This window comes from Phaseolus vulgaris, chromosome 3 (genome assembly GCF_051622355.1).
Source record: "Phaseolus vulgaris cultivar YP4 chromosome 3, ASM5162235v1, whole genome shotgun sequence".
NCBI classification, from domain to species: Eukaryota; Viridiplantae; Streptophyta; class Magnoliopsida; order Fabales; family Fabaceae; genus Phaseolus; species Phaseolus vulgaris.
This window is the reverse complement of record NC_143500.1, coordinates 50,415,877-50,487,965: the sequence shown is the minus strand read 5'-3', so window position 1 is coordinate 50,487,965 and position 72,089 is coordinate 50,415,877. Positions and strand designations below refer to the sequence as shown.

General features: G+C 28.4%; 6 protein-coding genes across 13 annotated transcripts; 2 read left to right on the top strand and 4 right to left on the bottom strand.

Moving 5' to 3' along the window:
• The first annotated feature begins 4,279 nt into the window (after positions 1-4,279).
• Positions 4,280-5,507, top strand: LOC137808369 (putative galacturonosyltransferase-like 1). The gene has a single exon (XM_068609444.2). It carries the CDS (start codon positions 4,311-4,313, stop codon positions 5,370-5,372), a length of 1,062 nt encoding a protein of 353 aa, XP_068465545.1. The 5' UTR covers positions 4,280-4,310; the 3' UTR covers positions 5,373-5,507.
• Positions 5,508-7,871: 2,364 nt separating this feature from the next.
• On the bottom strand, positions 7,872-12,171 carry LOC137808368 (uncharacterized). Its single transcript, XM_068609443.2, has 12 exons — positions 11,862-12,171; positions 11,613-11,655; positions 11,399-11,425; positions 10,203-10,301; positions 9,955-10,067; positions 9,628-9,808; positions 9,134-9,235; positions 8,922-9,014; positions 8,773-8,793; positions 8,602-8,660; positions 8,408-8,498; positions 7,872-8,290 (listed from the first exon to the last, which is right to left on the bottom strand). The coding sequence occupies exons 1-12, from the start codon at positions 12,083-12,085 to the stop codon at positions 8,201-8,203; spliced, it is 1,143 nt and encodes a 380-aa protein (XP_068465544.1). The 5' UTR covers positions 12,086-12,171; the 3' UTR covers positions 7,872-8,200.
• Positions 12,172-35,855: 23,684 nt separating this feature from the next.
• On the top strand, positions 35,856-36,867 carry CML41 (calmodulin-like 41). Its single transcript, XM_068609442.2, has one exon. It carries the CDS (start codon positions 36,071-36,073, stop codon positions 36,653-36,655), a length of 585 nt encoding a protein of 194 aa, XP_068465543.1. The 5' UTR covers positions 35,856-36,070; the 3' UTR covers positions 36,656-36,867.
• Positions 36,868-43,091: 6,224 nt separating this feature from the next.
• Positions 43,092-51,067, bottom strand: LOC137808366 (vacuolar ATP synthase subunit H family protein). Its single transcript, XM_068609441.2, has 12 exons — positions 50,756-51,067; positions 50,575-50,643; positions 50,278-50,403; positions 49,993-50,095; positions 49,842-49,912; positions 48,934-49,001; positions 48,695-48,812; positions 48,019-48,180; positions 47,519-47,644; positions 47,150-47,275; positions 45,955-46,134; positions 43,092-43,635 (listed from the first exon to the last, which is right to left on the bottom strand). Exons 2-12 carry the CDS (start codon positions 50,602-50,604, stop codon positions 43,387-43,389), a joined length of 1,359 nt encoding a protein of 452 aa, XP_068465542.2. The 5' UTR covers positions 50,605-50,643; positions 50,756-51,067; the 3' UTR covers positions 43,092-43,386.
• Positions 51,068-52,452: 1,385 nt separating this feature from the next.
• LOC137808365 (protein DA1-related 1) lies at positions 52,453-58,638 on the bottom strand. 8 transcript variants are annotated; one of them, XR_016519275.1, is made up of 13 exons: positions 58,170-58,600; positions 57,854-57,939; positions 57,073-57,220; positions 56,829-56,919; positions 56,156-56,420; positions 55,495-55,615; positions 55,263-55,346; positions 54,312-54,431; positions 53,980-54,197; positions 53,809-53,871; positions 53,585-53,703; positions 53,438-53,496; positions 52,453-53,349 (listed from the first exon to the last, which is right to left on the bottom strand). XR_016519275.1 is itself a non-coding variant. In XM_068609439.2 (13 exons), exons 3-13 carry the CDS (start codon positions 57,181-57,183, stop codon positions 53,003-53,005), a joined length of 1,593 nt encoding a protein of 530 aa, XP_068465540.2. In that variant the 5' UTR covers positions 57,184-57,220; positions 57,854-57,939; positions 58,170-58,424; the 3' UTR covers positions 52,453-53,002. The 8 variants fall into 8 exon arrangements, 4 of the variants coding, with proteins under 4 accessions (XP_068465540.2, XP_068465539.2, XP_068465541.2 ...); XR_016519276.1 differs by having other exon boundaries at positions 57,854-57,931; positions 58,170-58,414; XR_016519274.1 differs by having other exon boundaries at positions 57,854-58,032; positions 58,170-58,386.
• Positions 58,639-64,330: 5,692 nt separating this feature from the next.
• LOC137805690 (LOB domain-containing protein 25) lies at positions 64,331-64,945 on the bottom strand. Its single transcript, XM_068605629.2, has one exon. The coding sequence runs from the start codon at positions 64,928-64,930 to the stop codon at positions 64,331-64,333; it is 600 nt and encodes a 199-aa protein (XP_068461730.2). The 5' UTR covers positions 64,931-64,945.
• Between the last annotated feature and the right edge of the window lie 7,144 nt (positions 64,946-72,089).

Below are 72,089 nucleotides of genomic sequence, written 5' to 3'. Positions count from 1 at the left end.
AATATAGGCACTTATGAGGATTTATTGCTAATTTACATATAAAATAATCCCTAATTTATGAATTTATACCTTTTTACATTTTTTATGATCTTTATTTGAATAAGAGTATTTTATTCCCAAATTTGATGTTAATTGCAGATTTCTAAGGAACATTGGAGATCTGGATTAAAGATGAATGATTTGAGCTAAAAAGATAAAGATAGAAGGTCCCAGAATGGAAAAAGATGCAAAAAAACACCATAGAGTGAATTGTAACCAATTGGGAGAATGGAAGATGCTAGAAGTATGCGTGGCTAATTATATCCTTTGGAATTGGGAGTAATAAGCTCAAACTCTTATGTATTGAGGTGATATCTTATATATTAATATTCAGTTCTTGATTGATTATTGGTATTGTTGTTTTACTTTTAATTTTCCGTGACAAATTGAGAATCTTAAATCTGACCGGGAGGTATTTTTAGGGTTCGGACCTAAACAACAATATACTTAACATATTTAAGTGCTAGGAATAGAGTTGAAATGTTAATTGCACCTCAATTATGCGAGGGATCGATAGTTAGGGGACATTCTTAAGGATTTTATATGCGAGGAATCGATATAAACGATTTTTATACGGGCATCAATTTCAATTAAAGAACTTAATATTGACATGCTAATCAAAATACATGAGAGTGAGAGAGATGAAACCTAATCCTATTTATCCAATTGAAACAATTAATTCTTTGTCTGTTTTTTTATTGATCATCGCCAATACAACCACTTTCAATACACTTACAATTGGTTTGTTTTATATTTAGCGATTATTATACTTGATAATTCTCACGGTTCCTTGTGGGATCGATATCCGTCTTTAGGGACAATTATTACTTCTGACAAACGCGGTGCACTTGCCGTAAAAAGTCATCAAGTTTTTAGCGTTGTTACCGGAGAACATATTTGATTTGTTGAGTATAATTTTATAAATATTGTAAATATTTTTTTTTATTTGTTTTGATTTTGTTTATTTTATTAAAATTAGATTTGATTTGATTTTAGTATAGATTTGCTCTTTTAAAAAAAGAAAGTTGTTGATTTTATATTATTTTCTTTTCTTTTTTTACGTTATTTAATTTAGTTTATTTTTATTTTATTTTCTTTTGATTTTGATTTTGTTTTATTATATTTTATTTTAGTTTTTTTAGGATTAGTTTACTTAGTTTTATTTAGATTTACGTAACTGTTATTTATTTGTTTTAATTATATTTTATTACTAATCTTAATTTTTATTTCTACGTAAGCAAGTTAGTTAGAATATTAGTTAGTTAGTTTACAATTATAGTTTTCAGTTTTTTTTTTAGCTTTATTTTTTTCTAGTATTTACTTTTTATTTTTAAGTATGTTATTTCTTTGTTTTTTATTGTTTTCTTTTATTCTGTTTCTAATTTTTATTTTATCTATATATTTTTTCTTTTTTTTTTAATATTTTTGTTATTTTTCTCTTAACGTCATGTGTTTTTTTTTGTTTTTTTATTTATTTTATTTTACATATTTTGTTTTTATTTTTATCTTCAAATTTATTTTATTTTATTTTATTCTTTTTAAAGAACAAAAAAGTTCTCTGTTTTTTTCTCCCCACCCACTGACATGTTTCAGGAAGAAAGCAACATGACAGAACAACAAGCACCACCTATTAAGAAGACACTTGAAGATTATGTCATGTACCAAGGACCAAGACATTTTTCTAGTATTGCAATACCTACTACTACCAAGGCCTTGAAAATAAATCCCGATTTTCTCACTGTCATCAGTGCCTATCAATTTACAGCAATAGAACATGAGGATCAATATTCACATTTGGATACATTTTATGAATTAGTAGGAACAATGGGTTTTCAATCAGGTGATCTTGAAAATGTTTATATGCACTTGTTTTCTTTTTCATTGGCAGGAAAGACTAAGGAATGGATATAAATAATTTTTATACGGACATCAATTTCAATTAAAGAACTTAATATTGACATGCTAATCAAAATACATGAGAGTGAGAGATGAAACCTAATCCCTATTTTTCCAATTGAAACAATTAATTTTTTGTCTGTTTTCTTATTAATCATAGTCAACACAACCACTTTCAATACACTTTCAATTGGTTTGTTTTATATTTAACGATTATTATACTTGATAATTCACTGTTCCTTGTGTGATCGATATCCGTCCTTAGGGACAATTATTATTTCTAACAAACGCAGTGCACTTGCCGTAAAAAGTCATCATCGTGCTCCTTTATCGTGCTTGAAATCGATTTAATTGGCATGACCTAGTTTAGAGTGAAAGGTATCTCTATTTCGATGGTTGTTGATTTTTGTGGGCTGTAGGGTTGATGTCTGGGTTGGTAGATAAGGGTTGTTGTTCTTTTTGCCCCTTGTTTTGGTTGCATTGAGTTTGTATTGAGTTTGTACGGGTTTGTTTTGAGTTTGTACGAGTTTGTTTTGAGTATTGTACAGGATTGTACGGGTTTGTACGAGTTTATGGTTTAGGTACATTTTATTCTTTTTAAAGAAAAAAAAAAGTTCTCTGTTTTTTCTCTCCACTAATATGTTTTAGGAAGAAAGCAACATGATAGAACAACAAGCACCACTTATTAAGAAGACACTTGGAGATTATGTCATGTACCAAGGACCAATAAATTTTTCTAGTATTGCAATACCTACTACTACCAAGTCCTTGGAAATAAATCCCGATTTTCTCACTGTCATAGGATCCATATTCACATTTGGATACATTTTATGAATTGGTAGGAACAATGGGTTTTCAATCAGGTGGTCTTGAAAATGTTTATATGCGCTTGTTTTCTTTTTCATTGGCAGAAAAGACTAAGGAATGGCTCAAATCACTTCAAAATCAGAGCCTCACTCGCTGAAAGGATGTAAAGGAAAGAAAATTTTGTGATAAATTGCTCCCTAAAAATTATTTTGCAGAAAATTCGAAAGAATAGGAGATATATTGAAGAAAACAATATAGGGCTGGAGGATAGATACAATGTCATTATTCAAAAAGGCTTGCCTAAAAAAAATTCAAGGACCCAGGGAGTTTTAACATTCCCGTGTCTATAGGTGCTTTATTAGTAGTAGCCAATGCTTTATTGGATTTGGAAGTAAGCGTAAATATAATTCCTTTGGCAATGCTGAAGAAAATAGGTGATTTGGAGATTAAACCCACCAAGACGACTTTAAAGTTAGCTGATCAAGTAACCAAGTATCCTTATGGTGTGGTTGAAGATGTTCTCGTCAAGGTGGATAAATTCACATTACCTGTGTTTTTTGTTGTGATGGACATGAAAGAAGATGAGGAGATTCCCTTGATACTTGGAAGACCCTTTATGAAGACAAAATCATAGTTGATGTCGACAAAGGAGAACTTCAAGTTAGAACTCAAGATGAAGAGGTAACTTTAAATCTTTTTAATGGTCTTAAAAATTTTAATGCAGGAGAAGAATGTGTATAGAGGGATGGATCACAGAGATATTCACATTGAAATAAACAGGCGTCAAGCTACATGACGTTAAACGAGCGGGGAGGCAACCCAGTCCACATTTTAGTTTTATGTTGTTACCTTTGTTTATTTTATTAACGTCTGAGCTTCATTTTAAGTTGTTTCTATAATTATGCGAGCGATGGATAATTAGGGAACATTCTTAAGGATTTTATATTCGAGGAATCGATATAAATGATTTTTATACGGACATCAATTTCAATTAAAGAACTTAATATTGACATGCTAATCAAAACACATGAGGGTGAGAGATGAAACCTAATTCCTATTTTTCCAATTGAAACAATTAATTCTTTGTCTGTTTTCTAATTAATCATCGCCAACACAACCACTTTCAATTGTTTTGTTTGTTTTATATTTAACGATTATTATACTTGATAATTCACTGTTCCTTGTGGGATCGATATCCGTCCTTAGGAACAATTATTACTTCTAACAAACGCGCGTAAAAAGTCATCATCTTGCTCCTTTATTGTGCTTGAAATCGATTTAATTGACATGATCTAGTTTAGGGTGAAAGGTATCTCTAGTTCGATGGTTGTTGATTTTTGTGGGCTGATGAGTTGACGTCTGGGTTGGTAAATAAAAAGATGAAAGAGAAAATGGAACTAATATTTTTGTCCAAGTGGAGTTGAAAGGAGAAAAACCCCACACAAAATCAAACATTGTACACATAAGACATTCCAAAACCTTCGTTTTCATTTTTTTAAAATGTTTTATATATCATCTTACGCGTTTTCTTTCTGTCATGTTCAAATCAAATCCCACATTGTTCACTCATGCCACCAATGGCACCAAGCACCTCATTTTCCTTCTTCTTCCTCTTCTTCTTCACATTTCAATATACCATCCTCGTCTTCTCCACCACCACCACCCAACAACGCTTTAAAGAAGCTCCAAAGTTCTACAACTTCCCCACATGCCAGACCTTGCAGCACCACCCGAATCACACGTGCCCCATGAATGCAGTCCACGTGGCAATGACCCTGGACGTGGCGTACCTCCGAGGGTCCATGGCAGCAATCTTCTCCGTGCTCCAACATAGCTCATGTCCGGAAAACGTAATCTTCCACTTCGTCTCCGCAGCTTCCCAACCTTCCTCCTTCGCAACTCTAAACCAAACATTAACCATTTCCTTTCCTTACTTGAATTTCCGAATCTATCCTTTCGACGACGACGCCGTTTCGCGCCTCGTCTCCACCTCCATACGCTCAGCGCTGGACACGCCCCTCAACTACGCCCGAAGCTACCTTGCAAATATCCTCCCTCGCTGCGTCGTCAGAGTCGTCTACCTTGATTCAGACTTAATCCTTGTTGACGACATTGCCAAACTCGCCGCCACGTCGCTCGGCGACACGGAGGTCCTAGCCGCGCCGGAATACTGCTCCGCTGACTTCTCGGCCTACTTCACGCCCTCGTTCTGGGCCAACCCCTCGCTCTCGCTCTCGTTCTCGAACCGGACGCGGCCGTGCTACTTCAACACCGGCGTAATGGTGATAGACCTACAGCGGTGGCGCGAGGGAGACTACACAACGGCGATCGAAGAGTGGATGGAGCTGCAGAAGAGGATGCGGATCTACGAGCTCGGGTCCCTTCCGCCGTTCCTGCTGGTTTTCGCCGGGAGGATTGCGGCGGTGGATCGTCGGTGGAATCAGCACGGGCTCGGCGGGGATAATTTTCGTGGGCTTTGTCGGGAACTGCATCCTGGGCCTGTGAGCCTGATGCATTGGAGTGGGAAGGGGAAGCCTTGGGCCAGGCTCGACGCCAACATGCCTTGCCCTTTGGACGCGTTGTGGGCTCCCTACGATCTGCTCCAAACTCATTATGCTCTTCAGGCGTAGAGCACGTCCTAGTTCTAAGGTTTTCGATTTTTTTATTAAAAATTTATTGGAATCAAAACACACAATGTTCAAACTTTCTTGTTATTGTAAAATTATTAAATACTACATTTTTAATGCGAAATATTCTTATTGTTATATTTATATCTTTAATTTCCTCTCATGTTTATAAATTAATAAATATATAAAATTTTCTAATCAAATTGTTAAATAAGAGATATATGTATGCTTAAACTCTAAACATATAATATAACCTAATATTCTTATTTTTCTCTTATGTTTTTTAATGCCTTAGCTGCGGAGAGGCTAATAATTATCGTGTATATCAACTGGCCTGAAAATTTTCAGATGAATTTGTTGTCTCTGGTTTGAATCTTCAGGACGAAGAACTTTACACTCTATGATATTCTTGCTTCAAAATTGGTCTTCAGTGAAAGATCCTTAGCCTTAATTAAAAGAGAAGAGACAGAATTATTAGGGTGAAATTTGTTTCTTATCATGCATATATGGTGAGATTTAGATTTAATATTTTAACGATTGTTTTATTGATTTTGGTTCTCATAATTTTCTTACAAAATAAAATAATCTCTAACGTAAGTGAGTAATGAAGTGTTATAAAAAATTTAAAAATAAAATAACATTGGATTAAAAAACAATTATATTTTATACAAAATATGACAAAAATACATTATTTTAGTTATTTTCATGGCATGCTATAACTTTATTAAAATTTTAATGGACTGAAAGATTTGTGAAATTGAAAATATTAATGTTAAATTATGAAAAAATAAATAAAAAGATAATTTGATAAAATGATAATAGTTAGAGCAATAAAATATGTAATCAAACTTCATTTCACGTTTATGCTTAAAAATGTATTATGTTATTATTGAGTGGTAATATAAATGTAATTTAAGAAATTTAATAAATATATTGTTAAAAGACTAAATAATTTTAATCGTGCTTACAAATATGAAAACTTTTTAAAACTGATTTATTACCATTTGGATAATAATTAAGTTTGTATTATGATTTTTCTTTACTTTGTAAATGCGCTATCAAGGATTTATTTATCCTTTTGTCATAATTTAAAGATGATAATAATTAAGTTTGTATTATGATTTAATAATATTCATTTATCCGTTAATCCAATTAATGGTAATCAATGGACATCAAAAAATATGGATTGCCACCAAACGTTATTGTTTGCGTAGGAGTCACAAAAAAATTGCACCAATCTAATAATTCATTGTTGCTTCAAGAAAAAAAATTGTTCATTTGGTTCCACTACTTAAACAAAATCTCTAGTTGATTTTGCTTGTGCCACCTAAAGGGTAGAATATTTCATGAGCAACAATCATATAACCTTGGTGACATGCTGATGAAAAAATATATATCCTTCATCACGTAGCTTTGCTTCTTAAAACATTAATTTGAAAGTGTGAAACATGCTTCAAATATTCAAAATAGAATTTATTTGCTTAATTACATATTAGTCTCTGAAATTATGGATAACTCTTGCTTTCATCCTTCAAATTTTAAAATAAATCAATCCTCCAGTCTAAGAAAACATATCTTTAGTCCCTAAGGATGTGACTAATAGAGGTTATATGCTCATTGCTACATTATATGGTATGATATAGTATTATTAATAAATAATCTTTGTTGATAGAATTTGGATCAATAAATTATTCTTTTGATCCAAAAAAAAAATTAAATTAATTTTTAGTTTCTAATATTGTAAAAAAAAAAAATAGTCCCCAAATTTGTAAGTTATTTTTTTCTCCTAAATTTGGAAATAACTTACTTTCGTCCCACTGACGTCATATAAAAATTGTTTCTATAATTAATAATTAGAGTGAAAATAAACTAAACTATCTAATAGAGAGACAATAAGTTCAATCAAACCAGAGTTTTCTAGAAGTAAACCTTGTTTTTTTTAATAAAGGTCACACTAAGGTATACTAAGACTAATTTGGATCTTTCTACCTATAGTAAAGGTCTCTTGAATCAAATTGTTTCCTTGAATATGAAAGTGTGTAACCTTTGATTATTTTTGGTTATTGTTTTAGTATGTAAAAAATGTTTTTTTTTTATATCCAAGCAAAATTAATTACTTTAAAATCCCTTTTCATCAAATTTATTCAAATAAAAACTAATTTTAATTATAATCAATTATAACAATGACTAATTATTTATAATATTAAATGTTAATATTCGAATAATCTATTTTTTATAAATACCTCTTAATTATTCAATTTTTTTTAACAATAAAAAAATAAATAAAAATGAATCACTTTAGGATAATCTAACCTTTATACATCAACTCAACAATAACCTTTCTCACTAGACTTACTTCTTGGTTTGCTTACAGAACTCTCTTAGCTAACCCAGAAAAAAAATCTGGAGCAAACAATCATATCATCTTAATTATTCATTTGATTAATCTACAACTTCAACTTATTTATTCAATTATAAAAACAAAAATGCATGCATTAATTGGATTGAATAATCATTTCTAGTAGGATGAATGATAAAACCATCAAAAATATTTTATTAGAGTTACGAGAGTTGTGATGATTGAACTGCGAGTTGTGATAAAGGAGTGGAGTGTGAACATTTTTTCAGAACAACCATAGTCCTGACTTCCCATAATTCCACAAGTTTTGTTAGTCATTGTTGAATCAACAAAACAATTTCGAAGTAGCCATTATCATGTCTTCAACAAATAAACAAGCTACTAATCCCATAAACCATACATATATGGCATGCATCCTTCTCTTGAAAGTGTTGTATCTATGAATCAGTCACAGCACAGTTAGCAACAAAAATCAAGATGATGCAGCTCTTTCCCCTTCGTAGTAGTCTCCTCTTTCTTCTCTCCTCGGCAAGTATCTATAGTAGATGTACTGCAATATTATCTGTCATATTGTTAAGGTTTTTATTTATAATCTCACTTTCTTTAACAATACATAACTTTAGTTATATCAACCCAATTGAAATAATAATCTGCATCGAGAACTACGTGTATAGGATACGAAAAGGTCCAATGCCACGCATAATACTGCATCCAATAACCATGGCATATTAGCTTTGATGCTTTCGAATTCTGTAGTTCTCACAAGAATACTGCATCAACAAGTTATTAGAGTTATCAATTTATTTTATTACTTAATTTGAAGAATAAAAATAATTGAATGCAAATTTATGAGCAGGGGATGGAGTTTGGAACCTTCCCACGTAAGTGACATTAGCGACCAATGCAAAGATGAACATGAAAGGACTTAAGCCCTGTTGGGATGAAAGAAAAGGGAGCATACATAAAAATGTTGAAATACTAGTTAATCTGTTCGCACTTAATTTTAATATGAAGCAAGAGATGAAGATTACTGAGTATTATTACCTCCACACTGCCTCTTTTAATCTGATTAATCAACAATTTAAGACAACTTATCAGTAACAACAAAGCGTATATAAAAAATATAATCATACTGAAAATGAATATAGACGAAACCCGAGAAAGAAAAATGCATGGATTATTTTGACACTCACGTTCAACCATATTTGAGGAATCCGACCACTTATATAGATAGCAGCCATGAGCCATCCCAATCCTTGACCAAATGTACTATGTGTCTCGTATTCCTATAATGAACATTAGTTATTAGAAACTACCGACTAATAGTTATGTAAAGCAAAAATAGCACTAAACAAAAGATGAGTGTGTGAATTATTAAGGCACCAGTACCACTGGCAAGTCGCACCTGCAAAAGTTTTCTTCCACCAAATCTTATGTATCCTTCCCTCAAAGCATTAGCCTTGAGAGGCAAATTAACAGCAGCTGCTAGAAATGTACCATAACTTCCCTGAAACGTGCTCAATTTAATTAACAAATATTGTAGTATGTGTATTAGTATACGATGACAACACAATGTAGAAGACTAACTGTACCAGAATAATCATCATTTGGCAAAAGAAAAAACTTCTGGTTTAAGGGTAAAGTTGAAATGTCAAGGGTATTATAAGTAAGATTCAGTGTGCCCTTTTGACCATAATAACCCTTTTTAGGGGTAAAATTTAGACCATAATAAGCACGAAAGACAAATTTAAGGAATATAAAGAGGTAACTTTTGGAGTAAGAGAGCTTGGTATTTGTGTGACGTTATTTTCTTGATTGAAATTATCTTTTTTCTGAAAAATTATCTGATTATGCCAGTATATTAAAGCTGGAAGCATGTTAAGCAGTTGAAGAACTCACAACTGCAGGACGTGGGATTGGCCTAGCTTTGGTTGGAGGATTTTTTGAGAAAGCTGGATAAGTTTCATCATCCTCGGAAGAAGAGTCATGTATGGATTCCATGGCGGAAGGACCACTTTTAGCAGCTCTCATGTAAGTTCCCCAGGGTGGAGTGCCACTTCCAGCCAATGATCTTGCTGACCTGCACAATTAATTAATCCAATTCAATTCAAAAAATTACACTTCAGTTCATTACATCGCCATTAAGATTTTTGTTACCGAGATAATAAAAAAATAGCGTTTACAATGAACACTAGACATAATAGTGGGAAGAAAATATATGCGTACATATAAAAGTACTCCTGTCTAGGTACTGCTTTGAGTGTGCCATTTGGTATTGGAATTCCTGACTCGTAGGTTGGTTTCGGTGGCTTCAATTGTTTTCTCTCTTCTTCTTCATCCTGTAACATAACAAGGTATGATGATGATGATGATCCTTCGATTGATATTTAACTAATTTGAGAGACAGAACAAAGCTTTGTGAATTGCTCATTTGAATAATTGACGAGAGGGAATCTAAGAAATTGAAACTGTACCCTTTTGTGGTTGACCTTCTGACGAAGTTTGTACCAATTGCTTATGTAGTCGTAATATATGATTAGCAGTAGTAACACGATCGTAGTGATTGTGTAAAGCTGTCAAACACAACTTTCACAGCTCATTAATAAGATTAAGCTTGCAATTTTCGTTACTTAAAATGAAGAATTATCATAATGCATTTCAGATAAAAGCAAGCTAACTAGTTACAGAGGATTCTGGGGGAAGTCTAATCCTAGTGCCCACTTGACTTCAGTAACTTATAAATGATTTTTCACTCCAAGAATTACGTATATTTTATATTTCCTTAAAAAAGTAAATCGTACTTTCTTTTTTTCGGATACTTTATCACAAATATTTGTTAAACTAATAAAAAAACTTATCATAAAATGAGAGTTTGAGCAGCTCCATGAAATTTTAAGTTTTTTCACTGTGGACAACAAAAGATAAATAAACACTTATGCGAAACAATAATTATTTGAATTTGTACGAGTACTTAACTTATCTCTTTTCTCCTTTCGAATTTCTGTTCTAGCTTCTTCAAAGATGTTAAACCAAAAATTGTTTTCGTTAAACTTAAAAGAGAATAAGTAATTAAATTATTATATTCAAAAGCAACAAAAATCTTTTAGGGGTTGTAGAAATCTACTTTCTCTTCTCTCTATCCTCCCCATACTTCTCTCGCTCTTTATTCTCTATTTGGTCCCTCACAAGGTCCCTCACAACTATTTTTTTAGTAGCTTCTACTTTATTTAACCCTTCCTTCTAGATTTGTTTCAAAATGGAAAGGCGGTTTTTGCAAATACCTTTAAAATGTGAAATCATCTCATGAAAATAAATGAGACTTTTTTGGAAAATAAAATGAAGTTATTAAAGGGCGATTTGGCAGTATTACTAGGCTGCGCCAGCCCACACCACCAACCAAGTGAAGCCAGCGATATTGGTTTGGGGCCAAACAGCTGACACGTGTCCAGAACTAAACTGACCTTCAATCCTTTCACACATTCTTCCTAAATTATTATGGTTTTAAAAATAGACAGTGAAGAGTATTGCATAACCAACCAGATTATATATCCATATTCATTATCATGCAGTTTTAATAAATGGTTCTAAGACCAACTAACGATAGAAAAGGATTAATAGAATAGGAAGAATAAAGAAGATGCAACAAAAATTGACGGTTGCTATAATTTACCAGAGCTGTGTAATACTGTGTTGGCAACTGCAGCCATCAATCGTTCAGAAAGAAAGAGAAAGAGACAAAGGAGATGAACGTTAGTGACAATAAAATGAAATTGATGATTAAAGAAAGAGTAATGGCACCCAGTTGTATGTCAGGATTCTGTGTGTCTCTTTGGCAGGACCAATTATGGTGAAAGAAATTATAGTAATGGTTCAGAAATACTCACAGTAGCTGGTTCAAGAAGGCAACCAGTCAAATTGCAGATATCCCTGCATCAGATATATTTTTGCAACCAGTCATCATTCATAATTAGTAAATTAACGAAGCAAATTAGCGCCTGTTTTAGTGGACTTGATCCGAAAGATTTCGTTAGAAAATTGAAAGTGGAAAAAGTTAGTTACACACCATATTGCATCTGGAATATTGGGTAAAGTTAATGAAAATAAAAAAATAAAAAATAAAAAAATTGACTAACCCAGCGACCCAAGTGAGGAGAAAAAGGAGGGATACTCCATGACTTTTCTTAGTTCGAAAAATGGTTATTATTTGAGGAATTTCAGCAACTCCCCAGAATACTAGACTTATGAGACCCAGACTGAACGAGATTTCATCTTTCATATTGCAGAGGCAATCTTTGAAATATTTCTCCACCCATCTCACACATGCTTTTCTCTCTTCAACACAGTAAGAACCTGCCATTCTCTCTCTAACTATTGAACTTTCTTTCTCCTTTTTCGTGTCTCTGTGGTGCGAGTTTCAACAAAGCTAGAGAAAGGAGTAGTGAAGAGGGTGGTTTTATATATAGCAAGAGAAGCCTTTCGAAATTACATAACAGGCCTTTGAGTGAAAACTGTGCCCAATTTTGATTACCCTTTTCGGTTATGTTGCGTAGTAAATTAAGAACAAATCAGACACAATAAAGCTGCGTAATCATATCAAATAATGAGACTAATTGAATCAGTATTTAATAATTTTGTATGAAAACAATGCTCCTATTTTTTTGGTACCATTTTAAAAAAAATGTTGATTGAAAAATGCAGGAGATATTTGACCGAAATTACAGTTGCCAGTGAGTTTTACTAAAAATTATAGTATTAAATAATAATTTTAATGTAAAATAAAATAAAATAATTAATGTATAATCCTATACAGCATTTACAAATTGATAATTTTTGTGATATATCATTCCCCAAAGAATAAGATATAAATAATTTGTACCTGATATTGATTGCATTAAATTACAGATTATGTATATTCATATGATTTTACACTTAATGTATTTAAAATTAAATTGTACATCAAATTGTTTAATTTCTAAAATAATAACAATAACTTTTTTATCTATTTAAATTTACAAAATTATAATGATTTATACCAATTTATTGTCTAGTATAAAAAATGTGTTGAATACAGATGATTTCCCCCTATTTTGTCGTTAAAATGTATAACTATGTGGATTAAAGTAACTGTAACAATATAGTTCTTAATTTGAACATTCAAACTAATAATATAATTTTGATTTAATTAACTTATTCGTCTCTACATGGTAAAAAAAAAATGTTTATGTGACAGAAAGAGTGTGTTTATGTGAAGAAAGATGTGAAATTGATAGTTATTATTATTATTACTATTATTATTGTTATTATTATTAATAAAAAAATAAAAAATAATAATAATATTAACATTAATAATAATAATAATAATAATATTAATAATAATAACTTTCAATCTTACATCTCTCTCCACATAAACACACTCTCCCTACCACATAAACACTCTTCTGTCTCATAGATATTTTCTCTCTCTCTCTCACGTATGCAACACCTGCCCTTAGGTGGAATTTAACGAAAATGATCAATTTGGATACATTTTAAAAAATATAAGGACCAAATTGATTTTTTTTAAAATCGCGGTACTAAATCGAATATTGACTCTAAAAACGAATAAGATAATTAAATCTATAATTTTATATTTTCATTCAAATATATACTAGATTCATTTCACGAACACAAAAATGTATAAGAAAAATTAATATTCCATATATATATATATAACATATTCTTTTTAATAATATTTTTTTAATTTATTTATAACGGATTTTTTTTTATAATAAATATAATTCTAAATATTTTCTATGACTAATATTTCTTATATAAATTGTACATATATTTAAATTATATCTATATGACAATATGTTTATAAAGTTATTTTTTAAGACACAAATATTATTATAACGTCACATTTAATTCTTGTGCTAATATATATGGTAGTTGTATATAGTATATGTATTCCACTTTATTATTAATTTTATTATTATTGATATTAATATCATTATTATTATTATTATCATTATTTTTGTTGTATTTACTATTAAAATAAATAAATACAAGTCCAAGGAGATATTGTTTTTGTGATGCAGTCACAAAAAATCATCTAATGATGTGTGATAGAAGTTTATCTTTTTAAATTTCTAACAATGAAATAACTGTTAAAGAACTTTTAAGTTTCAATTCCGTGGCAATGAAGAAGAAAGATGAAAGCTGTTGAAAGATAAATAATTGTTTGAATAAAGAATAAAAAGTACTTTTATAATGCAACACAAGGTCACTTTACTCACTATTAACAACATAACTTTTTCAATGGAAAGAACTAAAACCATGATGAAGACTAGAAGGATTAAAACAATAATTTTTTTAGTGTAGAAGCTAAACGACAAATATTGTGTCATTACCAAATTTAAAATTAGTGGAAGTACATGAACTAAATCGTAAATTGCAACAGATGTCAACTTCTTTTAATGATGTTGTTTTTCTTACATATGGATAAAAATATGAGATTTTTTAAGTTTATGGATTAAAGAGTATTGGTGCCCAATGAGTAATTTTTTCTTTAATATTATTGTGATAACTAAGAATTATAAATTTTAATAATATAAATATTATGTTAATTAAGATTAAAAAATTTGTAAATAGTTCCTTTCATGCCAAGGGTTGGAGATTTCAACTCGTAAGACTAAAATGTTATAAATTGAACCATTTTATTGTTTGATCGACAAAAAGATCTACCAAGATTTTAGTTTTATCATTAAAAAATTTGAGAATAAATTATTGTCTCCCCAATCGAAAGATCTATCATAAAGTTAGCCTTTTTTCTTAAAGAGTTTAAAACTCTATGTGCTTAATGTTTGGTTTGGACAAAAAATAAATAAAATGAAATATAAAAAATTTAAATTAAGAGAAAGATAATAAAAAAAAATGAAAATTTTATATGTTGTAAAAAAGAAAAATAAAATAAAAGTGAGTTTTTTTTATGAAATACGCATTATACCCTTTTCATTTAATTTTATTTAAACTTTAATTTTAAAACATATTTTGAATAAACAAACTTGCATTTATAAGATCTTCCTACTATTGTCTTCAATCATTTTATCTGAAAAGTTAATAATCACCAACATTCATTTATATCCTTTAACTTAAAAAAATATTAGAATAAAATATAATTAAATATTACAAATATTATATAATCAGTCATTTAATTTTTTTCCAATTTTTCAATATATATATATATTATAAGATTAATGTTAGATATCACTATGAAGCCTGATATCTCAATTAGACTGACATCCTAAACTTCATCAATCATGTGTCATCTGTAAGGATTGAGAAAAATAGTCTTAGAGTAGAAATGGTACAATTAAAATGGCACCTGAATATTTTATTATTAAAGTGAAAAAGCTATATAAATAGAAATTTAGTTATTCAGGTTTCATTTTAAAAAGAACTATTATCTCTCTAAAAACTCCTTTTTCCTTTCCTCTGCCTTCTCTCTAAAATCCCGACCTCCTCGCTCATCTGTTTGACGATCGGAGTCCACCATTGGACTCCTGGCAGCAAGATCTACAATATTGACCGATCAGAATCTTTCATAGAGTATGTTCATTTTTGTTCCCTTTTCCCTTTCCTCTCCCTTCTTTCTTAGATTCTGACCTCCTCTTTCGTCAGTTTGATGATCAGAGTCTGCCATTGGACTCCTGGCAGTGAAATCTACAAGATTGACCGATCAAAATCTTAGATAGAGTAAGTTCATTTTTGGCTCTTTTTCCTTTGAGTTAGTTTTGAGTTGGTTGGGTGGCCTTTCAATTTAAGTTTGCATGTGAGGTTTTTATCTTCAGAATTAGTCTTTGTTAGCTCAGGGTCCTAGTGATGTAGTTAGATTTGTGATCAGGACTCTGTGGTGCAGGTTAGGGTATCCTTAAGCTTTTGGTGGGTTTGGAGCTCTTAGTGAGCATCTGCTAAAGTCCAGGTAAGGGAAGCTAGTTTAAAATCTTCAATAGAACCCTATGTTAGAAGATTTGAATGTGAGTGTGACGTGGTCACCAATTCCAAATTTTGTTGCAAGATTTCTTGTTTTGAGTAGATTGTATTGAAATTGAAAGTGTTGTGATTGAGAATTTGTTGTTTGATTTAAATGGTTGTAGAATTAGAAATCATATATATGTATAGATGGAGATAATAACTCAATGATTCAATGAGAGTGATTGTATCATGCTGAACAGGAACTACCAATGTAATGTGTAGATTTATAATTTATGAATCGAATGAGATGTTGATTTATAATCTGATAGGTATATTAAGTTATGCAGAATTTTCTGCATATTTCGCCCAAGCTAGCAAGTTCTAGCTCAAGCTAGAAAATTATGGGTGCTCTCTGGAGGATTTTATCTCAAGCTAGCGAATTCTAGCTCAAGCTAAAATTCTGGGTGCTCTCTAGAGGATTTTAGCTCAAGCTAGCGAATTCTAGCTCAAGCTAAAATTTTGGGTGCTCTCTGGAGGATTTTAGCCCAAGCTAGCGAATTTTAGCTCAAGCTAAAATTTTGGGTGCTCTCTGGTGGATTTTAGCTCAAGCTAGCGAATTCTAGCTCAAGCTAAAGTCTAAAAAAAATAATAATAATAATAATAAATAAAAATAAAATATATATTAAACTAATTTTTATTTGCTTTTAAAAGATTGATTTATTTATTTCTATATTTTTTTTTTATAAAGTATGTAAACTTTTATTTCATGTATAGTTAATTGAAAATCTCTTTAATTAGACATTTATATGATTAGTCAATGAATTGTTGTGTATTTTGGAAATTTTTAAACATTGGTATGATTTGATTGTTTGATGGTGGATATTTTGAGGTTCAAAATATGAATTCTAATCAAGACATAGTATTTTCAGGAAAGAAAATACCGTGTTAAGATTGTTTAGGATGTGCATTGACTAGGGATTCGTCTAGAAGGAGATATCCTGACTCTCCTGAGATAATGGAATCATATAGATGAAGTTATTCAGGTGGTGAGAGTCGAAGGAGGTTCATATGAATGGGTAAGTTGTTTGAAAGATAATTAACTTGACCTGTTATACGAATTAACCCTGTCATACTAGGAGAGAGATGATATTGAGATTAATTATGCGCATAGCTGTGTGGATTTCACAGTGATGTAGTATGACAGGTGCAGATCTCTGAGTCTAAGTCAACACACGAGTCTTCCGGAAGTAGAGTCAAATATCTATTTGTTATGAGTCAGTAGAAGTCTGACATAAGAAAGATGAATATTGAAATTGTTGATACACACTTGATGGTTATGTGAAATGCATGAGAAATGATGAATTTATGTGGATGTTTAAACTCATATTTGTGTTATAAGTTTTAAAAATACCTAGCTTACCCTTTGTTTTGTTTTGTGGTTGTTTTTCTTTGATCTGTGATGATCGTGTATTTTACACGGGAGCAGATGATGTTACAGGTGATAAAGTTTCTCGGTGAGAAGATGGATAATGGAAAATGTTTATTTTTCTTTTGAAATTTTGTTTTAAATTTTATGTAAATGTTTCAAGTCTTATGAAGAGAGAGATAATTTGAAACATTATAATAATGAAATTTTAGACATATTTGTATTATGTTTATATATTTATTTTAATATTTCATACAGATTATGGTTATAGATATGGGAAAATATAGGGATGTTACATCATCACATGAAAAATAATATAAAATGAAAAAAAAAACAAATATATATGAATATGTCAACTATTTGATGTTTATATAAATGACTGAAATAGTTTCCTTTGAATAACCTTACGAATAAAATAACAATCAATATTATATGTATGGATCTCATGATGGAGGGAATAAAAACAATATGTATGACAAATTTTCATCAAAGAAGATCATAGTCTATCAATTAAAACTTCACAATATTTGAGTGAGATTGTTGTAGCCAAACTACTTCACTGACCATTGATGACATGACATGATATTTTGATTCTACCAAAGATTTGGACAAAGTACCTTGTTTGACATACTTTTAAAAGAGCAAAGAGTCACTAAGAAAAACACAAAAGTCAACAAATGTCCTAGTGTGTAAACAATTGATATAGTATGCATCAAGATATGCTGAAAGAAAACATTTGTTGTTAACTGGGGAAAAAGAGACTTTTGACTTGGAATAAACTTCAAGTATTGTAACAAGTGATGAATTATAGTTAAATGTGTGATTAATGAATTCTTCATGTATTAACTTAACTTGTGAATTGAAAAGGTAATGTCTGGCATATAATTAGTAAGTACATAAGTCTTCCAATTCACCTTCTATATATAGACAAATCCTCAATAGAGTCATCATCATTAAGACTAAGTTTTAAACTGGAATCCATAGGTAATCTAACTAGTTGCTACCTAAGAAAGCAGTATCATCAAAACAAAGATAAAATATATTTTCTCTGATTCAAAAAAATACCTTTACTAGATCTGACAATTTCTTAGCCTAAGAATTATTTGAGAAAACAATTACGAACGAGAAACTCAAAATCAAAATATTACTCGACCTTAACTACTAAAAAAAATATTGTGAGACACGAGCTACATTCCAATTCATACAAAACAATGACTCCAAACCCACAAAATAAATTTCCACTCGAAAATCAAATTGCGACAAAACTCTCTCCGATTCGAAAAAACTACACAAATATTTTGCGACCTCTTGAATTTGTATATACGAGCTCGTGCAAACACACATCCTCATGTATCTATCCACTTCCAACCTTGATAGCAGACAGATTAACTCATTTTAGCTTTAAATAAATGACAATGAAGTACATGTAATAAATCATCACCATTGGAAATCGACCAAATTGGATTGTCACCAATGAATCTTATCCATAATTAAAGGTGGACAAACAGCAATCATTACACCTTTATCTTGTCTTCTCAAGATATATACTTAAAATATTATATTTTTCGGAGAAAATATCATGATATAAGAACTTGATAATAATATAATCCACAGAATTCTAAAATATACGAGACGAAAATCTAGACAGTTTAATTATAAATATAACAGTGCATTGATACAACTTCATTAACATCTTATACGGAGGAAGATTTAAACACAAGGGAAACAATGTTATATTATTGCATCAACACAAAGGAATAGTCTCTCATATATTGCAATGACAAGGATTTCAATGAGACTGTTGCTTATGATTTGTTCGATAGACAGTGAATTCAAATTTATTGGTAATCAAATTATTATGTTTGATCAGTTTTCTAGAGGTTATTCTAGAGGTTCTACTTATTTGTTGATAAAAGGGTTAACATGAATAATTATAACAATAGCAACCATGAAAGCGCAGAAAAATAGAAAATAAGATAAAGATATGTAATTAGTTGTATTTATTTGGTACATGAATTGTTTAAAAAGACATCATTTGTTAACTATAAAGCCTTTTTGTCTTTCTTCTTCTTCTTGTCACGATGCATTACCTGTTGCGCTTCAGTTGATTTATCAACTAATGCAGACACTCCACAATGACATCGCATAACTTATGATAATCAAACAAAACTCTCATTTGCACACACCACCGATTATAATTTTTTCTATCAAGGATAAAAACTGATAATGAACTGATAATTGGGTAGAGTTCATGATAACAGATGCTCTAATACCAGTTGCAGAAACTAATTGAAGAAAATAACAAAAGGTTGTAGAAACTGACTGAATGTAATCGTACAAAATTGCAAAACTGCTCTAATAAAATCTGAATTAATAACCCATTTAAGACTAATAACTGAATTAATAACCAAGTGATACTGAGTAATAATTATCGTTTAACAGTCAAGTTAATATGATCTCTAAAAGGAAAGGTTATTATAAAATAGATATGCCATTCATATAATAATAATAATAATATATATATAATAATAATACCTTTTATTTCTATTATTTTTCCATCATATTGTATGATATTTCATAATGTTCTATATATTTTTTCTTTTTATAAATAAATGTGTTGTACAATTTACTCTACATATAACATTTTTCATTATAAAATATCTTCTAAAATATCGACATGGTTATGTATCTACATACATTATAATTCAATGAATAGAAAAAACTTTCAAAATATATAAATAAATATAACGGTAAATTTGTATATAGTTAGATAATATTATTTTTTACTATTCTTTCTATGTTTCAATAATATTAACTAAATCATATTTTCCCAAAAATAATTATTCAACAATACCAAAATAAATTACTCAACTATACTGAAAAGAATTTAGAATACTTTAATTAACTCAAATATACAAACAAATACCTCATATTTTATTATTTAAATATTTTTATATATGATGGTAAATTTGTAAACTTACATTTTACACCTTTTAAAAAATTAAAAAATTTCTTACAACCATCACATTACTTACAAACTTTAATAAATTTGTCTCACAAATTCACTCTAACATACCCTGATAGCTGTCGTTTTGCTGTCAAATTAATATGATTGTAGCGTAGACTTGTCTAACATTAGAGAGATGATAGTATAATTGTGGACAAATGTCCCCAAGTCATCTCCCAACGAATGCAATAGTAAAATCAGTTGATCAGGTTTAAAATCTATCTACAGCAATAAAGATGAAAAGGGGGTTTGAGATAGTTGTGCAGAAAATATAAAAGAGATTAAAATAGCAAATAAAAAGCGGTTGATCCCAAGTTCTTCCACCATTGAATTCTTCACAGGTTCTTAGTGTCTAATTTCAGTAATATTTCATATTAAAATATAGGCACTTATGAGGATTTATTGCTAATTTACATATAAAATAATCCCTAATTTATGAATTTATACCTTTTTTACATTTTTTATGATCTTTATTTGAATAAGAGTATTTTATTCCCAAATTTGGTGTTAATTGCAGATTTCTAAGGAAGATTGGAGATTTGGATTAAAGATGAATGATTTGAGCTAAAAAGATAAAGATAGAAGGTCCCAGAATGGAAAAAGATGCAAAGGAAGATTGGGCCTTTTTTTATGTTTTATCATTTAGCCCATTAGCGCGACACAATAAACAACCTAACCCTAGAAAACTAGGATAAATAGAGGGCTAGAGGCTCAACCTTAGTGTGCCAGATTGAGAGGAAAACACCATAGAGTGAGTTGTAACCCAATTGGGAGAATGGAAGGTGATAGAAGTATGCGTGGCTAATTCTACCCTTTGGGATTGAGAGTAATCTACTCAAACTCTTATGTATTGAGGTGATATTTTATATATTAATATTCAGTTCTTGATTGATTATTGGTATTGTTGTTTTACTTTTAATTTTCCGTGACAAATTGAGAATCTTAAATCTGACCGGGAGGTATTTTTAGGGTTCGGACCTAAACAACAATACTTAACATATTTAAGTGCTAGAAATAGACTTGAAATGTTAATTGCTATTAAACGTCTGAGCTTCGTTCTAGGTTGTTCTTATAATTATGCGAGGGATCGATAGTTAGGGGACATTCTTAAGGATTTTATATGCGAGGAATCGATATAAATGATTTTTATATGGGCATCAATTTCAATCAAAGAACTTAATATTGACATGCTAATCAAAATACTTGAGAGTGAGAGAGATGAAACTAATCCTTATTTTTCCAATTGAAACAACTAATTCTTTGTTTGTTTTCTTATTGATCAGTGCCAACACAATTAATTCAAAACTCTTTTAATTGTTCTGTTTTTATATTTAGCGATTATTGTACTCGATAATTCACTGTTCCTTGTGGGATCGATATCCGTCCTTAGGGACAATTATTACTTTTGACAAACACGGTGCACTTGCCGTAAAAAGTCATCAGTTCTCTAAAGATTAATCTTTCTCAATCCTCCAACAGAGCTAAACCAGATTGAACATGCGCCGATCTGATTCAACTGAAACTCACCAGTAAAGCATGCGTCTACTAGTTTAATCAATACCCATTTTGTTCCATGCGTATACTCCATGGGAATGCTTACCTCCTCTCCCTTGAATCATGCGCCCAAGAAATTAATTAGAACAACAATGCGAACTAGCTAAGAAACCAAAGTTTAAGATAAGGAAGACTCTCAATCATGCGTTCAAGTACAACCTCTCACAAAAACCAGTTTTCCAAGAGATTAGACAATAAAAACAACTACTATAGAGAATTAAAAATCGAAACTTTTATTGAACAAAACTTCAAAACTCAATGGGGAATTACAAAAGAATCAACCAAAAAGGTTTAGTCTTCCATGCGGAGGCAAAACAAAAGAATTACTAAGAAGAAAATAAACTAAGAAAATCCTATGAAGCTCTCCCTTTTCTCCTTTATGTGTAACACTCCGAAAAATACATCTAACTATTACAATACAGGTTCTACTTATTTCTATACAAGCATAAAGTTTTTCAAAACATTCCTAATACATGATTAGGACATATAGAAATACAAATATTTACAATATAAGTTTCATAATCAACGCCCTAAAACTCTTCTGATTCGCAGACACCTGTAAGATCATCTGCTCGTGTACGTAGTACAGTCATCGCAGTTCAAACACAACAAGAAAAGCAAGGGTAAGCTAGTGAAAATAGAATTTTATAATATACACAATTAAATCAAAAGAGAAAACCAAGTTACATGATCAATTTCTCAAATTATTCAATCTTCTTCAAATCTCAACAATAAAACAATCACATGGATCTACACATCCAAGATATTCAACAAACAACGTCTTCCGGAAGACCCGTATTAAGTAAGTCCTACCAGAGACTAACACCTGATCCAAAGATTACCAGCGAATCCAACAAAAAGGATCAGGGTAAGTTCAATACAACCCAAGCCGTGCATCTCATATGTCACGGTGTGCATGAACTCCCCCATCAGCTTCTCACCACCTGATATCTTAGTCTATGTGACTTAGATCATCAGTGAAGCTCGGAGATCTCTGTTACCACATAGGCATCAATACTTAATACACAACAAACATCAGTCCATACATTATCCCGACATCAATACTTAATACACAACAAACATCAGTCCATACATTATCCCAAATGTATGAATCCAATTTCATACCATTTCGTCATACAATATCATTCAAAAATTTATCCACAATATTCAAAAGTTTATTTGACATAAAAAAAATACACTTTAATACTAAATCATCAAAACCCAATATTTCCACAAATTTAAATAATATATAAACAAACAACCCAATATAAATAAACACACAACATCCCTGCAAGAGAAATTGAATATTGGGACCACGTCCCTTCCGCATTCAGATCTTCTATCCTAGGGTGCTATTAAAAATTAAATTTAGCTTCCCTTACCTCAATTGCTTGCTTTCCAAGCAACTTTTAGAATTTTATTCCCCACCGTTTGGATAAGCTTCAAGATTTATAGGCCTAATGCAAATTATCCAAACAGAACAAAAATTAAGTATATAATAGAATAAGTTGAGAGGATTAAACTTCTCAACTGATCCCACCAAGATTGATGACTAAATCCTAAGGAAAAACAGAGAACAAAGGATATTTAGAGTAAAAATGAACTTACTCTGTTTGAAAATCTGATCGGGTAGAAATGTTCCTTAACTCCTCTGCTACAGCGTGGTATGATCAGATTCTAAAATAGATGAAGATTGGGAGAGAAATTAAGAGAGAGGGAGAGAAGAGAATTGGAGAGAGAGAGAGAAAAAGAAGAAAATGAAAGGCACTGGTGGTGGGGGGGGCAAAGCTTCTGTTGGTGTTTTTTTTAAAAACACGCTGTTACATTATGCTTGTGTCCTTTCATAGACTTTTTTATATTTTGTTAACCGTCTCCAAGTTTCCATCTTTTCAGAATTCTTGTATTTTGCAGAAGATTTGCTTCCAATTCTGTTTGTGAGATATTGTAGATTTTATTTTCTCTTTCAGAATTTGTTTTCTGTTTTGGTTCAAGAAGCAACTTGGACTTTTGCATATTTGGCCCTTTCACAAAGGTAGATGCTTCCTCCGGATAATTTACTCTAAAAACACAAAATTAACAATAATAATAGTTAAGGCCCAAATAAACCCAATTATAAGAATATTAATTAAAACAATGGATTTATTTATTATTATAGTCCAATAATCTATGAATAAGGCTAGTGAGTGTGAATAAATATATGCTCGTCAATACCTCAATCCAACACACTCACTTTCTTCACAATTTTATTTCAAATCCTCACACATCTAATCTCTCAAATCCTCACATATTTCATCTCCAATCCAAACGCAACTTAAAACATTACTCATGTAAATGTTTGGTAAATGTTTGGGGTACAGGTAAATGTTTGGTCTTGGATTTTTGCAAAGTCCTGTTGTAATTCTTTTACGTACCCCAATTGGGTTTTGAACCCAGTGGATTGTATGAGCCTGGTTGTTTAATGCTTTCTTGAGTTTGGTTTGGTTGTTCATTTTTTAAGTTGGAAGGTGTCCCTTGGTAGGAGGTTGATAAAACACTAGTTCTTTATGTATAAGGGTTAGACCACCCCTAAAGTGGTTTCCATTTATTTATTTCTTATTGTTGATAAAAAAAAAAATTACTCATGTAACTATGCATGAACTTACTTGAAAAAAAATAGTGACATTGTGGATCCATACAAAATTGTTGAGAGTAAATTTTGATAAAATTAAATAAAATTAAAATAGAAATAATTGTAAAAAATTTAAGAAAAACTGTAAATTTCATAAAACTTAATAAAATAAATCAAAATTAATTTAAAAATCTATCACCTAATTAAAATTAAATATAAGATTGCACAGTACAATATGGCGAGAAAAGTAAGTTAAGTTACATTTAATTATTCAGCATTCTCGTAGGATTCTTTGTAAATTATCTAACATTATCATTACATCTAACAATATATATAAAAAAATTCACAATACAAGCCAAACATAAAGCAAAAATCAACACACATAATTGATTATTCACCACCGACTAATTAACCTTTAGAAAAGAAAACTCATAATCAATTTATATCTCTTTTCTCTATAACCCTCGAAATAAAGTAAAACTAATTTCGTATTTTCCCATATTTTTACGTAACTTTTCTCCTTTTTTCTCAACTGATGAACGACAATTTCATATATGAACATACACCATATTTTTGCCTCATTTTCTTCTGAGAACACTTGAGCAGACATAATATGTCCCACAATTTGATATTCGTATATAATACATTACTTGAAACAAATAAGCGATAAAGGGAAAAATTGAAAGAATGAGTATGTTAGGAGATGGGCTGCACGTCATTTGACTAAGAATCAGCGTCGTTCGCCGCGTGCAACTTGATGCTATGTTAATCCAAGTCATGTCATCACCAACCCATGCAAACGTGTAACTAATGGGTGCACCTTATCTTCCTAACAGTGCCCACTTGCAAGACAAACTCCACCTCCTGCATATCCATTCTCTGATAGTGATATAATTGGGTGCTAAGAATCAGAAAAAAAAAAAAACTTTATTAGGTATGATAGCGATACATGCATGTGACATGAACGAGAATGTTCCAACCATTTCAAGAATCCCTGTTTATTGACCAATAAACAAATATATATCTACACTCTTTCATTGCAATTTCAATTATATTTTACATAAATTTTTAGAAAATAAAGTTTGCATCAATTTACATTTGAAATGGTCGCTAGACTCCTCTTCCATCTCACACATAATGTATAAATTATTCTCGAGTTCTATTCTTTTCCTTATTAAATTATTCTTGGTGATTAACTTATTTTCCAATACCCTCTAAGCAATAACTTGGACCGAAGGCAAAACCTTAGTCTTCGAAAACTTTACATACACAGTATTGATCCCCCTTCATGCTCACCCCTAAAGAAAACATAAGTAGAAATTGACAAAGTAAGAATAAAACTCTTTGTCCTTCCAGACCCAGCCATCATCCAGATCCAACTCCAACCTCAGTCCTTTGAGTTCTTGAAGAAGTTGACTCTCTAAAGCCTTTTCCCACTTAAACAAGTTCCTTCTCCAAGCTAATTTCCACTCCCAGACTCCATCAACCCAATTCCCAAACTCAACCAACTTAGACCTAAAAGGAATGCTCAAAAAGCACAACCTTGGAAAAACCATTTTCAGGTCACCACACCTCGTCCAATTGTCTTCTCAGAAACTTATTAACTTCTCATTACCAATCTTCAACTTGAAACGATCTTCAAACCTCCTTTCCCAATTCTCCGAAGCCCAAACCCCCTTCAAATCTTTCCACCAAAGGGACACTTAGCAGTACTCCTTCGTTCCCTCAGACTTCTCCACCCTCCATATTTCGACTCAAGAATGTTCTTCCACGAATCGCTTGTCTGTCCCCAAACGCCAAATCAATTTCTCTAAAACTACTACTTTAAAAACTTTCAAATCAATAATACCAAGACCATGAACCTCACGATACTTGCATAAGAAACTCATTATTAGTAAAAACAACTAATAATAAAGTAATTGATATAAAATGTTTTATTATTACCTTTTGTTCATTTTTATTTTTATTCTTTTTCCTTTTTTTTAATGAGCACGTTCTTTTCTCTTTCTTTTTTTAGTCTGTCTCTTTCACCTTACTTTGTTATTGTAATCACTTGCTTTGTGTATCGTTCTTTTCTTTGAAAACATATTTTGGTTACACCACACCAGCTTGAAGTTAATGTCACCGGTGTTGCGTCGCAACCACCACCCTTAACTTCTGTTGCACTATCACCACTTGCAAAAGGTTATTATCATTACCATTTTCCTATCATTACTTCTAAAATATTATAATATTCGACTATTTATTTTATATTTTATAAATTAGATAAATATTAAATATTATTTTAATTATAAATTACTTTTAGTTGTCATACTTATATATTAATTAATAAATCTTAATATTTATTATTTTGATTGAATATTAAAAAATTATTTGATTGAAAAAAAAAATTATAGATCATTCAAATTATATGTTGAGAAATACATTAATGGAACTTAAAAATAAACTACATATAGTACATTATACTATACAAAAAAATTATTAATAATAATCAATTTTAGAAAAAAAAAATCTTATATTGATTAAATTTGATATTATTTTAATAATTAAAAAAATATTTGTATTATTATTATTAAGAATTTATAAAATAATTTTTAAATTGATATCTAAATTAGCTACCAAGATCTTAACTACTAATATTTTATATTTTAAATTAATTTTTAATAAAATATTAATAAAGGCTAATTTAAAATATAAAGTAGTAAGAACTAAAATCTTAATACCCAATAATTAAATACCGATGTAGAAATTATTTTAAAAAATTTATTATTAATAAAAATTATTTTAGATACTAATAATTTTTTTTAATTTACAAAATAATTTTTAATTTAATTAAAAAATAACTAATTATTTAGGTATGTAAAATTATAGTTTTTATTTAATAATTTTATTGTAATGTTAGTTAAAACTTGAAATATATATATATATATAAACATTGTTTCCTCTACATTACCAATATTAAACTTTAACCATGTAGAAATGTATTTTGATTTAATATTATATTATTTTTATGCAATTTTAGGGAATATATAAAATCGATGTATCACTAATAGATGTTATACGATCCACTTTCTACAACATAGGTTAAAGTCCTATATAAAAAGGTTTTTCCCTTTTGTTGGATGATATCTATATTGATTCTCTATCTTATGTAAAATGTAAAAATTAATCGATATTAAAAATTCTATTTATAGTAGTGTAAACTAATTCCATCGATATTAAATTAACTTTTTTTATATATCACTCACTTAAATTTTTTAGGCTATATTTTTTTTATATTCATCCGCACAGTACACACAGATATAAAAAAAAAATTAAACTAACCCAATGTTAATAAATGTCATTATATTAAAAATATCTTTAATTTAATTTAAAATGTGAATATCATCTGCACATCATTATTTATACAAACAAAAAGAAGAGAGCTTAATTAAATAGTATATTTATTTCAAAATAAAATTAAATATTTTTTATATTTATCTCAAAAAAAAAAAGACCAGCTAGAAGCCTATTTTACACTCAATCCATATCCTCTAAAAATTAGAACTGGATGAAATATAATTCTTTGCCCATCTAGCAAATGTAAAATTGAAGTCTTGTTCACACACACATTGATGTAAGCCCAGCCCAGAAGCACAAATACATACTTTTATCCTCTAGAGTTTACTTACAAAATACTAGTTTCAACAAATAACGTTTAAGTTTCTTATGAAATATAATTTTTTATGAGCAATTAAAAATTAAAATATTTAAGGAATGTTTTATTTCTTATAAAAAAAAACTACCCTAAAACTAGTGTTTCTAGATGAATAGGACTCAATATTTTTTAAGACCATTTTCATTCTCATAATAAACTTTTAAAGAACAAATGTATAGAGAAATATATGACTTTTTTTTTTTATCTTGAAACATGATGTAGATTCCTGAATGTTGAGTTTGATGTGAAAAAAACACTTTGTTTTTCAATCTATTGCAAGATTGATTTCGTCCCTGATATTTAAGATATAGCTTGACAAGATAGTTATTATTTGAGTACTAGATAACCTGAAGATGTGAAAGTTTTGCCTTTAGAAGTGTTTAAAAATGCTAAGGAAGCGATTTTGAACTTTTTTTTATTGTAAATTAGTTTCCTGCCTTCAAAATTTCTATTTTTTATTTGAAAAATATGTGTATAGATAGGATTTCATAAGTGTTAAAATTTCTCGAAATATTTTACTTTTTTAAATTTTATAAAAACATCCTTATACATTTTAAGACAATAATTATTAAAGAATAAAATTGAAATAAAAGTTTTAACATTGAAAACTAAAAGCATTAGCGAATATATGATATTTTATGATAAAATAACAACAGTTTGGTTTATAAGATTATTGTAAAAACTAAATTATTTTAATCATACAGAATTCATTATTAGTTTGCTGAAAAGAAGTTTTAAGATAAAAAATGTAAAAAAATAATCGTAAGTTACAAATTTTAGATTCATGTAAATAAAATTATTTTTGAGAATTGTTTTCACTAAAGTTGATGTTCCGAATATACAACTTATTGTCTAAATAAACGATTTTTTTATATAAAAATAGCTCACATTAGAAAGAAATAAAAAAACAACTTTTCTTAAGATGTTGTCAATAAGAAATGCATAGTGAATCTTTTCAATAAATAAACATATATAATAGAGGTTGAAAATACTTTGTTATCGCTTAAAAATAATAAACTAACTTTAAGAGAAAAATATCACATTGCTCAAAATATTCAAGGTTGAATTATAACACGTAGGTCCACCGGGGCAGATAGGACAATTAACAATCTTGTCTAGAATGGTTATTAATACATGTATAGTCAACAAAAATTTAATGATGATTTAGAATCATAATTTTATTTCCACACACATCCAAATTTATAGTTGTTATTTTGTGAGATATGACAATGATTATAGTGGCAATAATCATAGTATGTCTTTTAAATTTTTTTAAAAATACACTTTCAATTATACTTTTTCTTAAAATTATTATTCACGATAATATAGTAAGAATTAGGCTCAATTCCCTATCTAGCACCATTTACATCTTTATTTCCCTATCTAGCACCCTTTTATTTTTATTTCCCTATATAGTACCTTTTTGTTTTTATTTTCCTATCTAGCACTCTTTTATTTTTTATTTCCCTATCTACACCATTTTAAAAATAAATAAATAAATAATAAATTATTATTTTTTAATAATTTTAATTTTAAATGCATTAAAAATAAATATTTTTAATGTTTAAAATAATTAGAAATATAATTAATGAATAAATAAATGAGTTTTTACAAAATAAAAACAAAAAAGTAATAAATTAAAAATGTTTAGTTTAAAATTATTATTTTTAAAAATGAAGAAAATAAAAAATTAAACTCTACAACAACATAAAAGTTGAATTTATAAACATACATTAGTATTTATTTTTATTATTATTGATGATGTAATCATGTTAATTTCAAGTAAAAAATACAGGACATATTTAAAAAAAAAAACAAAGTCAATTAGTATTAATTAACAGTGGACACATAAATAATATTGAAGTGTTTACCTAAATGCAAAATTCTACAAAAAACTAATACACATGTTACACTTAATGCTTAAAAATGAGACAAAAAAATAAGTATAGAAAATAAAAACAACAACAATAAAATAAAAACAAAAAATAGATATAAATAAAGAATGACAGAAAAAAAATAACAACTAAAAACATAAAAGATATAAAATAAAGGCAAAACAAAATAAGATAAAGATAAAAGATATAAAAAAAATTCAAACGAGATAAAGATAAGAGATATAAAGCGATATTAAATAAGCATATGTTGATCATAAAAAGGAAAATAAATAAAAGATGATCATTCATTTGATATTTTCTTCATAGCGGTACATTAAATAGTTTGTGCAAAATGAAACATAATTAATGACGAGAATTGCACAATCCAGTAATTTTTTTTATAATTTTAATTTTGAATGCATTAAAAAAAATATTTTTAGTATTTAAAATAGTTAGAAATATAATTAATGAATAAAAACATAAATAGAAATAAATAAAGAATGGCAGAAAAAATAATAATAACTAGAAACACATACTTATTTAGTATCGTCTTATATCTCTTATATTTATCTTGTTTTGATTTATTTGATTTTTTTTATATATTTTATCTTTATCTTATTTTGTTTTTCCTTTATTTTATACCTTTTATGTTTTTAGTTATTATTTTTAATTCTGCAATCTTTATTTATTTATTTATGGTTTTTGTTTTTATTTTATTGTTGTTTTTTTATTTTCTAGACTTATTTATTTTTGCATTTTTTTCTTCTCATTTTTAAGCATTAAGTGTAACATGTGTATTAGTTTTTTTTAGAATTTTGCATTTAGGTAAACACTTCAATATTATTTATGTGTCCACTATTAATTAATACTAATTGACTTTGTTTTTTTTTATAAATATGTCCTGTATTTTTTACTTGAAATTAACATGATTACATCATCAATAATAATAAAAATAAATACTAATGTATGTTTATAGATTCAACTTTTATGTTGTTGTAGAGTTTAATTTTTTATTTTGTTCATTTTAAAAAATAATAATTTTAAACTAAACATTTTTAATTTATTACTTTTTTGTTTTTATTTTGTAAAAACTCATTTATTTATTCATTAATTATATTTCTAATTATTTTAAACATTAAAAATATTTATTTTTTAATGCATTCAAAATTAAAATTATTAAAAAATAATAATTTATTATTTATTTATTTATTTTTAAAATGGTGCTAGATAGGGAAATAAAAAATAAAAGAGTGCTAGATAGGGAAATAAAAACAAAAGGGTGCTAGATAGGGAAATAAAAACAAAAGGGTGCTAGATAGGGAAATAAAGATGTAAATGGTGCTAGATAGGGAATTGAGCCTAAGAATTATGGTTTTGTATTTAATTATATATGAAAAAGACTTTTATCAATTATTTATTATCGCACTTAATTAAGATTTATCTTATTTTAGGTCATATAATATCACATGTTAAGATAAAATCATATCTTCGAATAAAATCATATGTTATAATTTTCATTCGTTTCGTCTCACTACTAGTTATTTTCATTAATAAGAATAACAATCTAGTAGCTCTTATACTTGATTTGGTGGAAGTCATGTCTAAAGTATTTCAAAAAGTTATAGATAACTTATAAAAATGAACAATTACAAAAATTTGGAATCATTGGTTGAGTGATCACTTATATCACTTAAGTGCACTAATGTTGTTTGAGCAACATTAACTTTAAAGGAGAGATAATTGATTTGACTTACTCTAGTGTTCTCTAATTGAATGGACAACCAAATCCAAAGTAAAAAAGAATGAATATTAACTCTCCCTTGCTCAAGTGTCACGTTGTTCTTTGAACAAAGTGACTTGGTTTGCAAGCCACTAAGTTTTAGAACCCTTTCCAAAATTTTGATATTCTATTGCTTAAATGACCACTTGTTACTTAAGCAGTGAGAATTTCAAAGGAGAGAGAATTGTTTTGACAATTCTCTCTTTTAGGTATCAAATTATATCTTGATCGATAAACATTATTATTTAATCAACCACGTGACACTTGAGCAATTATATTCAGTGCATGTAGTAATTATACATCACTTAAACGACATTTGAGTTATAGTTCAACACTAAAATGAGATATGAAAAAAAAATACAACAATCATTTTATACAATAATATCAATCTTAAAATTTCCAACATCTTTTAACTAATTAAAACATCTCACAATGCAAAACTACTCATCCAACCTAAAACTCTCCACTCAACATTGTAATTGAGCCAAAATAACACATATTCTATTTATTCATACCATTAATTAATCTAATTCAATATATATCCTATGCATACCAACTTCCCAATTTCAAAAAGAAAATAAAAAATGATAAAATCAATAGTAGAACACAAGAATGTTGTCTGTATATCTTAATCTATACATGGTTGATTGCTCAATGTAATCTATTCAAATAAAGAAGGATTGATTAACAAGAACTTTGGAAAAAGGGTCTAGAAAAATAAATATTTAAAAAAAAATGTTAGTTAAAATGAAAAATAAATTATTTTAAACTTATTTATAAACTTTTTCAAATATTTTTTATTTTTATTTACTTTAAAATAATATCTTTAATATAAATAAAACAGCTCTTACAACAATATTTAACCACATTATTAAAATAATTATTTAGTCCCTAAATATACCTGATATATTATTATCACTAAATTTAATTATATAGTATTTTAATCTATTAAATGTTAATACTTGTTTAAATTAATCACGAACATAAATAAGTTATATAAATTTAGAGAACAAATTGATAAATGTTGGATACGATAAATTATTTATAAAATTTTATTCGAACTACTCTCAGGAGAGAACAAATTAAGATTTTATTCTTTCATAATTCCCTCTTTCACTTATACCCTACATGTTTCATAGAATGTCAAACCATATTATTACTGCAAATTTAACTTAATCGACCCTCTGCAAAGGTCATGCACAATTAATCCATTGTTAAGAACGTTAGATGCATTAAAAAATAGTTATAGTACCTGTGAGCTTTGTTTAATATTTGTTAGTTGAGGAATGGTAGCTACAACTTCAGCCCCAAAACCAATCAATTCCCTCTTTTTCGTAAAAAGGAATACATAAATAAAAAACAATGAAATTAGAAAATATATGTAAAAATAGATTAAAAAAACAAAGTTAAATAAAAATAAGGAAGAAATATTGTTACTGACAGACTTAAAGTAAGTTACTATGTTTAATAATTTTAATAAATTGATGTCACTAATATTTATAAAATGTAAGTACATTTGGAGCTTTTACTTAAAATATATCTGTATAAAAAAACAGTAATAGAGATTAGAATTTATTTTTATCCATATTCAATACTTTTGTGTGGTGCACAGTGCATTTTTTTACTCGTACTTACGTAGGCCTGGTGAAATTAGATATAAGGAAATAATAAGCTACTAAACGCGGACCTTTTTTCCAGCCATCTAATTTTAATTTTTTTTATATTTAACTTAAAGTATCTTCGGCAAGGTAGGAGTATCTTTAAATTTAGAAAAAAATAATTAAATTTTAATATAATATATTTGTTTGTCTTTTTCTTTTATGTATTTTATTTTATTTAAGTATGAGTTTCAATCTTAATTGGAGGAAAATTTTAGGACTTTTCACTTTCTCCTCAATTTATTGGGATCTCCCCGAGGGAAAAGAAACAATACATTGATATCAACAAATTATATAAAAAAAATTTGGTTATATTATTATTTTTAATATACTTATTATTATTAATATAATTTATACATATTAATATAATTAATATTAATAATAATAAAATAAATTATATTCATATTATTAATATTTATTAATATTATTCGTATTATTCATATTATTAATATTATTAATATTATTAATAATATTATTATTAATATTATTATTAATATTAATATTAATATTATAATTAATATTATTATTAATATTATATTAATATTATTAATATTATATTCATATTATTAATGTTAATATTTTTAATATTGTTAGTATTTTTAATATTTTTAATATTGTTAATGTTATTAATATTTTTAATATTGTTAAGATTTTTAATATTATTAATATTTTTAATATTGTTAATATTTTTAATATTTTTATTATTATTAATATAATAAGCATAATAAAAATTATAATAATATTAAAGAATTTGTTTGGTTTAGTGGTTAAATTTTTTCTAGTTACTAAAGTAACCTAGTTTCTCACTAATTTTAATAAGAAAGTATTGAATTGCTTTTATGCCCATAAGTGTGAGATTTTGAATAAAAAGAAATATAAGGTGTTAGTTTTTGTTTGTGATCATTAGAAACTGTCTTCTATTAATATTAGATTTTCATTATGTAATAATTGTTAAAACTTATAAAGATCTACATAAATTTTCAAAACATAGTAATATTTAAAACTCGTGGTATTATTATGAACTATAACATTTAGTTAAAATAATATCTCATAATTCATAATTCAACAATTACATGTTATTATATAAAAATATTATAAAAAATTAAAAAACAAAAGTAACCAAATCAAACTCATGCTACATATAGACAAGTTACCTCAACATTCTTAATTATTTCATTATAATCATTTACATTCAAGTATCTTAAATTAATATTTACTTTTTAACTTTTCTCAATTATAATATCTTTATTTCTAAAGATGTGTTATCAAATTTAATTTATAAAGAATTAACACATGGACCCAATAAGACACATCTACCATGGAGAATTAGATATCTTTAAAGAATTTAAAGTGCTTATCATTACAAGAAAATCATGAAATAAAAAACAATTTTTAGAGACCAAAATAATTAGTTGTAATAGTAACTAAATTAGAAACCATTTTAGAAACTAAAAAAAAAAATTGTTTTCTAAATTAGTTTCTATTATTGTTAAATAGATCCTAAATTGGTATCTAATTAGCAACCAAAGTTTTAACTACCAATTATTTAGTTTTTAAATTTGGTCTCTAAAAACTTGGTTGCTAATTAGATACCAATTTAGAAACTATTTAGCAATAATAGAAACTTATTTAGAAACCAATATTTGTTTTAATTTCTAAAATGGTCTCTAATTTAGTTACTATTGCAACTAATTATTTTGGTTTTTAAAAATTGGTTTCTATTTCATGATTTTCTTGTAATGTATCTTATTTCTCAAATACTTGTGGGGTGCAGGAAGAAAAACTTAAGGGTACAGGAAGAAACTCTCAGATAATTTATTCTACTTTATTATAACCATATTCTATTATTGGTCCAAGGTCCAAAACTTATAGAGATATTAAACAACGAGATAAGAGATGGAAAAGAGAGGAGAGTGGAGACAGGGATGAAAAGTCACATTCTTTTTTCTAAATGTTCATGCATTGAATTTTCTTTTAAATTCCTTTTTTCCTTTTCTTTTATAAAACCAAAATACTCAATTTATTAAGGTGATTTAAAAAATGTGTTTTACTCAACCTTTGTTTTTAAGGAAAGACGTACAAGCTAAAAAAAATAGTAAAGCAAATGATATTCTAATTATTTCAACGAAGAAGGAATCATAATCATTTAATAATTAGCCCCTTACAGTGTATACATAAGAAAAAGAGGCAAATAAGGACTGTAATAAATTATATAGTAAAAAATAGTGATAAATATATCCTTCATTCCTTCCAAGTGTTGGATTTAAATTACTTTTTACCTTTTCAAAGTTTAAGCTGACACTAATTTTTTTATTAACCATATAATTATTTCATTTATTTAAAATAATTTATATTTATGTAGATATTGTGAAATAAAAATGAAAAAAAGTATGATAATTATTTTGTTTGTAGTTTGTAGCTAAAAATGTTGGAAATAGACCAGAAATAACGTAGGCCTAAAAACAGTAGAGTGTGGGGATAGATTGAGGAAAAGACTGAGAAATGAATTGATTTTACGAGAAAACTGTTCCATCCACTTATTTTGGGACCCAGTCGGAAACTACCATGCACTTTCCTTGCACCAACAACATGAGTTACGTAATCTTTATTCACATTTGGTTCTGCCCCCTCACCCACTTTCACAGCAACTCCATATCCATCACAGAACATAACACGTCTCAATCCTTTTCTCTGCCTCTTTCATTCTATTAAAACCTTTTCTCTGCCTCTTTCATTCTATTAAAACCTACTTCTACCCTCTCACTCCATATTCCATAACACTCTAATGGCTACTGATAGAATTTTCAAGCCTTCCAAGTGGTTCTCCAACAAAACTCTTAAGTTAAGCCTTCATCGCCCAACATCAAGATCCTCCAACTCATCATCACACTCATCAAATGCTTCTCCACGTTCCCCCATGTCAACATGCACAACCCCAAAGAAGAAAGAGGTAAACGGCCTCACGGAAGCTTTTCATCACTTGGATGGTGATGGAGATGGGAAAATCTCTGCCTATGATCTAAGGTCGTACTTTGGGTCCATTGGGGAGCACATGTCTCATGAGGAGGTTGAAGGGGTGATCCATGACCTCGATTCCGATGGGGATAACATGTTGGACTTGCAGGATTTCACCAAGCTGATGAAGAGGGGTGGTGGTGATGGCGATGAGGGGGATCTAAGAAAGGCTTTTGAGATGTTTGTGTGGGAGAAAGAAGGGTGTGGTTGCATCACCCCAAAGGGGTTGCAGAGGATGTTGCACCGTCTTGGAGATGACAGATCCTATGATGAGTGTGTTGCCATGATCGGTGCCTTTGACATTGATCACAATGGTGTCCTTGATTTCGATGAGTTTTACCAAATGATGGCTTAGTCAATGATCCCTTCATTTCTATGTGCTGTGCCTCTTTTTCATTTCAATCCAAACCGATTGCAGAGTTTAATGGATGATGTTTCAGAACTTCAAGTTTAAATTTAATGTAAATATGTAGATGGAGGCCATTCCAGCCACTACTTGTTCTATTCTGAAATAAGGCACGTTTTATACTCATTCTTAAGTGGTAATAGATTTTTGTTTTCTTTTCACCAATATACTTTAAAGACTAAATTATGTTTTTGTCTTTTATTTTATTTTTTTCCTTCATCTTTTAAAAATTTATTTTGGTTTTATAACTTTTATATTTGGATCAATTTTACCCTTCAAAATATTTATTTTTTCAATTTTGAATCCATTTTTGACTAATGTATACGACACGAAATTTGTTTCATTAGATTCCTCTACATAAAAACTATAGAATCGAACTGATGTTCGAACAAGAAATAGTATAAAAAATGTGAAAGTTAAGCAAGAGAATGAGTGTAAAGTAACTGAAAAATATAGTATTAGATTATTTTTTTTCACCACTACTGATACGTGACTTACTTTTTCTTGGTCATAGTTATTTTTTAACATTTGGTGAGTTTCGTTGATAAATCTAATGAGACAATTTTCACTACTCTAAAAAATGGTTCAAAATTACAACTCAAAATAAATAAATAAACGACCACTATTTTAAAAATATTAAATTGGTCTAAATTTAAAAGATAAATAACCCATATGAATTTAAAAAATTATTTTTATTAAAGGACTAAAAGTTTAATTCAATCCATTTTAAACTAATGGTATTTTTATCAAGTTCAACCTAGGATATTCGTCTATACAAATAGAAGGTGTTAACCATGAAAAATATTGCCAACACATATATCACACGGTTTTTTGAATATATTCTTATTATTAACTAAATTTATTCAAAATTATAAAAGTTTATTACTCTTATTTTTTATTTAATGAGTCCTTTTATGATTTATAGTTTTTAACAATCAAATATTCATCTTAATTATGCTGAATAAATTAATCGCTAAAGGATTTGAAGCTCATCTGAAGGAAAAAAATAGTTGCAAGGCATCCATTGTATTTTTACCATCTAAAGCTAAAGCAAGGTGATGATAACATATGCACCAAAACTGAAGAAAATAACATGCAATGTAGGCTTTAATTGATTAGTTTTCTTTTTTTATCGTATTATAAGAATGAAACGTATTTTTATTTTTTTTTAAATGTGATTTGATATTCTCATAAAGCTGAGTTTCAACTTCTAAGAATTAATTTAACCGAATCTTTAGTGAAGATCCAGAGAATATTCATCTGCAGAAAATTTTGAGGCTAAGTTAGAAAAACTAGAAAAAAAAACTGTATTTATATTTATAAATTGAATAAGAAAATTGAAAAAGACTTTCTATAAAATTAATTTGTATTTATAAATTTGTAAATCTAGGATGAAATATTTTTAAAATATTTAAAATAAATAAATAAAATATATATATTTAATCACTCGATCAATTATAATCATATATATTTCATAAATATTCCAAATATATTTAAAATAAACCAGTTTAAGCTTTATTTTTTTTAATTATTAGCATAATTCATAGACAAATATTTATATGATAAACACTTATTCATTCAAAAATGAATTACTAGTTAGGTAATTTGCTGATAAAAAAAAAGGTATTCTTAGGTAATTTAACTATAAGAAAAATAGTATACTCTTTTTTATGATGATTTAAAATTGTCGTTACAATTGTAGACCACAATTCAAAAGCATTTTCTGGACATGTGAGCCATGTGCTAATAATGATTTACATTAAACATTATTGAGAAACTGGAACCAAAATCGAAATATTGAAAAAGTTATTCTATTTTTCATAGTAGAATTTGGGTATTTTTTTATTGCTTTTAAATGATATTAAATTTAAAAACAAACAAATTATTTTTTGTGATTTTCAATACAATTCCATCACAGTTTTTTATTTATTATTTATTTGACTAATGTTCTATTTGAACTTATTGTAAAGTTGAAAAAAACAGCTTTAATTTAAAACGGAGTCGCTGTTTTCTTTGTCAAAATAATTTCGAGTTCAAAGTTTGTTGCACCACTAAATTTAAATTATATGGTCCCACGATAAGGTTATCGTATTCACTTGAAGGACTAAAAGGAATTATTGTCATCACATTCCAATGGGAAGTTTACCTTCACTGAGAAGGAAAAAATATGGGTTTAAATAATTTTTTATTATAAATTTAGATGTTAAGAATTTCATTGATAAATTTTTTTATTATTTAATAATATTGTTGTTAAATCAGAAGTAATTCTCTCTCTTTAACGTAGATACAAAATGAATATTTGCGAAAACAATAAGCAGATAATAGAAAATTGAGCTAAATAGAATAATGATATCGAAAAATTTTAAAGTGGGAAAACTTTCCTGAAATAAAACTCGCAGCACCTAATCCAAAAAATGATTTTACGTATGATTACAGTATTTGTTTCTCTCATTTTATGAGATAACACTAAATCTCGCACAACAATGATGAAATACAATGTCTCTCTAGGATTTCTAATCTCACACATGGTGAATATTCAATTGATCAATTATCAAGATTCATTGATCATGGTTTCCATTAAAATAAGGAGGGATTCCCATCAATTGTTAAGTGATGGCTTAGGTTTGAGAGACTCATAAATGTTTTATATATCTATATAATAGAAAATTAACCTTGCATTTTATTTAGTATATCATTGATCTTGCATTTTTTTTAGTTAGAACTTTGTTTTAGTAAAAAATTATACCAATCTAAGGATTAATTATGAGTAGATTTAATGTTTTAAATATTTAAACATATTGTTATGTATTATTGTAGTGACATGGGCTGAATCTGAGGTTAGGGGACATGTAGATCGATTGGAGATGGTCATAATTAATTTGACTTTTAACCTTATTGGCTTACGTAGGCTAGTAGGTTGTAGTGATATGGGCCAAGCCCGATGAAGTATATTGAGGGAATCATATGCCGATCTTGTTTAAAAGGGTTTTTATGCCACATTAAGGACAAATAGTGGAAATTCTAAGTAATAAGCATAGAAGTAAAGAAACACATTTATGAGAAAGATGCGTCAATTATAAGACCAGGCACAACGAAGCTATATATATATATATATATATATATATATATATATATATATATATATATATATATATATATATATATATACTCAAGATGTTAGTGGAAAGAGATCACATACTAGTTAAAAGTACACTTATTTTTAGTTATATTAAATGTTCTAAGTCTCTTGTCTGAAACAATTATATTTGTTTTAGAAACTAGAAGAATTGAATAAATTTGATAAGTTTTAGAAATAATTATTCTTGATTGTTTAAAGTTTTTAGACTTGTACTAAAGGACTCTAAAGTGAAATTGAACACGAGACTTTTTAAGACTGAATACTAGACTGCATAACAAATTGTCAATTTTTTTAATGTCTAGCGTGGAAGATAAAACACAGAAAATGGGAAAGTTTTATGTAGCTTTAATGAGTTATGAGTTTATATAAAAAGGATTTGAGTATTTTAAGGGTTTATGTACCATGAGTTTAAATTTAGAATTTTTTTAGAATAGAAACTTATTATGAAATAGGTAGAAGTTTGGAAAAATTTCCTTGTGCTTTCATAGCTTCTTAATCAAGTTTTTTCATTTTTTTTTATGATTTCTTCATCTTCTTTTGTTTATGAGTTACATTTTTTTTTCATTGAGACAATGTTTATATATATAATATCATCTTCATCGGTATTCAATATTATTATTGGTTATCTTTTATATTTTATAACAACTCTAATATTCATGTAGAAAATGGACACATCACTTATGTTTTTATCTTTGTAAATATGTATGAAGAAATTCAGCTAGCTATAATTTATGTTTTATTTGTATTGGAACAGGGGTGAAAAGGCAAATAAAGAAAAAAGAATAAAAAATAATATTGTTTAGATTGAAAAAAGGTAGATCGATTTTAATGGAAAGAAAAAGTGAATCTATTTGAATGGAGAATAATTTGAAAGTTCGTAATAGATAGGATTAATATCACTGACAAAATTATGTTATATGAAAAATAACATGTTATTGATTTTTTATTTAAAATATGTATAATTTTGATTTAAAGAATGAATAAATATATGATAATAATTACGATAACTGTAAGAATTGTGAAAAAAGTATTTAAAAAGTTTAGTATAATTTTAGAATTAAATATTTAATTTTTTATAGATATTGAAAGAAAATAATTATACAATATATTTATCAGAAGATATTAAAATATATAATAAATAATAAATATTTTTTCTTTTATCCATTACAAATTGTTCATTAATTATACTTAAGAATGAACTGGTAGGTTTGTATACATTAAAAAAATTCACACTAAATTAGAAATATAAAATAATTAATAGAATTAAAAATAATAAAGTGTTTTTATAATTCTTAGTAAATGTAATAAATTCATTACAATTAAAGACAAATTAGTTGTACACATAAATTTATCAACTTTCATCTAAATAACAGGGAGTCAAAATCCTAAATCCTCATTATTCCAAATCATCCCTGCCTCCCAGTACCCCACCAACAATAAAGAATCCAATTCAAAGACAGGGTTAAATATTAGAACACGAAAGTAAATTTGAGTTAAAGCGTGGTGGCGCAACCGTGATGATGTGGCAGTTGTTGCACTACTCACGCCGCATGTCGTCAGAGCTGCCACCTTGAAGTTCTGGAACCGACAACAAGCACCACCTCCAGGTATTTACGATATAAGTTTCAAAATCAACATCCTAAAATTCTTCAAATCCTCAAACACCTGTAAGATCATCTGTTCGTGTACGTAATACAGTCATCCTTAAACACAACAAGAAAAACAAGGGTAAGCTAGTGAAAATAGAATTTTATAATATACACAATTAAATCAAAAGAGAAAACCAAGTTACATGATCAATTTCTCAAATTATTCAATCTTTTTCAAATCTCAACAATAAAACGATCATATAAATCTCACATGAATCTACACATTCAGAATATTAAACAAACAACGTCTTCGGAAGACCCGTATTAAGTAAGTCCTACCAGAGACTAACAACTGATCCAAAGATTACCAACGAATCCAACAGAAAGGATCAGGATAAGTTCAATACAATCCAAGCCGTGCATCTCATATGTCACGGTGTGCATGAACTCTCCCATCAGCTTCTCACCACCTGATATCTTAGTTTATGTGATTTAGATCATCAGTGAAGGTCAAAGATCTTTGTTACCACAAGGCATCAATACTTAATAAACAACAAACATCAGTCCAAACATTATCCCAAATGTATGAATTCAATTCCATATCATTTTGTCATACAATACCATTAAAAAAACTTATCAACAATATTCAAAAGCGTAATTAACATAAAAAAAATAACACTTAAATATTAAACCATCAAAATATAATATTTTTACAGATTTAAATAATATATAAACAAATAACCCAATATATAAATACACAACATCCATGCAAGAAAAATTGAATATTGGGACCACGTCCCTTCCACATTCATATCTTCTATCCTAGGGTGCTATTAAAAATTAAATTTAGCTTCCCTTACCTCAATTGTTTGCTTTCCAAGCAACTTCTAGAATTTTATTCCCCACAATCTGGATAAGCTTCAAGATTTACGGATTTAATGCAAGTTATCCAAACAGAACAAAAATTTAGTATATAATAAAATAAGTTGAGAAGATTAAACTTCTCAACTGACCCCACCAAGATTGATGACTAAATCCTAAGGAAAAACAGAGAACAAAGGATATTTAGAGTAAAAATGAAGTTACTCTGTTTGGAAACCTGATCGGATAGAAATGTTCCTTAACTCGCCAACTACAACGTGGTCTGATCAGATTCTAAAATAGATAAAGATTGAAAGAGAAAATTAAGAGAGAGGGAGAGAAGAGAATATGGAGAGAGAAAGAGAAAGAGAAAAAAGAAGAAGAAAAGAACACTGGTGTTCCTTTTTTTTTTTAACGCGACATCACAACGCAACCATTCTTACCACATAAAACGGAGATACGTATTATATCTATTATATCTAAAAATGGAGGATAGGATATACGAATATATATTATATAATTTATAAAAAGAAATAAAAAATCAGTTTATTAAAGGTATAAAAAATAAATTTCTATTTTAAAATTAAAAATGTAAATGTTATTTACCAATTCTCTTTTTAACATATAATTATTTCTAACTTACACTTCGATATTTCTGAAAGAAATTATCAATAACTAAAAATAAAATATATAACATTATAAAATATTTATTATAAATCTAAATATTTTAATCATTTAAAATAAACATTTATTTGTCCATTGGTTCTGACCCCTTGACTCAATCTGATAGCTCGTATTAAATAATAAATTTTGTTTTCTAACAAATTCAACATTACTACAAGCACAACTTCCAGTATTTAATTACAAAACTTGTTTTATTCGGCAGCAGAATATCATGCATACTTATTATTTCTCACATAAAATTTCTTCTACTGTTGAAACCGAAATCTTAATATGCCATACACAACAATAAATTAATTACTAAAGCAATGAATAAGCCTTGTACACGAGAACCGACCCAATTTTTGAGATAGCAGTCAAGTTGATGGAATTAAGTGCATCCAGCAGGGCACCCACCCCACAAAACAGAATTAAACCTGCAAGAAACTCGCATACTTTGCACCTAAGAAAAGCCGCTGGATGCAGAGTAGTGCATTCTTGGTAACTTCAGCATTTTCATGGTTCATAAGTTTCATCACCCGTTCCTTGGCTTTGAGGTCTGTCACAATTATCCGTCCAGCAGGATGGTGCTGGATAAACTGTGAAATGTCATAACAAGCAACTGCCAGAGTCCTTGGATCACTGGAAGTGTCCAAAATTGTTATTAGGACCCTTGGGATCTGCAACAGATGAAGTTAGTATTAATAAATAATAGATGATCAGAACAATGTTTAGGATAGGTAGTACACAAAAAGATTACACTATCATCATCTTTCCTTTCTAGCATTATCAAATGGCACTTCATATAGCATAATCACCCGTTTTCGCTATAAAAATGTTTTTCCTTATCGATAAGGATTGCAACGAAATATTGTTTTATAGTACGCATGTCTCATTTGATGGGATCCACAAGCACCCTCAAAGGAACAAAACATTTTAAATTTCATTTACCATATTTCGGTACAGTATAATGTATATTGACTTTGAGATGAATATCATATCTATCTACTTTCCAAACACCATCATCTAACACGACGAAATCAAGTAACAATACCGCAACACAGAACCAATAAATTCTTTCGCACATCAGTTAAAAAGTTACTTGATTTTATAAAAGGAAAGATTTTGGACCACGGAATAAGTTTCAGCCACAATGCCTTTAGGACTCACCATAATAATAATTATACAGAAATAAATTAACTAAACATATTTCATCTCTTTAGGCCATAACTTAATGACAGTAGAAAGAAAGTAGAGATCCAGTCAGCTGCGATCATCTATAATGTATTACCCACCAATCAAACGTTAATAGATTTGAAGATATATGATTTGATGTCTCCAACCATTTGAAGATGAAGACGTGATGGAGTTTGCCTCAACCTTGATAAAGATTAGATGATTTTATTGTTCGAGTCTTATTGAGTTGTAATTCTTAGGTTTAGGGTTTGTTTGAGTGAGTGTGAAATTGTTTTCAGGAGTTTTTACATGATTTCACTTGGTTTAAATGAAAGTAAACAAATTTCAAATGATTAAAATCTCTTATAATATATTGAAATGTCCATAGCTTGGTAGAAAACACAAGCTTAAACATTTCAATTGATTAAAACAAGTTTTTAAAGACCAATTTCACACTGTATCAACAGATTGAAATGCGAATCAATCTATTAAATTTAAACCCACTAAAGAAGTCAATTCAAGTGATTGCAATTGAAACTCACTTTAACTAATTGAAAATTCTTTTAGAAACTCAATTTGCAATGTTTCAATCAATTGAAAAAGATTTTCAACCTGTTGAAAATATCAATTCAGCATAATTGATTTCTATCTTTTCTCTTCTAATAGAAAACTCAATAGTTTTTTATACACCATTTTGTTATACATTAGAATTCTATTTTTAATTGACTGAAAAACTTTCCTTGAGTTCTCATTCTGAAAAATCCTTCTAAAGATCAAGATTCAAGCGTTGCAACTCATTCTTGTTGAGAATCACCTAGCATTGCTTCTAGGGGGAGTTATTCTTTGAACTTAATTGTCAAGGTGATTCAATCCAAATTGTTTTCTTTGTTGTTGGTTGTTCTTGACTAGGACTGTCAAAAGAGTTTTCTTGAGATAGGATTTCACAAGGTGTAAAAGATCTAGTAGGGTTCAAGATATTGTATTGTATTGTATTTCTTGTCTAAAAACTTGATATTAATAGATTAGCTTAATTGAGGTGATTAAGCAACTAGATGCAACTCTTGTAAGGGTGAACCAGTATAATTCTTGATGTTATTCTCTTTTCCTTATCTCTTATAACTCATATGAATTATATTCATATTGCATGGTTATGGAATATTAAAGAACATTGAAAATAGTATTTATTGATTCAAAGTTAATAATTCATTCGTTTGTAAAAAAATTCTAAATTCTTTGAAAGTTTAATTCACCCCCTCTTGAACTCAGCCTTTTTTTCTAACATAAGCGTCATAGTAGACACCAATTATCAATTGAAAATTCATATCATGTTGCAAAACATCATCCATTTTGATACTCTCACAAATACTATAAGAAACAAAACATAAATAGCTTGCACAATTATGTAATGCTAAGACTCAGACTCATTCGTGTGAGGGCATATTCTATCATGGAACACAACATCAAGTAATTCCATACTGTCTTGAAAAGAAAAGTATAAGAGGTGTATCACGGACACTAAAACATACACCAAACGGATACCGTGATACTTATAATCTTCAAAATGTAGGACAAAGTAATATTTATATATATATATATATGTATATATATATATGTATATATATGTATATATGTATTTATATATATATATGTATATTGAACATCATTATGAATTATTTAAATTGACAATTAAAATTTATATATTCAAAATCATCTATAAAAGAAGTTAATCAAATATAAACCCTTGTTATTTTCCTCAGCCTAAATTTTCAAGTTTTCTTAAATAAGAATTGAACTAAAGCATAAAGGAAGAAATGTACATATACCTGGAAATCATTTTCTTCAAAGTTGGTTATATTTTCTCGCCAGAATATGGGATCTTTGTGCATGGGAGACCAATCTAGATGGCCAAGGAGAACTTCTTGCTTGTACATATCGAAAGAACTTAGTTTCTTAATATTATCCTTAAGCCCTTCTTCCAGAGAATTCAGTGCCTCCAACAAGTCCTATACAAACTTTTCTAATCAATAGAAATGTTGGGCTAGCAATACAAAATTGGGTATTTCAAAAGGAAATGTGGTAATAGAGGTTAAAAATAGCTATCTATTTTTGAGTTTGTAATTTAAGATAAAGTGATAAAGCTCCAGTAATACACACACACATACACACACATATAGTCCAATCATAGAAGGGTGCCAATTCAACCAAATGCAGGAGAGAATGGAAAAGGCACTTTAGAATAGTGAAAAAACGGATGTCCAGCATGTGTATTAAAGTTAGCAATGTGATCGGTGTATCATACATAAGGGTTCACGTACACTTGTGCATTAATGATTACAATGCAAACAGAAAATAGAGAGAATAAGTTACTAATGGCCAAGATGCACGAGAGTCACTGACGTGAACCCAGGAAGCAATGCATCACAGATTAATCAAATTTCATCAACAATATTGTAATATCATCACAACTCATCTATTGAGTAACAATAAATATTTGAGAGGAAGCATCATATCATTCCGGTAAGTAAATTCAGCACTAACCGTCATTCTGACTTTCCTTTTCTATTAAATGCATGACATCAAATGCTAAGTGCCATTAAAAGTGTGATGCATCATAGAAAACAGAAAGTGTATCTAACTATTTAGTACAGAGGCCCTGTATAACAACGTAAGACAAGAAATAATATATAATAATGAAAGGCCATGTTATATAAAAAAACTATGATTAGGATGACAAAAAAACTAAAATATTAGGTCTGACTGCAAATACTTCAATAATGGCAAGATGCAAAAATGGGGCAACCTAATGCACAAGACTCCCCGCTCCACTGGATGGGGTTTGGGGAGGGTAGGCATAGGTGCATAACACCTAATCCTGCAAGAAGACACTGTTTGCAGGAATTGAACCTCTGATTGCAAGGTCACAAGACAGCAAATTTACTGGTAAGGCTCAAAATAGCAAGAGGTATTGCACACAAGTTCAACAGGACATTAATGTATTGTAGGTCCTGATTATCTGACCTCATCACTCCATGCTTGTGCTTTTAAACTCTGGACAACTTGTGGCAGCTGAAGATCAACCATCTGAGCACCCAATGTCCCTTTTGACATCAAGTTCTTAAGAGTCAAGACAATAACTCTAACCACCTTGTAAAACAAGTATGCCAACATTAGAATGCTATGCCAGAGAAAGTTATAAACAATTAAATATCTACTTGCTACTATTACAGACAGAGATATAACAGAAAGTTAGCACAACTAAGCTAACAACTATAAAAGAACAATAAGTCAATAACTACTAATGATATTGTAAGAAATAGAGAAATATGAACAACAATTTGTTTATAAGAAAAAAATGAGATGCACATAAATTCAACAAGTAAGCAATACCTTTTCTTTTGTAGAACTCTTAACAACATCAATAAGTCGAGGAAGGGTCCTTGAAGTAGCCAAATATTCAATTGCTGGCTCATAATAGGATAAGAGCCATATACAGAGACATGTTTCATAAAGAAGCTGTTACAGAGGAATTTGTCAATTAATTTCCCTTTGTTCCCTATAAAAGAAACCCATGAAATCTAAAAAAATTCATCAATAACATTTCATTATTTTTACTGGTAATTCAATTTTGAAGGCAACGTATCTAGAATCAGATATCACTCATTCAATGTTGATAAAAAAAGTATTATTTGGTAAGAAGCACCAAGCATAAGTTATCCATCTCTTACTAAATGCAATAGAGACTCTTCGATTTCTAGCAAGTATTTACAGACATAGCTAGATATACTATGCTTACCACCCAAGCACCTATCCTATTGGAATAGTCCAACTAAAGACAAATCCAATTACTCAATTTTCAGATTCTCAGAGGTAGAGTCCAACAAACTTGCCTGAATGGACTGCTGTGTGGATGCTGGTGAAATCAATGGCACGAGTAACTTGACCCCGTCTGCCTGAACAAAGGAAGACCTAACCACAGGTTCCTTAAGCAGTGTTGATAGGCAATTGATAGCAGTTGGGACTCCACGAGTAGGATGAAAAGGTTTCTTCAACTACAAATATAATAAATCAATTATAGATGGAAGTAAGAAAGCATGCATATTAGATAGAAATGGATCCATAACATCCATAATATTGTTTTTCTTTTTAATTTTTGTATATCATAAATTTGAAGTACAAAGAAAATGGTCAAAATCCACAAGAATCATATGACATTATATAAATGACAAGTGTACATAGCTTTTAATCTTCTGTAAAAGAAATGACAAAAAAATGTAATTTAAAGCGACGGATTTTCAGTTTCTGTGTTCATAAACTTTCTATTGATCTGAGTTCATATATTTATGCATCTAGTTTTTAATTGATTCTGTGGTACAAACTATAACTTAGTGTTCAAATTCAGAAAATAATGCCACTCTTGCAAGTCTAACTAAATTTTCATAAACGTCAAGTGATTGTGGCAGCTTCCTCCCTAAGTTGAAAGATTAGTTGCATTGTCAACATATTCGTGAATTACTCTTATCCGGTGGACATAGAGAGATACAAACAATTTTCAGTATCACATACCTGTTCACATAGCCATTTTACTAATCCTATCAAAACATCATCAATAGTGGTAAATGGCTTCTTTCCATCTGATGCATCTCCATTAGACACAACACCATTCTGATTTTTTGGCCTGACACTATATTCAGAAAAAGGTGAAATTTTTTAATAACTCGTAAGGTATGAAATGGAATCTGATATTTAATTCAAGTCTGAGAATTTTTGAATTAAAATGTGAAAAGATCTCGAGTTTGTATTACCTAACAATTAAAGCAAGGATCTTACAACTTTTCTCTTGTATGAACCAGTTTCCTTTCCAGAGCAATCTGCAAGATGAATAATATTGTTTTTCTTTTTAATTTTTGTATATCATAAATTTGAAGTACAAAGAAAATGGTCAAAATCCACAAGAATCATATGACATTATATAAATGACAAGTGTACATAGCTTTTAATCTTCTGTAAAAGAAATGACAAAAAAATGTAATTCAAAGCGACGGACTTTCAGTTTCTGTGTTCATAAGAAAGGTATAATACTAGACTACAAATGACCATATAAAGCACAATCTTCCACAAGCACGTATTTTACATACACACATATACTATCATCAATGATTAGACTCCCTGCAAAGAAAACTCTTAAAACCGTTTGGCTGAGGCTTAAATAAGTTTTAGGTCTATATATATGACTAATATTTGTTTTTAAGTACCCAATAAAAAAAATTAAAATTGGGTACCTAATAATTTATAAAATTTTGATTTAAATCCCCAGAAAATATTTAATTATATTTTGTCCCTACAATTACATTGATAATTTTAACTGATCCCTAAAATATTTGTTTACTTCTATTTGATCATTCAACTTATTTCTTTTATCATAACAACCGACATGTTTTCCATCATATGATGATGTATGCTGTCAATAAAATCTATATAGCCCCCTCAATGGGATACGTATTTCAACTTTACAAGACATGTATTATAGAACTGGTAGGAATCAGAATGGACATAAACCAAAGTGTTTAACTTGTTAAGTACCCAATTTGAAAAACAAATTACTGGGTATTCAATACAAAAATCAGTCATATATGTGTGTGTCTAGTCTCACCTCCAAAACAAATAAATCTAATAATTATGCAAAAGAACATATTTGAGTAAATACTTAACTTAGGAAAGGCTCATAAGTATCTTCATCTGCAAGGGTACTGTCATGAAAAAGTCTTGCTCTCTTAGGGTTTGCTGCAAAAGATTATAATTTCAAGGTAATGCCACTGTTAACAAACAAAAGAGAAAAAAATGGACCAATTTCAACAATTTACCTGCAAGCATTTCATCTATCAGTGCCAAAACATACTCTACAGTATCTTCCTTGAAAATATCACTCATAACACGAACAAACACGCGAACATAAGAGGGACCATCCTGCCACACAAAGATCGAACTTGCACTTTCAATTCCAATGGACAACAAACTTGGGAATCACAAATTAAATCTACTTCAAATCAAAATTGCAATCAAATCAAGTTTAAAAACTCAGCACAACAATTAACAAACTAGGATTTACTATTACTTTCCTAAAAAAATAATTTAAAATAAAAAATTACATCATCGAGCAACTGTGCTCTGTGACTCTCTGATCGGTGATCATAGCGCCTTAAGAGCTGAAGGCTCGTGCTAGAGATGAGCTTCGTGGACATGTAGGTCTCCCATGGAATGTCCCTACTCAGAACCTTCAAGAAAACTCGACACAATGTCATTGTGAAGAAATTCAATCGACATCGACAATCAACACATTAAAATGCACGAGAACTAAATCCAAACGGAATCGAGCACAATCGGTTTCAGATCGAGGAACGAAGAAACGAATAGAGAGGAAACGGAGGAAACGGATCCGAAAGTACCTGTTCGGTGGTTAATTCGGCCTGGTCCATGGCAGTGGGGAACCCTAGAACTCGCTCTTGAATTTTGAACTGCTAATGCAAAAGCGAAATCGAGTGAAATGAATGCAAGTGACGGAGACATAAGTGAAATTGCAATGGAAAGAAAGTAAGAAAGTGACGAATCAGATGAGGATTATTTTACCTCGCAATTTGGAGGTTTTTGGATTTGTAGCAGAGTGACAGAAGTGAGAAGGAGAAGGGAAATAGATCAGTTTTGGCATCACATATTGGTAAGCATCTCTCGCCACGACCATGCTACAATCATGTTCATCCTGGGCCACGTGGCTGCCAATGAAGTTAAATTCTTTATTACCGAGACCCATGTGCTTACGATAACAAAAAGTAAATAATTAATTAGTATAAAAGAATTTATTAAATTTATAAAAAATATGTTTACAAAATAAATAAATAATTCTTATAAAATAATTAACTTTCTTCTAAAAATTCTTCATCCAAACAAGAAGGTTAGTGTTTGAAAACCCTTATAGATTTGGAGCCTTTCAAATAACACAATAGAGTATATTATTTAAAGTTACTAATGTCAAATCTAGACATAACAAATCAAATACATATCTATTATGAGTCGGTATAAATCTAGATACAAACTATGATGGATTAAGTTAAAATTGTCTAAATTTAATATAGTTTTTTTTTTAATTTGATATACAAGTTCAACACTATATGACTATGAACTTTTTGCTGAAATTGTTTTTTCGTATTTTGGTTTAGTATATTTATTTTCTTATCAAAATAATTGTTGTATTAATACTTTTATTGAGATGTTTATTCTAGTACAATAAATAAAAGATAGTCATATTATTATATAAAAAAATTTAAAAACTATATTATGAAAATTATGGAATTCGTTATTAATATGAAAAAATGTTTTTATATTATAAGATAATTCATCTACCATTTTATACAAATTTATAGTGAGTGTGCCTATATATTTATTGATTTAGTTGTGTGAACTTGAAAACACTACAAAAGTCTTCTACCATTCTTAAAATATATAGTTCAATTTCATACAAATAGTATACATAAAAAAATAATACAAATAACTAAAAACATCAAGTGACCATTAGAGCTAGAAGATGAACATATATTCATCTAATTCTAAGTAAGTGTTCTTCAAGAATGAAATGTGAAACTCATTTTTATTTGGATGTGGTTCTTGTGTTTCTTTGTGATTTTTGTTTTGGCCTGAGTCATTTTTATGATAATTGAAACATATTGTTTCATTTGTTTTACATTTTAATATTATAATCCATTGATCAAGTCAATGTATCCATATATTGTGAATTGACAAAAAAATTTATAGGAAAAATAGGTATGGTGTCTTTATGTGAACCTTAAAGGGTTCAAAGTATCTTGTGGGGAAGAGAAACTCCATGGATGATCATCAGTAACTTGTGGAAGAAGGTTTGTTGTTTTTCATATAGTGAGGTTAGACATAAAGATAATTTTCCATTTAGGTTTGGATTTAAATGCAATTCATTGTGTAAAAGGAAATGCATTTCACTTTGTGAGTTCATAGCATTTTGAATTCAAGATAGACCAAGAAAGTTTGGTTTTGAAAGGTCAAATATTGTCTCAACAATTTGTGAATGGTTTATATTCAACAAATGAAGCACAAAATAGTCTTTTATTAAGATAATGAAATCAATATTTGAAAGGACTTTTGTAAAGAGTAAATAGAAACTTAAAATCCTGTGCATAGCCGGGGTGGCTAACTAGTTACTTACATTACAAAGGTGAACAGTCATCACAGAAATACTGAGAAACCATCTTTCTGAATTGAAGCTTCCAAGGGAAAAAAATCCAGAAAAAAAGAATATAAGCAAAACACAAAAATTACAAAAATTTTACTGGTATTACTTGCACTGTTTTAATATTTTCAACTGCTGCAAGGTATTTTGTAACAGATATAGAATATAAAGGACAACATTTATCTGGAAATGGCAACAACTGCACATGTCATCCCTCCCCACTGCACCCCCTAAAAGAAATAAAAAACTTTTTGGCAACCACAGACTAACAGGAGCCTTTTTTTCATTTCCTTATTTAGTCCGGTGTAATGTGAAAATTATATACTTTTGGAACCTTTGCATCCTATTTAATTTAAATGACAAAGCTGATATATCGGTTGATGTAGAGAAAAGAAAATTGTATCATATTTCTCAATTTGGCTAAAGTGAGTCCATCCTTTAGAGAGAAAAGCAAAAAGTCTCCCTCATTGATGAGAATAGCCGTTGATATGATATGCTTGTGCATACTAAATCATGATTTTGTTCAAATTTAACTCCTTAATCTTCTCATCAACAATTGAGATTCCTTACTTTTCTCACGAAGATGAACTGCTCACTCTGAAGGAGTCTAATACCATTTTTCAATATGGAAAACTTCCAGTCATTCGGATATGGTCAAGGGTTCTTTTAAGCCCATACTTGAGCACTGCCTGGTTACCCTCTCTGAATCCATCTCCATAAGCTGATGAACTATCTGACTCAATCTGGTGTTTGAAATATTCACCAAGTTTCTTCTCAAAATCAGAACGTTTACCCTTCTTAGATGATGAAGAGGACGAAGGTGACGAAGAGGATGAGGAAGAAGAAGATGATGATGATGATGATGCACCTTCATTCCCAGTGCTGGAATAGATCTCCGATTCTACCCACATATGAGCCAAGACTTGGCAAATTCCTTCTTCAACTTCTGGCTTCAGATTGCCATAGCCTGCCATAACCCCACAAATCTGTCCAACTTAACACTATGAAATGAAATTACAAATTTTCCACATTGATCACAAGAAGGATGATGGTACCTTTAAGTCTAAGCCACGCATGCATCATTTCGTGAGCCAGGATTGATCCAGTCAATAGCCTATGAACATAAAATTCGTGAATTGTATGCAGTGAAATCCAAATGCAAACACTTTAGTTCATGAAAATAGTTGGTGACAGAAGGATACCTGGGAAGGCCATACAAAACAAGTATGGCTGTCACTTCACATCGACGGATCAATCTAAAAGGCTCGGTTATCATATCTATGAGCTGGTATCCTGCTCCTATCCTTGGCCTCCTTAAAATCTGGAATTACAAGAAAAGAAATTTAAACCACTGCTTGATCAACAGAGACAGTTTATTGAGAATTAAAATCATCAATGAAGACTGAAATTCAGAAGAGATCTCTACAGTAGGAATAGTTTGCTCTTCAGACAAGCAAAGTCCTCTAGTTTCAGGTAAGTGGTGATGACCCTACACTCAAAAGCAATGCAAAATCAGGGCAATAGAAGGGGTATGATGTAAAGAAGAGAAAATGGAAGGAAAATTTCATGAATGAATGTTCAAAACGTTAACATTTACATTCTTCTCTCCTTCCATGGCTTCGTTCAGTGCTTGTCTCTCAACCAAAAGCATAGGAATTTGCTGCTCTATCTTCATATGTAAACCTTCATAAAATTCTTGTATTTCAACATAGAGAGGTTGGCATTCATGAGTATCCATGATAGATGAGTCAAGACACTCCAGACACAGCTTTCGGCCATCATCAAGCAACAGATATTTGGCATCCACTGACTGCACTGATTGGAAAATTTCATATCAGATATGAAAAGGAAAAAGACAGAGAGAGAAAGGAATGAGAAATGGGATGCATCAACAAATGATGACATGTTCTGGGAGCTGTTATAACTGACCTCCATTCTTTGACAGCTACAACAACGAGGAGTACCATCTCGCTCATGCGATGGACAATATTTTTGTAGCCAGAAAGGATGTGCTCTATACTCAATGAGGCCAGCTGAGTTTGGTGGGATCTGCAATGAACAAAAATTGATCATTCAATTGTACTGTATATTTATAACTAGAATAATTGAAAAAAACAAAATAACATCCAATTTTAGATTCAGAAAAGGAGGGAAAGGATAACATGTTCACCCTTTCACTTATACCTTCGCCAACTTTACATTTATATTAATTCACTCAAACTCCTTTTGATTGAAGGCTTACGGGTATAATATAATTCCATTAATGAAATAGTAGTAAAATTTCTTCAACCAACTTTTCAGGGAATTCCATGTACAAGTTGTCCACCTATTAATGGTAGATTGTAGGAAATGAAAAAATGTTTGACCTAGACTAGAAAACAAAATGGTTTCACTTGCTTTCTCTTGAAATCTTAATGTATCGTTTCAAGGTGTCTCTAGTCTCTCCAATATATTGGTTGACTGAGTATATGTCATAGCTCAAGAACAGGCTTATTTTAGCAATACAACATATTTGATATAAACTTCAACATGCACAGATAGAAAGTCTTAGTAGATCACAGAAATTTTGAACAGTGTGTAAAATGACTTTAACTTAGTGTAGCTGATCCATAATTTCTTGCAAATATAAGCCAAATATTACAATTTAAGAAGTAATCAAACATTCAAACTTATGAGTCATCAAGGGCACGCATGGCAAAACATTCTCGAGTACTATTCTGATTTCTGGACTATAGTATTTTTGAAAACAACTCAATATCAGTAGTCGTCCAACAAGACACATGTAGTGAAATTTGTATACGTATCAAATTTTATTGAAACCATTAATCAAAGACTAATTGACTAAAAATCTGTAAGAAAAAACTGACTGCTATTACTTACAAAGTTATTGCAAACATCACATCTTGGATGATGCAACTCCTTATAGCAGGATTTATGATAACGGCGATTTCCAGACATGGAAAACTGTAAATGAATAAGGATGTAAACATTAATTACAATCATATTAATAAAAATAAAGCTAAAGATCTTCATTTATGAATTCCAGAAGAGAGTTTACATGTGTTCAAATTGAGTTTCATGAAGCATATAACAATGGACACAAGACTCTAACCTCATAATCAGTGATTGGAAGTTTGCAAGCATGACAACAAAAACATTCAGGATGCCAATAACCTCCCATGCAACTCAAAAATCTTCCACTGCCAATCTCGGCATTGCAGCCAGCACAGGTTCTGCAAGCACATTTTGCAACAAATAGGTTTAGCCTCTGTTTCTATAAGATTCAATAATTTATGAAAAAGAAACTTTATAGATGTCTCCTATCTTGATCCATGTTTTTTTCACTAAGTCGAATATTTCAATTTTCTTAGAGCGCGCACATAAAAAATCCCAAGAAGGCAAGATATTTATTATATTCACAAGTGCTCGCAAGTTACCATAAATATGACACTAACTGACCTCATTATCAAATGCTATAAAGGGCTGTCCTTGCATCATTTTCATTTAATGGAAATGAAGACAAAAAATCAACAATCTTTTAGTCTACATGTCAACATTTCTTATATTAACTAAGAACAATTCAGAAATTCTTCATATTGAAGTTTGGAACATTATCTGTTTGGAAAGACTTTTTTCACTGCCAGTATTCCATTAAAGCAATTTTACTAATGAGGACAATCATTTGTCCCCCTTTATTTACCACAATCAGTGAAGTTCGGCAATTTCCATAAATGGTATTTGAAAGATAAAAGATGTCTTCTTTTCCACAGTACCTGTATACAGGTGGGAATAAGTGTGCAAAAGGTTGAAATAAAGAATCAGTGTCAGATCGAGGAGGAGAACTAATGCTCAAACTTTCTTGAATTGCCTTGGCAAGTTGTTCATCTTCCTCAAGTTGAAATTCATCAAGACTTTTGTCTTCATCCTGTTGAATTTGAGCATGATGGTCATCTTCATCTTGCTGAACTTCACCAACACATTTGTCTTCCTCATCATCAAGTGGACACAGTTCATCATCTTCAGATTCAGAGTCATCCTCTGGTTTTGAGAGGCAAAAACATGGCATTTTTAAATACTTGATTGAGCAGGGGAAAAAATGGGAATCCATTTTTTTTAATGGACTCTTTAATGGGAATCCATTTCCAAACACAAGTTTACCAAATGAAGTTTCAGAATTTCTTTAATGGACTCTAACCATATGAAAAATATGTTCAGTACTTTTTAACTAAGTATCAGAATCAACAAATCCTAATAATTATGGTATAGACTAGAATTACACTTTAACGGAGAGACTTGATAACTGACACCAAGAAACTTAGATAACTATACAAGAACTTAATAAATCGATATGCATTATGTTTAGAATATACATTTTAGGTAACCATGCATACTGAATTCCTAATTTTAATAAGAAGTTACATAAAACAGCACAAGCATAAATCTCACCAATAACTTTTTTCCCTTTCGGATCTGCCTCTGAAAGAGAGAGTGCTATTGCCCGATCAATTTCTTCTTTCTCAATTTCCGTCAAATCATCCTGCTCTCAGTTTAGACTATTACAATTCATAACTTCAGACCAAATCCGAAAGGAACTAGTGCTATGTTAGGTTCAAGCAACTATCGTGCTAGAAAATGACATGATAAGTTGAAAGAATGGTCAATTTTTTACAAGAAGCAGAAAGTGTGTTACCCTTGAGTTATCATGATTCTCTGAATATCCGTCATCTCCATATTTCCCATGATATCTTCCTCCTGAATATTTACGGTTGGATACCTTGAGCAATTTTTTAAACCAACCCATGCAATATTATTTTCTCCAAGTTGGTAAAAAACCTCTTCTGAAATAAGCCCCACGAGTAGACAAGCAATATATTACAAATTACACGAAGGGAATTCCACAGCTTAATTAAACATTTCAAGAAACTGCAAGAGCTCAAGTTCAATTCAATTTTTCAAATGTAGCATGATCATCTCTCTAGAACTATAAAAAAAATTAAAAGATCATACGCAAATAAATGTTCCAGAAAGACATGTGATCCCAAAACTTTTACAATCCAGTGCTATTTGAGGTATTACATTTGCAATGGCAAAGCAGGTATCATGAAGAGTAGATAGATCATGGAATATAAAATCCATATCACCTCTTATTGAGGGAATCACGTGTAACCCAGTTTCTCAGGTCCTAAACAGTTTGACATATACCAAGGAAAATGATAAAAGAAAAAAAAAAGGGTGAAGAGAGAGAATTAGCATAACTTGTAAAAAAACTTGCTATATGTCTAATTCGCAAGGAAGAATGGCTGTAATGTTCTTCTGAAGACATTTTGAAGTGCAAGAAAAATTCTATCCAATCAGCATGATATTTATATCAATGATCAAATAATTTTACAGTTTCTGCAATTAGCATAATCAATCAACCAACTCTTCAAACAAGGTAATAAGAAAAGCATTGAATTTCATATCAAACGTACGAATTAGCTCAAATATCTTCAGTTCTGCAGCATCGAATTTGCTCTTTCTTCTTTGTCTTTTTCCCTTAAAGCAACGCCCTATGGGGCTTGATAATGAATAGACTCAAATAGAATTGCTTCAAGAGAAATTCAAATAATTCCACATGCATAAAAGAAAAAACTTCCACCAACCCCACCATCTATGTTGTTCATTATAGATTGAAAACACCGCAAGCACAAAGGCCCCAAGATAGACAAAATTAATATTCCCGAGAAGACAGGGAAAAAAGAGGAAAAGAAAGTGAATTTATGACAGAAGACAAAGAAGAAAACGTACCTTAAAGAGATTATGAATCAGCAGAGACAAAGGAATCAGATGAATCCCAGTTGAAGTACACTTTCTGAATTCTTATTCCCATTTAGACACAGTCAACCACACAGAAATAGCTATTTCTCTCTCTTTCTCTGTCACAGTGTGTGTGATCCTGGGAATAGCTTTTTGAGTGCAAAGAGTGAAAAGGGGAGTGCTTGGATGACACGCAAATACAGGAAGGGCAAAAGGGGTGAGTGTATTTTTATCTTAAAGGAACACAGGAAAAGACGGATTGGAAGGTAGATATGGAGAATCAGAAGAAGCAGTTGAGTTTCATATTCAATGTCACTGTTTACTCTTCCATGTGGGGTCCTCTACCATTTTTTTCTGCCACATTCCACCAAAACATGAAGTATATACAACTTTTCGGTGGCTTCTTTCACATGCGAGACCCCGGAGGGTGAAAGATTCAGTTTTTGTTTTATCCTGTTGCTCCATGAGTTACTGCCAATTTCAGTGTTTATGCCTTGTGACATGAAGTGTGCTTGATTTCTTACTTTAACCAAGTAGCAGGTAGAGTTAATTGTTTAAATTTAAGTTTAATTAGATTAACACTCGATAATATACCATATTAGATTAATCAATTCGATGAATAATTAAATGCAATAAATGTTTAATTAAATACAATAAATGAAGTCTTTATGTGTCATGCGTCATCGTTACGCGTCCTTATACGCGTATCGTCACCCGTTCTTATATACGTCATCGTCACCCGTCTTTATATGTGTATCGTTACGCGTTCTTATAAACATTATTGTCACACATTCTTATATGTGTTATTGTTACATTTTCTTGATATGTGTCACATATTTTCGTCATACATTTATGTTAAGTTTTATATAATTCATCTAATTTGATGAAAAATATATTTATGAAGATTTTATATAAGTATAAATATTGATAATACTTATGTTGTGTTTTTGATTGAGAAGAGAATTTGTAGGAAAACAAGGAGTCAATTTGTGAGGATTAGAGAGAGCATGTGATGTTGTTTGGATTGAGGAATGATAGTGTGGATTTGTGATGATGGTTTATTGAAATTTGTGAGTAATGTAATGGACGAAAGTGATTTTATAAATTATTTTAAAGATGTAAAATATAAGTTTACAAATTTATCATTGTTATTAAAAAATATTTGAATAATGAATTATGATATTTTTTTTAGATTTGAATTAATTAAATTTTTCTAATATATAATATCCATAATTACTTGTATTTTTTAATAAAAAAGATTAAAAAATATAATAGAAAATGTTTTTGTTTTATATTGAAATAAATTTATTAAATATATTAAAAATTATAAAAATAATATTTATTATTATATATATTTATTGTTTTATATAATTATACGTGTGTTGTTGATATAATTATTTTATTTTATTATTTTCATTTTTATGTTATTATTAATAGTATAATTAAATATTTTTGAAATTGCTAAATAAATTTATGTAATATTTAAATTTTTTATTCTTTCTCAATTATTTCACTCCTTCTATATCTATAAAATTCACTTTTCTTTTTCTTTGAAACTTCAACTACACAATAATTTTCTTTATGCAGGTTTTTTCACACAATGTATTGCATCATCGAAAAAATAAAATTAATTTTATTGGATTAAATTATTTTAAGACACATATTTCATCAAATTCTTAAAATATTTTCTCTCTTGAACAATAAATTTGTAATTATAATAATTTTTTAATTATTTATAATTATCATTTAATATATCTTTTTTATTTTTTTTTAATTATTTAATTAATATTTGACCGGTATAAGTATTAATATATATATATATATAATATTATGTTACTTTATAAGTGTGCTTGATTTCGTACTTTATCTAAGTAATACTTAGAGTTAGAGTTAATTGTTTAAATTTAAGTTTAATTTATTTAACACTAGATAATATACCATATTACATCAATCAATGAATTGACATAATATACAAATTTTAATTAAATACGAAAAATGAACACGTTATTTGTTATGCGTTCTCATTATACGTCACACATCTTTGTTATGTATTACACGTTCTCGTTATGTGTCACGCGTTCTCGTTATGTATTATGAGTCCTTGTCACGCATTCTTATTACATGTCACACATATTTATCATGTGTCACATGTCTTCGTCACGCATCACGCATCTTCATCTACATTACACTTCCTTATTACAAATCTTTATTGTATATTACATGTTACACATTCTCATTAATAAATAAAAATGGTTATAAATTATTAGTTACATGATATTTGAAAAAAATTAAAACTATGAGATAAACACAATAATAATGTGAGAATTAGGACAAAAGGACATAAATACTTTAATTGCATACTTTTGAACCTAATTAATGAATTTGGGGTTGACTACTTTATCTAATTTAGACAGCTATTGAATTTTGTAATGAACATGCACGATGCAACTACTTCCCCTATTAATGAAATTGACACCTAAACTAAGGGCTAAATGCAAGACAATCAAATGGCTGAATTTTTTTTGCCTGTCCCTCCAACAATAATTTATGCACATACCACACTAACTAGTTTTAATGATAACATTTTGTTAGATATATAAAATGTGATACATCTTATTCAAAATCAGACATATCATTCAGAAATTGTTTGATTCGTGTTTTTATATTAATTAGTTATACTTGTATTGAAATTTTATATTTTATTATTCACATGTAAATTCATTGTTTAGATGCTTTGACGGTTAAAAATGTAGAACTAAAATTTAGCTAGTTATAGTCAGATTTTTTTTCCCTTGTTGACAGCCACTTTTTTTTTTGTTAAGATGTATAAGAAAATTATAAATTTACCATAAATAACCAATTCCTACTATTATGTACTTATATAGCCGAAACCACAATTCATGAACCTGATTTCTCAACATGCAATTTATTTTATTTTTTGCTAAAAATCTTTGAGAAATACGAGTAAACAAATTTTCATCGACCCCTTTTTTATTATCTAAAAAAGATAGTTTGTTTAATTTATATTAGTTGAATTTTTTTTTAAAAATTAAACAACTATAACCAATTATTAATTTATAATATAACGCATTTTAATTAATTTTAAGAATTTGAAAAACATAGAAGTCATTATTGAAAGTTTAAATGATTATTTAATTTTCAAAATTATTAAGGATAAAATAAATTGGATAGTAATTAATTTTAAAATACTTATTTTACAAATAATGTATTAATTGTTAAATTTAATAATTATTACGACTGTATGTATTGCTAGATTTTGTAATATGGGTATATATGGTTAAATTTATGTGAGACCTGGAGAAATAACTAAATAAAATATTGAATTGTGTATTAAGAATTTAAAAAAAAAAAATTACAAAGTTTCATCTCATAAATATGAATAGATAAAGTTTAATGTTGAACATACACATTGTTATTGTCAAACAAGTTTCCTAAAAGACGGCATCTAATAAGTAAACAAGTCACTCTTAATTCCAAACTACTTCTAGTTAAACACAACTATTGTTTGAAACGCTTTCACTTCTATCTAAACATGAGTATTATTTGAAATAAAATATTTGTTAAACTCAACTACTCCTAATTAAACCACACTTTGACACTCTTCTAGCTGGCTATGAACACATATAATGTTCTTCCTTGAACATAAAAGTTGAGTATTGTTTTGAAAACTTGAAAACATTTAGTTGACTATGAACACATATAATGTTCTTCCTTGAACATAAAAGTTGAGTATTGTTTTGAAAACTTGAAGACATTTTAAAAGGTAAGTGTTATATAAGAGACAAAATGTCTTATTTATATATTTATAAGTTCCTTGCACCTAATGCCACAAAAAAAAATGTGGGACTAAGAAGTTTCAAAGGTAACTACGAACACATGGTTGTATTTAGCACCTCTTATTGATCTAAAATTGGTCTCTCTCATGTGATGTGGGTCTTCCATGTTCCAAACTTCTTCTCCCTTCACTTGACCAAATTTTGATTCTTATCCGTTCAATCAAGATCCACATAAGTCTTTACAAAATCCTACATAAATATACACCTATACAATTTATACCAGATTAAATAGAAAGAAAAAAAATTCTAATGTTCAACTCTTCAAATATAAAACCTTTTTTCCTTAAAACTTCATTTTCTTTTATCCTCTTAACCAAATATTTTGTGACCAGTGATTTCAATAAGGTAAATGTAGGCATAAATTATTATTATTTTTTTCAAAATATGACTTAAATGAAGATGATCAATTACAATAATAATTAAACATTTACTTTATAGTATTTATAGTAGGTGTGTATAATATAAATTATAATATTATTATAATATTATTATACATTACATCCTTACAGAAGTTCAAATCTTTTAAATTATATTCCTTTTTATTTTAATATTTTAAACTCATGATATATATTAAAAAGAAAAGAAAAGACTGCACTACAAAAAAAATCAGTATTATCTACGGATTTTTACCCACGGATCTAAGTTCGTAGGTAAATTCAGCATTACCGATGAATATTACCTACGAACAACATTACCTACGGACATTACCTACAGATTCTGAATCCGTAGGTAAATTCAACATTACCTACCAACTATTCGGATCTTATTACCTACCAATTTTTACCTACGGATCTCTATTACCTACCAACTATTACTCACGAATCTTTATTACCTACAAACTATCACCCACTGATCTCTATTACCTACCAACTATTATCATAATAATTATATATATAATATTTAAAATATTAATATAATATGAAAAATTATAAAAACATAATTCATATTCATAAATAATAATAATCATAACTAATTTATACATATTATCAATATTAATATAATAATTTAAATAATATAAATAGTATTATATTAATAATATAAATAATATTATTAATAATAATACTATTAATAATATTAGTAATATAACAAAATTAATAATATCAGTAATAATAACATTAATAATATAAATACTATTAATAAAATATATATAAAATTAACATTATTTATAATATTAATAATATTAACACTATTTATAATATTTATTAATATTAATAAATATTAATCATATTAAATAATATTAATCGTATTAATAATATTTAATAATATTAATAATATTAATAATATTAATAATATTAATAATATTTAATAATATTTAATAATATCAATAATATTAATAATATTAATAATATTTAATAGTATTAATAATATTTAATAATATTAATAGTATTAATAATATTTAATAATATTAATAGTATTAATAATATTTAATAATATTAATAGTATTAATAATATTTAATAATATTAATAGTATTAATAATATTTAATAATATTAATAGTATTAATAATAGTTAATAATATTAATAGTATTACTAATATTTAATAATATTAAACAATATTAATAATATTAATAATAATAATGATATTAAATATATGAAGAATGTTATTATTTTTTTTTATTAATTATATTAATATTGATAATCATACTTATAAATATAATAATAATCATAACATGATAACAAAACTTGACTGGTGTAGTGGTTAAAGTTTATGGATATTTCTTGAGGGACCTGGCTTTGAGTCTCATCTAGATATTATTTAAACTTTATAAATATTATATTTTGATTGAAATTATTGATTTTGAATAAAGTTCTTAAAATCTAAAATTAGTTTATTAAATATTCTTTTACAAAATATTTTATTTTTTAAATATTTATACACATTATTTTACTATTAGTCATTGATATAAATGTTTTAAAATAAAAACTAACGTATTTGGCCATAGTGCTTATAAAGCTATGAATATTAGTAAGAAAAACCAACAATAATAATTGCATTGCACGAGTAAATATTAACCTAAAAAAGTCGCGGGCATTGCAATCAACGAGTAAAAATACTTTTTTTTTTATATATAAAAGATTGTATTTAGAATTATTTATATAAAAAAATTCAAATATAATAATTTAAACATTTTCCTAATACAAAAACAGATTTAATTCATTCCTCTAAAATTAAATTAAAGAAATTAAGAAAATATAATTCATTAATAATAAAAACCTAAAATCCAGCATGACGCAATAAATAGTTTGGAATCCTTTTGGTGGAGAAAAGCAACAAGAAGAAGAACATGAATTTGGTTCAAGAAGGAGGAACAACAGTCTCACCCTTAGCGTCGCCACCTTGAGGTGGCTGCAGCCGCGAAAAAGCTGGTTCCCAAGCCGAAAAAGGATCCCATGAAGAAAGATCGGCATCATCAACCGTGATTGTGAGAGGAGCCTCAAGGTCCACCATATTCGCATGAGAATCGGAGGAACACTGCTCAATCATCTTTTGCATAACCTCTGGGCCCACGTTTTGGGCCACTTCCCTTTTCGCCTTCTCTAGCTTCTCTTTCAGGATTCGAAGACTCTCCTCCTGCTCGCATATCACCCCAACGCACCCATGCACCGGGTCTCTCACACGCGCCTCCGCTTGGTACGTCAGTGCCCTCGCCGTCCACTTCTGCAACTCCAGCTTCGTTGACTTCAAAATGTTACTCATGTTGCCCCCGCCGAACACATGGTGAACGTACGCGAACCGCTGAATGCTCTCTGCCGGAAAATACGGCGCCATAAGGCAATCCGCCTTGCACCTTCGCCGTTGATACTTGCACGCGCCACATGGGGTCATGCTTGGGTTATTTGTGTATTTCTTCTGCAACAAATATGTTCTATGAACAAGTAAAACAAAAAATCTCATAAAATTGTTAATTTATATTCATTTATTTATTTTAGAACAAAAATAAGTTGTAAACTAATTTTTTTTTTAAATTATATTATAACTTGGGAAGTTATTATTCTTTTTAAAAAAAAATGAAGGTAGCAAATCTCATAAAATAATTGATAACATCTAGAGAACGTATGCACCTTAACACTAATTTCTACATTTCTTCGTAAATTGGATAAACAACAAAGAGTTGAGGAAAAAAAAAAGCAAAATGAAATAAATGATGCAAACAGAGGATAAAAATAAGTGACACCGATAGAGAGAGAGATTATTGTGGTATGAAATGGAGGAACAACAGGAGGAACATGAATCTCACAACTCTTCTTCACTGTGTTTTTATGTATTCTTTCATGTGTTGTATTTATACACTTTCACTTTTGTCAATATAAGAATACACAAATATTTAATATTGATTACACACATTAAATTAAATAAGCATTTATTACTATAAAGTTATAAATAAATAATTATTTAATAAGTTTAAATATTTTAATTAATTTTTTGTTAAAAAATTTATGAATTGAATTGTTAAATTTTTTATATATTTTAATTAAATTTCCAAAATTTATTTATTTTGGTTAACGGAGTATGTAACTCTTATATTATTAATTATTTTGTTTATTTATTTGTCTCTATGTATTCATATGAGGTTTTTGTCGGATTATAATTTTTATGTTATTATCCACAATAGTCACTGGAACATATTGTCTTATGGTCGTGTGGGTAATTGTTAAGATACATTTAGGGTTTTTTTTTTTATTCCGATTGGTGTCTCGAACCTATTGTCTTTATAAGCACTATGGCCAAATACGTTAGTTTTTGGTGTTCAAAATATGCTTTAAATGAAGATGATCAATTACAATAATAATTAAACATTTACTTTATAGTATTTATAGTAGGTGTGTATAATATAAATTATAATATTATTATACATTACATCCTTACAGAAGTTCAAATCTTTTAAATTATATTTCTTTTTATTTTAATATTTTATACTCATGATATATATTAAAAAGAAAAGAAAAGACTGCACTACAAAAAAAATTAGTATTATCTACGGATTTTTATCCACGGATCTAAGTCCGTAGGTAAATTCAGCATTACTTATGGATATTACATACGAACAACATTACCTACAGATTCTGAATCCGTAGGTAAATTCAACATTATCTACCAACTATTACCCACAAATTCTGAATCCGTAGGTAAATTCAACATTATCTACCAACTTTTACCTACGTATCTCTATTACCTACCAATTATTACTCACGAATCTCTATTACCTACGAACTATCACCCACTGATCTCTATTACCTACCAACTATTATCATAATAATTATATATATAATATTAAAAATATTATTATAATATGAAAAATTATAAAAACATAATTCATATTCATAAATAATAATAATCATAGCTAATTTATACATATTATTAATATTAATATAATAATTTAAATAATATAAATAGTATTATATTAATAATATGAATAATATTAATAATAATAATAATATTAATGATATTAGTAATATAACAAAATTAATAATATCAATAATAATAACATTAATAATATAAATACTATTAATAAAAATATATATAAAATTAACATTATTTATAATATTAATAATTTTAACACAATTTATAATATTTATTAATATTAATAAATATTAATAAATATTTATAATATTAATCATATTAATAATATTTAATAATATTAATAATATTAATAATATTTAATAATATTTAATAATATTTAATAATATTTAATAATATTAATAATATTAATAATATTAATAATATTAATAATATTAATAATATTTAATAATATTTAATAATATTAATAATATTAATAATAATGATGATATTAAATATATGAAGAATGTTATTAATTTTTTTTTATTAATTATATTAATATTAATAATATTAAACATTATTAATAATATTAATAATAATGATGATATTAAATATATGAAGAATGTTATTAATTTTTTTTATTAATTATATTAATATTGATAATCATACTTATAAATATAATAATAATCATAACATGACAACAAAACTTGACTGGTGTAGTAGTTAAAGTTTATGGACATATCTCAAGGGACTTTGAACGTTCTTGAATTATATGAATTTTTAATAAATGTTATGTGATTGAATGATATGTTTTATATATGAATGATGTGAATTGTATGAAATTGATGTCATACATTTGAGATAATGTATGAGTTGTGTGTTAGTGTTTGATAAGGACATACTTAATGAGTATTCCGGAAGATGAAGTGGTATTGAAATGAAATCCAATTATTGTGATTGAAAATAGATCCATGTGGTCTATATGAATGATGAACTTGATATTGAAATTTTATATGACAACATTTAAAGAAATGTTTTTAAATGATTTGTTTGATTGGTTCTTTTTGCAAAAAAATAGATAAGATATGAAATTTCTTTTCACTAGCTTACCCTTATTTTTCTGGCTGTGTTAAACTGCGCTGGCTGTACTATATTTATATTTATATATGTCTTAATCATGTATTAGGAATGTTTTGAAAAACTATAATTTTGTACGTAGAACATTTTAAATAGTTAGATGTATTTTCGGGGGTTACAATGAGTTTTAACTTTGTTTCAAATAATCACACTTGAATGTTGCATCATGAGAATCATTAACAAATAATAAATTTGTTTATTTCTATTTTTTAATTAAATTCTTATTAAAAAATGTATTCTATTAATTATTTAAATTTTTTAATTTGTATATTTTTTAACTGAATCTTTATTATTTAACTATGTTATCAATGAAAGTTACGTAATCATTAACAAATTATAAATTTGACTATTTTTAATTTTTAATTAAATTTTTATTGAATTTTTATATCTTTATATATATTTTTTTAATTGAATCTTTATTTAATTTTGTTATCAATTGAAGTTATGTAACCGTTAATTTGTTTTGAAAAAAATCATATTAACTAAGTTTTCAGATTGTCATAAATTTAATATAGATATTTTAATTGAGTTTTTATTAATAATTTTTTATTTTATTAAGTGTTTTTTAATATTTAATATTTTGTCAATTAAATATTTTTATTTAGTTATATCGTAAATTTGGATAGGATGATTATTTGATTTTGTAGTCTCACATATACCGTCACAAATTTATACAAAAATTAGAATGAAGTTATAGACTCAACTTGTCTTAAAAAATAATATTATTTGAGATTCTCACATGATTGATTTTTATTTTTTAAGTGTTATGTAAAATGAAAATGCAATGTCACACATTTAACGACAAAATCAAGCGACAAATCAATTGTAAAATATAAACTTTTTAGGTACTCACTATAACAATTTTTTTAATAAAAGTTCAATTGAATATCAAAATTTACAAATGATTTAAAACTTAATTAAGTTATTCTTTTAAATTTCCACGTGGAGACGCCTAAACAATGTTGATATACAAGGCAGCAAGCACATTACTAAAAATAAAATAAAATAAAATATCATTTGAGATTTCATTTTTTAGTATTTAAAAATCTAAAGAAATAAATGTTATCATTTTTGTAAAGATAATTATGATTTTAAAACCTTTTTTATTGTTTAAGTTTTTAGTGTTGTACAGTTAAATGAAAATGCAATGTCACACTTTTAATAAAATCAAACGATAAATCAATTATAAAATATAAACTTTTTAGGTACTCAATGTAACAATTTTTTAATAGAAATTTAATTCAATATTAAAATTTACAAATGAGTTAAAATTTAATTAAATTATTTTTTTAATTTCTACGTACAGACGCCATACAAGGCAGCAAGCACATCACTCCAGTTAAAAATAAAATAAAATAGAAAAAAACTTACTTGAAAAATGTAAAAACTGTAGACACTTTAAAAAATAAAGTATTTTAATAAAGAATCTAAATTAAAAATAACTAAATTTATAATAAACCTAAATCTTAATTAAGAAAAAAAATACATTCATAGATAGATATTTAATAATAGAAAACTATCTAATTACATGATAATATATAATCAATTTAATTTATCTATATGGTTACTTTTTCTTAAATTTATAAATAAATTATAGATTTTTTTTGTAAAAATAATATCATGATTCAAATATTTTAAATATATTTATAATTTATTTTAATTACCAGTATAGTTTAATTTTTTATATAAATATTATTATAGACAGAGAATTTATGTTATTAAATCTATTCCAGTTTTTTATTTTAAAGAATATACACTATAATTATGTAATAAGATAATAGTATGTAGTTATGATATGATATTACATTCTCTAAATACGGTTGTGACTTCCGACAAAATAAAAAGGCTCCTTATTAACAATATGGCAGTTGATTAGTCAGTTCTGCTACTTATTGGAAGGTCACTCATCATTTTCCAAATTTCTCTTGGTTGCAACTTGCTAGGTAGGAAAGAAAGGAACACTTCTTTTTTTTCAAAAGAAACCCAAACATTATTGACCCACCATTTATTAACACATCCATTGCCATGTTCCATTCAATGACCTCAATTTCTTTATGCGTTCATTGCAGAGTTAGACTCTATTTTTTCTTAAAATAAACTCTATTTATCTTAATATAACCTTTTCTTATAATCCAATTGCTAATAATGTCTCCATGCTTTAACATCCCTCACATGTCAATTATCAACACTTTCTTTTTCTATTACACAAAATGTCTAAGACTTGTTACTAGGTTTATTGAATTTGAAAATACCGTAGCTTTATTGAATTTGAAAAATCGGAATCAAACACCCCTTTATACTAGGTTATGCATTTGTGTTGATTCACTACACAATGGTCTCAAGCTGGTCCCTTCTTTGCTTTCTGATGTCGGTTATATTATACTATTTGTTTTTATGCAGAATTCAAACCATACTTTCTGCAGCTGATCTGCTTTTCAGTTTTGATGACGTTTCACACAATCAACTTTCGATGCGGATTAAGTATGATGATATTCTTTAAAAAAATAGTTTTTAATTTTTTATAATAAAATAAACAATTAAAACATGTTGGATATGAAGTCGGATCAATTGGGTTGGGGTGACTAGTGAGTGGGTTTAAGACGTGAAAATTGCGACTGTTTCAAAGTTAGAGTTTCGCAAATGCGACAACAATATTCCAAAGTTAGGGTTTCGCAGGCTATAACAGTGTCCCAAAGCTTAGGATTTCACGGCGGTGTAAGGAGAAAACTCCTAGATCTACTTCACAATGACGGTGACCAGCGACGGTGGTGGTGTGGAGTGCCAGTGCAGTGAGGACTGCAACCAGATCTCTTGATGAGTGATTTTGAGTGGTGCAATTTTTGTGTTCTTGATTTTATTTTATTTTAAAAAAGTTACCAAAATCTAAAATTAGTAGTACTGAATATCTCGTTTAGTTATTTGAGATGGTGACCGTGAATTGAAAAATTCAATGGTACATCGATGAAAAATGCAAATTGAAGATTTGCTTTGATGTGGCAAAGTTGCATGCTAAAAAAATATGGCAAATTTACATTATACAAATAAGATATTTCATGTTTAAATGAATCTGGTTACTTTTTCCTAGCACTGGGCTTTAGCTAGTGGACAGTGACGATGGAATCACGTGGCTTTGGTTAGCCGCTTAATCGTCTCACAGAGTAGAATAGCAACAAATCTGTCACTGGCATGCCAGGAATTATGCCATGTCATCTTCTTCATCTCCTTAAAGTAAAAAACAAGTCTTACACATACCATGAAAATGAACTGCATTTGTCTCCTCCCAAATAAAAATGCGCATGCATATTCCTGAAATCGGACTTTTGAAAACTAACATAATGCAGAGCAAATAAAAAAAGTAGAAAAAAAAACTCATTGCAACATAAAATACTCATATACGTACCTTCTGCCAAAATCAATTTCGAGGGAAACAAACGCCAATCATTTACCAGACGCTAGGTATACCAGAAGCAGTATTTTAAGTTTTTCCACTGGCTTGGAATCATAAACCAAATTGAGTCAACGACCATGTCTTTTTTTAATTCAGCATGGTTGTGCTGTCAAAATGAGTTATTGTTATTTCATTTTTTTAACAATTAATAAGACTGATATTCTATTAAATTGCAATCTTAATGTAGTTTTAGTGTCTAATTATGTAATCATGGTATTTTAATTCTTTAAATTTCGGTCATACCAATTTTGAAGTATTATAAATATATGATTTAATTGGGGAACGAATTAATGCGAGGATGTTGGGAAGAGGTGTAAAAACGTGTGTATAACTGTGATTTGATAGAGTAGATGTGATTATGATATAGTCTTAGATGTTTTAGTGGTCTTAGAGAGAATTGAGATGTAAGTAATTAGTTAGCGATAAGAATGTGTTTGTGGGTAAGTCTGAGCTACCTACATGGGCCTCACTCTTTTAGTTGTGGTAAAGGTTATCCCTTGACTTGAAAGTGGGCTAAAATGTCACATCTTGGTGATATGATAGTTTTAGATAATAATTTGAGGGTGTTGCAGCATCTATTGTATGATGTGGTTATGACTTTTTGTTCAGTGTGTTATTATTTTAATTCTTATTAATGTTAATAATATTATTATTAATAATAATATTTTTTTATTAATATTATTATTATTACTAGTAAAAAAACAGGTATTGATGAATGTGTATCTATATTTTTTTATTTGTATACGTAATGTTAATATGATACATATAAATCTAATTGCTTCACAATCTTAGAATGGAAAAACAACCATTTTTTCATTGCAAATGCAAATGACAAAAACAAATAAGTTATAAAATTGCAAACCTTAAATCAAGTACAATTATAATAATGCAAATGCATGACCTTGTTCACCAAACTTGAGTAATCGTATCTGAAGCACATTGTTCTCAGTTTCTCATGTCTCAATTCCTCACAAAATATGCAGGTTAATAATTGATATTATAGGTACCTCAAAAACACCAAGAAACACCATGTTACATTGGTTATAATTATACGAAAAACATGACTATTATTTTAGTCTTTGACCAATAAGGTACGATCTCCAATCGTCTAATGATAAATAACATAATACTTAACATGGATATATCACTAAACATTAATCCTTCAAAACTTACCAATCAAAAGTTGTTTCA

What these genes read in the sequence shown, in the direction of transcription:
- LOC137808365 (XM_068609437.2), bottom strand. Translation starts at nt 57,183, where the DNA reads ATGGGTTGGTTTAAAAAATTGCTCAAGGTATCCAACCGTAAATATTCA. An exon ending in GTGATGTTTGCAATAACTTT is followed by an intron (nt 54,432 to 55,262) that starts GTAAGTAATAGC and finishes TGTTCATTGCAG; the next exon opens with ATCCCACCAAACTCAGCTGG. An exon ending in TGCGTGGCTTAGACTTAAAG is followed by an intron (nt 53,350 to 53,437) that starts GTACCATCATCC and finishes GGGTTATGGCAG; the next exon opens with GCTATGGCAATCTGAAGCCA.
- LOC137808368 (XM_068609443.2), bottom strand. Translation starts at nt 12,085, where the DNA reads ATGGCAGGTTCTTACTGTGTTGAAGAGAGAAAAGCATGTGTGAGATGG. An exon ending in GCCTTCTTGAACCAGCTACT is followed by an intron (nt 11,426 to 11,612) that starts GTGAGTATTTCT and finishes TGATGGCTGCAG; the next exon opens with TTGCCAACACAGTATTACAC. An exon ending in TTCCTCAAATATGGTTGAAC is followed by an intron (nt 8,794 to 8,921) that starts GTGAGTGTCAAA and finishes TTGATTAATCAG; the next exon opens with ATTAAAAGAGGCAGTGTGGA.
- LOC137808369 (XM_068609444.2), top strand. Translation starts at nt 4,311, where the DNA reads ATGCCACCAATGGCACCAAGCACCTCATTTTCCTTCTTCTTCCTCTTC.
- CML41 (XM_068609442.2), top strand. Translation starts at nt 36,071, where the DNA reads ATGGCTACTGATAGAATTTTCAAGCCTTCCAAGTGGTTCTCCAACAAA.
- LOC137808366 (XM_068609441.2), bottom strand. Translation starts at nt 50,604, where the DNA reads ATGGACCAGGCCGAATTAACCACCGAACAG. An exon ending in GAGCACAGTTGCTCGATGAT is followed by an intron (nt 50,096 to 50,277) that starts GTAATTTTTTAT and finishes TTTGTGTGGCAG; the next exon opens with GATGGTCCCTCTTATGTTCG. An exon ending in CCACACAGCAGTCCATTCAG is followed by an intron (nt 47,645 to 48,018) that starts GCAAGTTTGTTG and finishes CCTCTGTAACAG; the next exon opens with CTTCTTTATGAAACATGTCT.
- LOC137805690 (XM_068605629.2), bottom strand. Translation starts at nt 64,930, where the DNA reads ATGAGATTTTTTGTTTTACTTGTTCATAGAACATATTTGTTGCAGAAG.